At 40.7% G+C, this 72089-nt stretch overlaps 1 protein-coding gene across 1 annotated transcript; it reads right to left on the bottom strand.

Annotated features, from left to right (window-relative positions):
• Positions 1–13333: 13333 nt before the first annotated feature.
• CDYL (chromodomain Y like) lies at positions 13334–60036 on the bottom strand. Its single transcript, XM_075270755.1, has 7 exons — positions 59730–60036; positions 38857–39520; positions 25493–25746; positions 20987–21159; positions 17683–17893; positions 14911–15054; positions 13334–14817 (listed from the first exon to the last, which is right to left on the bottom strand). The coding sequence occupies exons 1-7, from the start codon at positions 59751–59753 to the stop codon at positions 14659–14661; spliced, it is 1629 nt and encodes a 542-aa protein (XP_075126856.1). The 5' UTR covers positions 59754–60036; the 3' UTR covers positions 13334–14658.
• Positions 60037–72089: the final 12053 nt, after the last annotated feature.

Here is a 72089-nt window from a genome sequence, read left to right as displayed (position 1 = left end):
CATGGTCGGGTGCGCCGCGGGGAAAGTTCCCCAAACTTGCGCAGCGATGCGCAGTCACAACTTCCTACAGCAGGGGTCGGCAACCCCTGGCACGCGTGCCAAGATTGGCATGGGAGACCTATTTTGCTGGCACAGCAGCCAGTCCCCGACGTTCGTGTACTTGTAAATGTAGACGGAGCGTCCCTTCACTGCTCTGCTAGCTAGAGCTGAGGTGTAGGACACGCCCCCTTCTCTCCCTGCCCACCAATCAGAGATGAGCCTCTCACTACACAGGATAAGGGCTCCTTGGACCTGCTGCTACACGTGAGGAGCTCCTGCCGTCTGCAGCCCTGAATAGGAGAGGAGGAGAGGAAGCTGAACAAAGTGAAAGTAAAAAAACCACCAGGTTAGTAACTATTCTTATGAATGTCAGGCATTTGGGGTTATTACTTTAGTTTTAGTAACTCCATGTGCCTCACATTAATAGCAATTATCCCCATCATGTCCCTCATATTAACCCCTGTGTGGCTCACATAAGAGTTAATAACGTGTGACATATGGGGGTACTATATAATGAAGATATTCACTTATTACCTCCATATGTCTCACATATCAGTATCCCTTATGTAAAGCACACAGGGGGTTAATGTGAGGGACATGATGGGGTTCACTGCTATTAATATGAGGCACATTGAGTTGTAACCTGTAATATACATGACCAGACTTTTTATACACAACTGTGGATAAAAGTACAGACCTATACATTTCTAAGGACCCGTATATACAGCCATTCTTTTTGTGGCTGTGTATCTGGGCCAAATTGAAGAGCTGAAAATTATAGAGCAGGTCCTATATCTGTCCTATACGTACCCTATATCTGTCCTATACGTACCCTATATCTGTCCTATACCTACCCTATATCTGTCCTATATATACCCTATATCTGTCTGCATTTGTGGCCCTGTCAATTAATTTTTAATGTTTATATCAGTGAAAACCACATGCGTGCCACTTGTATGCAGGAGGCGTAAGGCTGAGGCCCCATGTTGCATAAACGCAGCGTTTTTGTTGCAGATTTTGCTGGTTTATTACAACCAAAGCTAAAAATGGCTACAGAAGGAATGGGAAATATATAGGAAGCTTCTTATACTTCTCCCTTCTGCTCAGTCCACTCCTGGCTTAGGCTCAGAAAAACACAGCAAAATATGCAACAAAAAAGCTGCGTTTCCACAGCGTGGGGGCCCCAGTCTTAGGCTAAAGCCCCACGTTGCAGAAACAAAGCTTTTTTTGTTGCAGATTTATTTTTTATTTTTTAGGCAAAGCCAGGAGTGTATTGAGCAGAAAATAAAAGTACAAGAAGCTCCCTATATATTTCCTATTTCCCATTCGTTTTGTAGTCATTATTGGCTTTGATGGGAAAAAAAAAGCAGCAAAATCTGCTACAAAAAAGGCAGCGTTTTTGCAACGTGGGACATCATTCTTAGTGGGAGTCTATAGGGTGGTAACACTGTGTACCCAGGTGCAACTATAGCCAACTCCAGTTTCTGGGCACCAGTCACTTTGGGGTAAGTGTGACATTCATTAATTCCTGGCTGGGGTTTTGCTGTTACTGCACCGCCAGGAATTAAGAGGCTGAATTTAATCCACATTTCACTGAGGGCGGGTTCACACCTGCGCCCGGTCTCCACTTTGCAGGTTTCAGGGAGAGACAGGGAGAGACTGAGAACTGTTGAGGAAGAGCTTCGTGTGTGTCTTTCCACCATTCCTGCCAGGATATCCCTTTTGTGTTCATCGAAACCGGCCCAGGTTTCACACTGAGTGAGTATAAATACATTTAGAATCTATATTATTAACTATATGTATAATATGTACTGTTTTAGTGTAATTTTGTGCCATTTTGGTTGGTGGTGTGCCCCGGGATTTTTTAAGTGTAAAAAGTGTGGCGCGGCTCAAAAAAGGTTGAAAATCACTGGTCTAGGGCATTGAATAGGCAGAGCTCGCCCTCCCAATGGCAAATCATCTGGTCTCGTGTGGCTAAGTCCTCCACCTGTGTTACATTCCGCGAGACCCAATACAAATTATTGAAGCACTGGTATCATACCCCTGCCTTGCTCCATTCTCTCAACCCAAGTATTTCTCCCCACTGTTGGCGTTGTGGGGTAGGGGTCAGCTCCCTGTATCACATTTTCTGGGAATGTCCGAGGATTCGCCAATTCCGGTTGGAGGTTAAGTCCCTTACGGACGCTTTGTTTATTTGTAGGGTTCCACTAGATCCTCTTACATACCTCCTGAATCTTCCACCTATACATCTTGGTAAACAGTCTTCTAAATTGTTTCTTTATTTATGCACTGCAGCTAAGACGCTTATTGCCCTTCGCTGGAAGCACGTCTCTCCCCCTTCCTGCCTGGATCTCATTGCCCAGGTAAAAGATGTGCACAGTTTGGAGAATCTGACGGCCTCACTTAACCACACCATTGAGGCTTTCCAAGCTATATGGTCACCCTGGGACGTGTATTGTACTTTGAATGGTCTCTAACCCCCCCTTTTCCTTTTTTCCCCTCTATCACATTCATGTTATTGGTTTTCGTGCTCTGTATGTTTTGATGTTTTGTATATTTAAAAAAAAAATTTCAATAAAAATTACAGTTTTAAAAAAACAAAATAAAATCTTTCACTCATTGTGTTTGTATCTATATTTTTCATTCTGATCATCAATTCTAAGAATAGACTGACACTTCATATGAGAGATATTAGAGGATACCAGATCACCCGCGGGCTAAATATGCCTCACTCTCCCATACTCTCTCCTAGATCCCTGATGAGTTCTTTTGAGTGGGACAAAACACGTTGAGATGAAAAGGAGAAATAGTTTGTACCTATGGTCCAGTTTTTTATGATACTGTCCTTGTAAGGGTTTAAGTATTTAATAGGGGGTGTAGGGTGCAATTCAGCGCAAAATAGGGTTAAAGCACCTGTACTACAGTGATCTCCTCCAGTGGTCACTGTATTATTACTTGTGTTGAATAATACCCCTGTTATTAACTCCTTACTAATTTATCTACATCACACATCTGCTAAGATTGTTCCTTACATTGAAATATTGCATCAGTAACTTAGTGGTATTACTCTGTATACTGGATTTGAACTATTGGATCATGTTGACTATGTAAATTTTTCACGGTGTATTTCTTCCTACTTTTCAAAGTAAAAGTTAAGCCTTATGCCTCGTTCACATCTGCATTTAGTAATCTGTTCGGGGAGTCCGCATGGGGACCCCCCGATTGAACTACCGAACACACTGGCAAGTAGTAGACTATAATGGGGTCCATGTGCTTTCCGCGTGCTGCCTGCACGAATCATGTGGACATGAAATTAGATCACAAAGTACTTTTCTGTCCGCATGTTCTGTGCAGACACCGTGTGGAGAGCACACAGACTCCGCTATAGTTTATGGGGTGTGTGTGCTTCACTGCTTACCGCTTGCCAATGCATTTGGTATGCGGATTCCCCGAACGGATTACCAAACGCAGATGTGAACAAGGACTTACACTGTTTTATGGTGCTGTATAAGGTATTTGATTTTTGAACCATCATGTTCTTAGATCCCAATCCCTCTGTGGCTTGGGATTGGGATGAAAAGTAAACATGAAAAGATAAATGTACTGTACATTATTAGTATAGACAAGTGTAAAAGGAACATTAGACATTTTCAGCCACTTACGTGAGAAGTAAACCTCCGTTAATTGTCCTGGATCTGATTTGTCTGTGCCTTTAAAACACTGTAACTACTGTATTTCTCATTCCATTTTTCTAATATAGCGGCCATTTTTTTTCTCTAATGGTCAATCAAGTGAACATTTCTCAAAATCAATGGGCAAATAATTGAGCCAGAGCAGCAGGGCGATTAGGGGAAGCTTTCCCGAGCTCAGGAGCAATCAGTTGTGCCATATATTTAAGAGTAACAGCTCAAGTCCATGGAAATAAATTCTAGTGACAGTGAAAATGCAGCTAAAAGCCTATTCTTACACTGCTGATATACACATAATACATTCCCAATCCCCAAAGAGGTCATTCCAGCAGACACCTCTGTCATACTCTAGTGTATGGCATCTGGAATAACTAATCTACAAACTATGCAGATAAGTCATTCATTTGGCCTTTATTTCTCTTGCTTTCTGCTGTTTCTGTCATATTTCTGGATCATTGTTAGGTCATTATACCATGTTACTTGTGTTCTGTAGTATAGATTTGTTAGCTTTGTGAAGATTTATCAGTCATAACTTGCATATGTTACTTTCAGGCCTCATTTTTATTGCTGTCCTTTTTATGGTAATGTGATTCCTATGACATTATATATAGTAGCTACAGCGAAGGCTATGTAACACACTACAAGTTGGCAGAGATCAGACATAGAAACTAAAGATTAGGATAATGGTTAATTAATGTGTAAACAACACATTTCCAATAATAGAATAAATTATTATTTAATAAATAAATGAAATGAATTGATAACATTGCTAACGCTCTGACTGGAGAATGTTTTTTTCTATGCTGAGAGATTAAATAGAGTGATGTCTATGCAGACAATCGCCATAATTGGGAACCCTATAAACATATACAGTCCTATAAAAAAGTTTGGGCACCCCTATTAATCTTAATCATTTTTAGTTCTAAATATTTTGGTGTTTGTAGCAGCCATTTCAGTTTCATCGCTTTCAACTTTCAACTTTTTCATAGGACTGTATATCATGGGTGTAACTACCAGACTAGCAGGCATAGCATGTGCTATAGGGCCCAAATGGAGAACTAAGGTGCAAATGGTAATAACTATGGATTACAAAAGAGAATGGGGAAAACGGAAAGCATCTCTAATTTACTAGGATGATATGTCTATATGTGGCATTATATTTTCTTCATATTTTGTGATGTAACAGTGTACACAGTGATTATCCTTGTGCTATTATATTATAGTTGGTCTGTACTGTGATATCTCTGTCTATATTATCTCTATACTGTAACATCACTGGGAGCATTTTCCTGGTACTGTGATTTTTACACTCCTTATGCATCCACACAAAGCTGCCACCACTCATCACTGTACAGTAAGAATAGACACCAGTATCCCCACACCATGCACATATAGCAAATAAAAGGGGTAACACAACTGAACCTTATCTAGTCTCTTCAGAATTGGGGGAATATTAGAGTCAAAGGGCAATCTTATTAGAGTTAGATTTATTATACATAAAAAGGTACAATACATTAACAGTAAAATAACGGAATAGTAAAGACTAGAGATGAGCGAGTAGTACTCGATCGAGTAGGTATTCAATCGAATACTATGGTATTCGAAATACTCGTACTCGATCGAATACCACTCGCTATTCGAATGTAAAAGTTCAATGCAGAACCAGCATTGATTGGCCAAATGCTATACAGTCGGCCAATCAACGCTGTTTCTTCTCCTACCTTTAGAAGTCTGCTCCGTGCAGCGTCCCCACGGCATCTTCCGGCTCTGAATTCACTCTGCCAGGCATCGGTCCTGGGCAGAGCCGACTGCGCATGTCCACTTGTAGTGCGGGCATGCGCAGTCGGCTCTGCCCAGGCCCGAAGACGCCGCGGGGACGCTGCACGGAGAAGACTTCTCGGAGGATCCAGCCCGACCCTCACTCGTGGACTTGGTAAGTATAATTTGATCGAACGTTGCCTACCCCTGAAATGAGCATTTTCCCCCCATAGAGTATAATAGGATTCGATATTCGATTCGAGTAGTCGAATATTGAGGGGCTACTCGAAACGAATATCGAACCTCGAACATTTCACTGTTCGCTCATCTCTAGTAAAGACTATTACATACCAACAATGTGAAATAAAATAGGAATAAAAATACATACCTGGTTTTAAGTCTGGGATAGAATCCAAACTACATTCTAAAGAATCGAACAAGAGGGTCATGTGCCACATGACTTTTTATGAGCCTTTAGGGTATGTTCACATGGAGTTTTTTTGGAGGCGGATTTTGACGCGGAATCAGCCTCAAAATCCGCCTGCATAAATGGCTCCCAATGACTTCAATGAGAGCCGCTCGCTTTTTTTCCCCGCTAGCTAGTAGCAGAAAAATGAAGCGACATGACATATCTTTCCATGGATTCCATAGCTGAGTCAACCGCGACATCTGCGGCTTCAGGTAAGCTCCAGTTTAGGCCCATTCATTCTTTCCATGGACATGGACTAGTGCCGAAATGTCTACAATGATCTGTAAATCTGGTTTTATAATTAGATCGACCATAATTGAGTTATCACCTGGGACTGGTTCTCTCTGGATTGTGCATTATGACTACTGCACCAATTACACAGGCTGCGCTGACACATTGGAGTGAACTCCTCTGGAACACTGAGCACAAAATACATAATTTGTACCGTAAGATGTAAACTATTTCATCACACCTTTGTATTATTATATATTTGTACACATTTCAAGTTCTGAACTTTCTGCTTAATGTGGTCATGGTATAGTTACCCCATTCCAGGTTTTGCTATAGGACCCCACAGTTACTTGTTATGCCACTGGTTTATATCCAGTGTAGTGCTTTATGATATTCATTTAGTAATATTGTATTCCAGTATCCAATGGCATCATATAACAGATAAGATGTAGGGAAAGCACATATCAGTATCGCTACAGTGTGTTTCGGTAGCCTGGTTTTATTAACAACAGAGGAGAAGTTATACTTCTAATTGATCTCTCAAATCAGTTCAGCATTTACTTACTCAATAATTCTCTTGCATTAAACACAATGTTCTCCTTGGAAACCATTTTCTATTGTTCTAATGTATCTAATAAGAAAAATGAAGCAACTTTGCAAATTGCCTTAAAGGGGCTCTATCAGCAAAATCATGCTGATAGAGCCCCACATATGCGTGCATAGCCTTTAAAAAGGCTATTCAGGCACCGTAAAAGTTAAATTAAACTACCCCCCCCGTTTTAATATAATAACTTAAAAAAGAATGTTCTCTACTTACGGAACGTGCACCCTGGGCGGGCATTCAGGGTGTGTCTTCATCTTCTTCCCCATCTCTTCTTCCTCTGACGTCTTCGGGTCCCGTCTTCCTCCGGCGCTTGCTCGCGGACACTGATAAAAAAAATAGCCCGGGCGCATGCGCAGTAGCACGTGGCTTCTACTACGGCTACTGCGCATGCGCCCGGGCTATTTTTTTTTATCAGTGTCCGCGAGCAAGCGCCGGAGGAAGACGGGACCCGAAGACGTCAGAGGAAGAAGAGGCAGGGAAGAAGATGAAGACACACCCTGAATGCCCGCCCAGCGTGCACGTTCCGTAAGTAGAGAACATTCTTTTTTAAGTTATTTTAAAACGGGGGGGGGGGGGTAGTTTAATTTAACATTTACGGTGCCTGAATAGCCTTTTTAAAGGCTATGCACGCATATGTGGGGCTCTATCAGCATGATTTTGCTGATAGAGCCCCTTTAATGAAATATTTCCAATTCAGTTGAGTCTCCAGCTCCTATACAGGCCTATATATTTCCATGTTAGCATATACAGTCATGGTCAAAAGTTTTGAGAATGACAAAAATATTATATTTTCACATGATCTGCTGCTTCTGGTTTTTATGTGTGTTTGTCAGATGTTTTTATCACATACAGAAATATAATTGCAATCATATTATGAGTAACAAAAGCTTATATTGACAATTAGAATGAGTTAATGCAGCAAGTCAATATTTGCAGTGTTGACCCTTCTTCTTCAGGACCTCTGCAATTCTCCCTGGCATGCTCTCAATCAACTTCTGGACCAAATCCTGACTGATAGCAGTCCATTCTTGCACAATCAATGCTTGCATTTTGTCAGAATTTGTAGGTTTTTGTTTGTCCACCCGTCTCTTGATGATTGACCACAAGTTCTCAATGGGATTAAGATCTGGGGAGTTTCCAGGCCATAGACTCAAAATCTCAGTTTTTTTCCCAAAGCCATTTAATTATCACCTTTGCTTTATGGCAAGGTGCTCCATCATGCTGGAAAAGGCATTGTTGATCGCCAAACTACTCTTGGACGGTTGGGAGAAGTTGATCTTGGAGGACATTCTGGTACCATTCTTTATTCATGGCTGTGTTTTTAGCCAAGATTGTGCAGATGGTGGATAAAGAACCTCGACTAACATCCAAACAAGTTCAAGCTGCCCTGCAGACCAAGGGTACATCAGTGTCAACCCGTACTATCCGTCGGCGTCTGAATGAAAAGGGACTGTATGGTAGGATACCTAGGAACACCCCACTTCTTACCCAGAGACATAAAAAAGCCAGGCTGGAGTTTGCCAAAACTTACCTGAGAAAGCCAAAAACGTTTTGGAAGAATGTTCTCTGGTCAGATGAGACAAAAGTAGAGATTTTTGGGAAAAGGCATCAATATAGAGTTTACAGGAAAAAAAAGAGGCCTTCAAAGAAAAGAACACGGTCCCTACAGTCAAACATTGCGGAAGTTCCCTGATGTTTTGGGGTTGCTTTGCTGCCTCTGGCACTGGACTGCTTGACCGTGTGCATGGCATTATGAAGTCTGAAGACTACCAACAAATTTTGCAGCATAATGTAGGGCCCAGTGTGAGAAAGCTGGGTCTCCCTCAGAGGTCAAGGGTCTTCCAGCAGGACAATGACCCAAAACACACTTCAAAAAGTACTAGAAAATGGTTTGAGAGAAAGCACTGGAGACTTCTAAAGTGGCCAGCAATGAGTCCAGACCTGAATCCCATAGAACACCTGTGGAGAGATCTCTTGATGGCAGTTTGGAGAAGGCACCCTTCACATCTCAGGGACCTGGAGCAGTTTGCCAAAGAAGAATGGTCTAAAATTCCAGCAGAGTATTGTAAGAAACTCATTGATGGCTAGCGGAAGCGGTTGTTCGCAGTTATTTTGTCTAAAGGTTGTGCTATCAAGTATTAGGCTGAGGGTGCCAATACTTTTGTCCGGCCCATTTTTGGAGTTTTGTGTAAAACGATCAATGATTTGACTTTTTTTCATTCTCTTTTGTGTTTTTTCATTGCAAGCAAAATAAATGAAGATATTAATACCAAAGAGTTTGTGCTTGCAATCATTTTCTGGAAGAACATGAGTATTACCTGCAGGGGTGCCAATACTTTTGCCCAACACTGTATATCATTGATCTCAACAGTATATCAGATGTATCTTTAATAATGAAGCGAGTGTCTCTACTAACGGTTTAAGAAGACAATCCACAAGCTGACAGATCGGTTGTGTTGTTACTGAACAATCGGTTGCCCCGGTGGGCAGAAAGCGTTTTTATGCACTTTTGGAAGCATATAAAGTGTTTCAACTGATGGAAATTCCGGTAAAAGATATGTCAATTGTTTTGGGGTTAAAGTTCCTTTATCAGCTGCCCCCTATAAAAGAGAAGACAATTCAGAAGACATTTTTCAAAGGGGGTTGAAGTTAGGTTTCTTGTAGCATGCAGTACAGTATATTTTAGCTGTCACATCGCCTCACGTTCATACATTTTCTTTGGTCACAGTAATACATCACCCGCTTTTCTTAAAAAAAACTGTGTTGGCGTAATATTGATTCAGCAACTGATTTGTGGAATTTGGATCATTCTCGACATTTCAAAAAAAACACCACTCTTTGAATTGTCAATCTTCTGGGGTGATACATTTTGCAATTTGTCCGTGCAATCTCATGTACATTACTCTTACGATTCGAGAATTAAGGAGACATACTTGTCAGCATGTCTTAAGTATACCAAACACTGCAGGTTCGATTGATGTTATGTCTTTGACAACAATTCCAAAACATTTAAAATTTTTCATAATTCAGATCCTTCAGGTTTTAGAGTCTGCGCCATCAATCAGGTGATAATTGGACCAAGGGCAGGAAATTTATAAAAGTTATAAAGTTATACTTGTAACAAAAAGAATGCAGATGGATATTCATTTTGAATACCTTCCAATTTAGCAGCCTGAACTAAAACATAAGTTCTGCTTCTTTTCTTTGAGTTTGTGTAGTGTTTTTGTCCTGGGTGACATTTTTTCATTGACATGCTACACATACTAGGTATTAATGTAGTTAATTATGTCAGAAGTATGTAAAAATATATATACAATTTTTTTTCCTCGTGCTATGTATATTAGACAACTGCAGTTTTTTTTATTGATAATAATTGTTTAGGTCATATTTGTTTTTATTATATTATAATTGATGTCTCATGTTTTTGTTATTTCTTCTTTAAAATGTGTCAAATGGTTACATCTTTCGTCTTCCGGCCTTTTGCGATATATGTGATTTTGGAATTGTTTTACAAGAGACTGTTAAATTGCTTCTTTTTTATGCAATGTATATTATCTATGGCAGGGGTAGGCAACCTTTGGTGCTCCAGCTGTTGTAAAACTACAACTCCCAGCATGCATACTTGCTCTGCTGTTCTTAGGCTAAGTTCACATGGCGGATTTTGGTCCGGAATATGGCGCTGAATCCACGTCAAATTCTGGATTAAAATACCGCCTTCCATTAAATTCAATGGGAGCCAGGCGTTTTGTTTTTCCGTGAGCAGCTTTATTCCGCTCGCGCAAAAAAAAGAAGCGACATGCTCTATCTTCCATGGCGGAATCAGTTGCGGGAGACCACGGCGCGTCACTCCTTCCAGACTAGGCCCATTCATTTGTCGGTGTGTTCAAATTCCGGACCAAAATCCGCTGTGTGAACTTAGTGTTAGAACTCCCATGGAAGTAAATGGAGCACTTTGGGAGTTGTAGTTTCAAAGTAGCTGGAATGCCGAAGGTTGCTGACCCCTGATCTATGTTATATACTTGGCTTTCTATATTCTTTTTAGGGATAATGTCAATCCTTAAGGAGAGACCACCTTTTCAGGTGTGTGGAGACTTATACAGCCATAGTTGCTCCACTGCAAGGGAACTTGGGAAAAATATGCAAATCTGTCTCCCAAGATGTAAACAGGGAGACAGTGCCTCTGTTATGCTGCCCTCTATGGGAAGCACCCTGAACATCATGCCAAATCAGTTCTCTCTAGGATGAAGTCCAACCAGACAGAAACGGTGCCGTCCGTAGCTGAGAAATTGATTTGGTTATAACCCCGCATTATGCAGTAAAGACTTCTGGAAAAGTTGGGCATGATGTTCAAGGTGCTTCCCATAGAGGGCAGCATAACAGAGGCAAAATGTGACTGTACAGTCATGGCCAAAAGTTTTGAGAATGACAAAAATATTATATTTTCACATGATCTGCTGCTTCTGGTTTTTATGTGTGTTTGTCAGATGTTTTTATCACATACAGAAATAGAATTGCAATCATATTATGAGTAACAAAAGCTTATATTGACAGTTAGAATGAGTTAATGCAGCAAGTCAATATTTGCAGTGTTGACCCTTCTTCTTCAGGACCTCTGCAATTCTCCCTGACATGCTCTCAATCAACTTCTGGACCAAATCCTGACTGATAGCAGTCCATTCTTGCACAATCAATGCTTGCATTTTGTCAGAATTTGCAGGTTTTTGTTTGTCCACCCGTCTCTTGATGATTGACCACAAGTTCTCAATGGGATTAAGATCTGGGGAGTTGCCAGGCCATGGACCCAAAATCTCTATGTTTTGTTCCCTGAGCCATTTAGTTATCACCTTTGCTTTATGACAAGTTGCTCCATCATGCTGGAAAAGGTATTGTTGATCGCCAAACTGCTCTTGGACGGTTGGGAGAAGTTGATCTTGGAGAACATTCTGGTACTATCCTTTATTCATGGCTGTGTTTTTAGGCAAGACTGTGAGAGAGCCGATTCCCTTGGCTGAGAAGCAACCCCACACATTAATGGTTTCAGGATGCTTTACAGTTGGCATGAGACAAGACTGGTGGTAGCGCTCACCTCGTCTTCTCCGAATAAGCTGTTTTCCAGATGTCCCAAACAATCAAAAAGGGGATTCATCAGAGAAAATGACTTTACCCCAGTCCTCAGCAGTCCACTCCCTGTACCTTTTGCAGAATATCAGTCTGTCCCTGATGTTTTTTCTGGAGAGAAGTGGCTTCTTTGCTGCCCTCCTTGAGACCAGGCCTTGCTCCAAGAGTCTCCGCCTCACAGTGCATGCAGATGCACTCACACCTGCCTGCTGCCATTCCTGAGCAAGCTCTGCACTGCTGGTAGCCCGATCCCGCAGCTGAAACACTTTTAAGAGACGGTCCTGGCGCTTGCTGGTCTTTCTTGGGCGCCCTGGAGCCTTTTTGCCAACAATGGAACTTCTCTCCTTGAAGTTCTTGATGATGCGATAGATTGTTGACTGAGGTGCAATCTTTCTAGCTCAGATACTCTTCCCTGTTAGGCCATTTTTGTGCAGTGCAATGATGACTGCACGCGTTTCTTTAGAGATAACCATGGTTAACAGAAGAGAAACAATGATGCCAAGCACCAGCCTCCTTTTAAAGTGTCCAGTGGTGTCATTCTTACTTAATCATGACAGACTGATCTCCAGCTCTGTCCTCATCAACACCCACACCTGTGTTAATGGAGCAATCACTGAAACGATGTTAGCTGGTCCTTTTAAGGCAGGGCTGCAATGATGTTGAAATGTGTTTTGGGGGATAAAGTTCATTTTCTAGGCAAATATTGACTTTGCAAGTAATTGCTATTAAGCTGATCACTCTTTAGAACATTCTGGAGTATATGCAAATTGCCATTAGAACAACTGAAGCAGTAGACTTTGTAAAAATTAATATTTGTATCATTCTCAAAACTTTTGGCCATGACTGTATATAGACAGGTGTATGCCTTTCCTAATCAAGTCCAATCAGTTTAATTAAACACAGTTGGACTCCAATGAAGGAGTAGAACCATCTCAAAGAGGATCAGAAAGAAATGGACAGCATGTGAGTTATATATGAGTGTCACAGCAAAGGGTCTGAATACTTATAACCATGTTTTCCTTTTTTAATAAATTTGCAAAAATAGCTACATTTCTGTTTTTTTCTGTCAAGATGGGGTGCTGAATGTACAGTAATGAGAAATAAAATGAACTTTTTTTTATTTTTGGAAATGGCTGCAATGAAACAAAGAGTGAAAAATTTAAAGGGGTCTGAATACTTTCCATACCCCACTGTATCAGTCACTGAGCATTAACTGCCTGTCGCTCATGACAGATATACTCTTTATGCGAGTGAAAGGGTTAAACATCTGGTCTTCATGCCTTACTACTACTATCACAACTCCGTAAAACAGGAAGAAATGCTGTAACTTCCCACACATTTTTTTTTTACAGATCAACAAATCAGGAAAGTCTGCCAGGACAGTCGAAATTAAGTTAAGAAAAATTAGTTTTATTTTTAGCCAATGTCACAGCTGTATATTTTAGAAAACTTTACAGACTGTACAGTGTATATATCTTATCTTTAGAACAAAAGCATAGGTCCAATGAATGCAAATACTGTATGTACCAAACCAAGCTACAGGCAGATTTACAACTCTCCAACAAGAATGGGAGATGGTCAGTTTGAAGTAAAAATGTAAAAACTGTACAAAAATAAGGTGGATAACTTTTCTTCATACATTCAACTACATTGCAAGCACAGATATTTCAGTATCCAGAGTAATATATCTGTAGTCACATATCAACGGTTACACTCCCGGAATTGATGGCACATTTGATATATTTACAAGACATTCCTAAACTATACAGAAAAGTAAAATATATATTTGGGATTTGTATAGTGTATTGATTAAAAAAGGCAATAGAATAGAATAGCACACTCCTAATAAAAAAGGTAATTTGGGGAAGGTATTTTGCAATTTAATAGTGTACCAAAATTAACTTATTAAATAAAATATATTCTAGTGAGACCTAACATTTATACATGTATGAACATAAAATTATTTTTGGTGTAATACATTACCTGCAAACAGCTAGGAAGCTTCACTCAGGAACTAAACAACTATATAAAATTGTTTCTGAAGAGTAAATAAACCTCAATCTTAAACACAAGATAAATCAGTGACCTGTTAATACTGCATCACACAAAGGAAAATACCTTGACAGTGGTTTCATCATGCTAATGGAAAATGAACTAGACATGTTCCTGACAGTATAGAAAGATTGGTTTTCCTTTTCCATTTTATTAGCATATGTCCTGAGTACACACACACTCTTTTTGGGGCTTATTAAAATGCATCCATACACAGAGTCCTGTGGGAATTGGTTTAGTCCTTTAGACGAAAAAAAAAAAAAAGTCCATGTCTGAGGTATTTTACCTTCTTTTGAACCAAAGCATTTCCACAGTCCTCAGTGGGCAATGAAAGTCAGGGCTCTCTGCTACCCGTTTTTCATTTTAAATATATATTTATATAATTTTTATATATCTTATGAACAAAAGCAAAAAAGTATTTTTCTGTATTTCCTTGCCAAAACGTTTTTCAACATCTTTAGGCACAATGTCTGCTGAGTTAAAGATGTGGATTGCAAGATGTTCTGTAAGTATACTCCATATTTACTTCTGCCTGGGAAGAACTGATGGCAACTTTAGTCATTTGTTCAAAAATTAAAAGAAAAAAAGAAAAAACAAAAAACTATTTTTTTTTTCTTTAAATAAGCTAGGGTATCACAATTGATGCTGATATCCCTTAAAGTGTTTCAAGGCTACTTCATAAGATAAGTAATGGATTTTTAGAATTCATCGATTTTCCTCTGCAAGTATTTCAACATAGAGTCCATTCCTTGGGCAGATCCCCAGATTTTCTTAAGCAGTTCACACTCCCTTTCATTTGTTTGCTCCAAATCTTCTCTCATGACATTCCGGACTAAAGCTTTGGACTCTTCAAGTACCTGATAACAAGGAAAAATAACATGAAAATTTGGACCCTACTGCAACTACCATAATCAAATAAGTAGTAAAATAGATTCTTTAGATCCACATACAACAGGATTGCAGGTCACAAGTTCTTTAATGCGGACCATAACTTCTTGCGTGAATGTCCCAGGCCAGAACACCTGAGATACAAGGCCTTTTGCACATGCTTCTTGTGCTGTCAGTTTTCTTCCACTGAGTAACATCTCATTTGCCTAAAATAAAATAAAAAAGGTCAGTATGGTCATTAAGGCACAGGTAACTTTCTCAGACTACTAAAACACAGGGAGAGATTTACCAAGTGTCCACCAAAGTGCCTAAATTTTGTCCCATTTTTCTTGTGCAAACTAAACTATTAGAAGGTGTAAAACTAGACTAGACAGTCTAATAAGACAACTGATTTATCGGCCAGGAGACACTGTGACAAATCTGACACCTTTTAAGACTGTTCAGCCTAACTTTCCAGTCTAATTTTTGGTTTTCACAAAATTAGCCTCCTCAGAGTTCTCAGATCTTTTAGTCAGATGTTTCTATGGTATGTTGAAGTACAATTACAAGCATTTCATATGCTTTTAAACTTTTATTGATAAATACATCAAGGTCATGCACAGACTTAATATTTACAGCATTCTGCTCCAGATTAGCCCCAAATGAATGGGCCTAGTCGGGAAGGAGTGTCGCATCGCGGACGTCTGCAACTGATCCAGCCACGGAATCCGCGTCAAGAAAAGGCAACTTGCTTCTTTTTTCTGAACGGCTAAGCTAATGGGAGGCGGTTTTTTTTAAGCCGGATTCTGAGGTGGATTCCACATCAACATCCGGACCAAAAAACCCAGTGTGAACCCAGCCTTACATTCTGCAAAATCATGAATACCAGGATTGGACTGCAGAGGACTGGAGTAAAGTTATTTTCTATGATGAAGCCCCTTCAGAATGTTTGGGACATCTGGAAACATGATTGCCCAGAGAACAAAAGGTGAGCACTATAGTGAGTCCTTTGTCATGCCAAAAATTCTGAGACCATTCATGTGTGGGGTTGCTTTTCATCCAAGAGAGAGGACTCTCCATTTTGTCTAAGAACTCTACCATCAATGTGGTATCTAAATATCTTCCAAAAGTAACTTCTCACAAAGATCCATGGGGATTTGAAGATGATCCATTCTTTAACCAGCATGATGGAGCACCATGTCACAAGACAAAAGTGCAAACTAAGTGACTCCATGAACAAAACAATGAAATTCTGAGTACACGCCAATAAACTCCCTTTGAGAACCTGTGGTGAATCCTCAAAAAGCAGGCAAACAGAAAAAATATGGGAAACTTCAAGCACTGATTAGGCAAGAATAGGTTGCCATCAGTAAGCATTTGGCCCCGAAGTTAGGACTGGGCAACTAAGACCCAAATTAAAATCAGGATTAATTGAACATTTTATCTCAATGAAATATAAAAACAAAAAATACCTGATCATTTTAGGAAAAAAAAACCCTTTTACATGCCACTGAATTTAGAATTTTTTTTATTGTAAGATGTACAGTTATTGTACATTGTATATTTACTCATATGCCTGGGGCAGTCATGTGACCGGCCCATGCATATTTTCTGATTTCCTGGTGACGTTATGTTTCGGCGTTTCTGGAGACGGGAGGCCACGAGTTCTCTCTCTTTCCACCCTCCCATTCTCACCAACACTGACTTCCTCTTCTGCTGGCCATCGCTTCCTTAATAAGGGAGCCGAGCCTGCACAATAGAACGCCAGCAGAAGCAAAAAGAGGCAGCATTCTACTGCGCATGTGTGACTTCTTCTGGTGTTCTGTTGCACAGGCGCCAGTTCCGGATCCCAGGTAAAGAGGCAGAAGAGGGTGCAGCAGTACCCCGAAGTCATCTCCAGGATGAGAAGACAGGAAAGTATGATGGAGTGGAGAGGGGGTTGGGTTGGGGAACTGAATTGGGTAGCTAGGTAAGTAGATAGGGCTTGTAGTCCGCAGGCTAGCTAAGGAAACTGAAGGGGGGATGTCGGGCAGAAGAGAGGACATGACTGACTCACATGACTGCCCCTGGCACGTGGGTAACTAAACATTATTTTTTAAAGTGAGTAAAGTAGAAGTTATTCAAGGGGGTTTAGCTTAGTGTTAAAGTATTAGTTTAAGCCCAAACCGTTTAAGCCTATGTCTCAAAGTCATCTCCAGGACGAATAGACAGGCAAGTATGATGGGGTGGGGAGGGGGTTAGCTAGGACTATTAGTTTGCAGGCTAGCTAGGGAAACAGGGGGGGGGTGTTGGAGGAAGTGAGTAGGGGGGGGGGGATCTGAGTGAACTGAATGCATCATGGTAGTTGTAGGCTAAAACAGCAGGAAGTTACCCATGTAAACAAATGCAGGAGCTCCCAGAGAAAGCCTGAAATCACTCAAAACACTGCTAAAAGGTACTGTATTCGGGTGCACTTCTTAACCCATTAATAGCACTAAGCTTTTTATAAAAAAATAAATAAAAAAATTTGCCCAGAAAACCCCTTTAAGTTTTACTTGTATGCCAAATTCACTTTTCTCTTTATACAAAGACACACGCACACACAGTGTTTTTTTCCTTGACAGGTTTTGTTTTTGTTTATTTTTTTACTTAAACACTGGTTTAAAGATTTACTAGAGATCTGTGAGAACTGTCATCATTTTCAAATCTTACCTACTTAAGACACAGGCTGTTGAGTGAAAATAAGTTCAGAAACCTTCCCAAACCTCTGCTTTTTTTTTTTTTAGTTTTATTCTCTCCAATGGAAAAAAAAATAATCAAATTAACAATAGGTATTTTATTACCCATACGTAATACCAGTGAAATGATAAACTTACCGATGCAATGCCCATTATTTTAGGAAACAGTAATGATGAACAGCCATCTGGGCTTTGTCCAAAAGTAGTGTAAGGAGTCTGAAACCACGCCTTCTCATTAGCCCAGATGACATCACAGAGAGGCAATATGGATGCACCAAGGCCAATTGCAGGTCCATTTACAGCTACGATAATTGGTTTCTTAAACTGTATAAAAGTATTCACAAACACTCTGCAAAATATTATAGCCAACAATTAATACAAAAAAAATGCATATTGAAGAAACAAAGTATGAGTTACATTTCTGACCAAGTTATTAAACCAATCGTGATTGCTTGCAGTACGTGAGGTCTCATTTGAGGCAAAATTAAAGAGAAGCTGTCACATGAAAAATAGTGTCTAATCGGCATGCAACATACAAAAGAGCAAGTTTGTAAGAAAAGATTCAGAATAACTTGTCATTTATCTTTATAAAATATCTGGTCTGTTGTATGTTGAGAATTGAAGAAAGTTGTCCCATCAGTGATTGACAGCCTCCCCTCTAGGTCTGCACATACAGAGATAGCTGTCACTGATAGCACCGTCTTCTTAACTTTCCAGCATAGAATGATAAGAAATTTCAATGGATCAATGACAGGTTATACTTAACCCCTATCCTTTGATGGGGATGGCAATCCATTTTCATGGCATCTGGGTGCCTGTTTGAAGGTACCCAGGTCTGTCATTACTATTCTTCTAATATAGGCTGCCATACATATATTACACTGGTGATCAGACCGCTAGGGTTCAACTTCCTTAGGGGGTTTAACAATAAAACTAAGGAAAAGTTTTAAAAATTATTTTTAAAAAAAGTTCAACCCCCCCCCAACCAATTTGATTGTTGTAAAGGCATTAAGCAGTAACAAAAAATATATAAATTTGGTATTGCCGTAATCATACAGATCCACAGAATATAGGCAACATGTCATTTTTGGCTGCACAGTGAACACCATAAAAACAAAAATAAGAAAATAGTGTAAATGCAGTTATCTTATTCTACCCAATTTAGATTTTTTTTACCAGCTTCCCAGTACATAGTACAATTTGTTTGGCAAAAATTACCCGTCCTCACCAGCGGATATACAGAGAGCAAAGCCAGACACCAATAGAGCTATTATTTGTGTAGTGGCTGTGTAGAGTAACTGTAGTCCAGCTGCCATTCCTTGTATAGACCTTAGCTGCAGTAACCCAGCACAGCTACTATATGGAGAACAGAGCTATCTGGCAATCATACTGTATACACTCGAGTAGAAGTCGACCCCCCTAATTTTACTACAAAAAAAAAAAAAAAAAAAAAAAAAAGGGAAAACTTATTGACTCGAGTATAAGCTGAGGGCAGAAAATGCATGACATTATGTTTGTGCTCATGTTAATCCTAGCCAGCTTCGGGCCTATATGGTAATACCCCAGATGTCATGTGGTCTGGGATATTACCATATAGGCCCAAAGCCTGTGGTAGTAGTAATAGCCTGTTAATGCTAGCACAGGCTTTAGGCCTGTATGGCAACAGGCTGTTACTGCTACCTTAAGGCCTTTATGATAATACCCCAGACATCTGGGATATTATCATACAGACCCAAAGCCTTATGGCAGCAGTAACAGCCTGTTGCCATACAGGCCTAAAGTCTGTGCGAGCATTAACAGGCTATTACTACTACCCCAGGCTTTGTGCCTGTATGGTACTGCTAGCAAAGGCTTTGGGCCTATATGGTAATATCCCAGACCACGTGACGTCTGGGACATTATCATACAGGCCCGAAGCCGGCTAGGATTAACATCGGATCCCAGAGAGGTGAGTAAAACTGTTTATTATTTTCTCTTACCTACCCTGGGGCTCCGATTATTATACTCGGGGGTCTGAAAAGACCTAGAGTATAATAATAGTAGCAGTGGGATCGTGGCCTGGGCCTACTCACTGCCGGCCTGCGCGGCCTATAGTATAAGGTGAAGCGGGGGTCGACAGTGAGCAGGCCTGGGGAGGTTGGTAAATAGGCCGATACCTGTTGGAAATACACCAGCAGGTACCGGTCTATTATAAAACAAACATTAAGTTCTCATACTTACCGACCTCGCACTGCTGCTGCTGCCGGAGCGGATCATCTTCTCCCACCAGTACGCTGCATCTCAGCGTAGGGGACGTGATGACGCCGCCTGCGCTGAATACGCAGTAAGACGTCATCAACACACACCGGGTGCGGGCCTGAGCTAACGTGGCCACGTCCCCCGGCATGTGATGTAGCCGGGGGAGGGGGCCAGGACTGGAGCAGAGGCAATACGGTCGAGTCAATACGGTAATTGAAAATGTCACATGACTGGTCCGCAGTGAAAGACATCTGTGAGGGGCTGCTGCCGATAGGTGGGTGGCTAGGCAGCACTGTTTCCACGGCCGCCTTAAGATGTTTCCAAGGCAGAGAAGACGCTCTGGAAATATCTTGGGGCGGTCCTGGAGACAGTGCTGCCTCACCACTCGCCTATCGGCAGCAGCGCTGCTCCAGCGGCCTCCCATAGATGTCTTTCACTGCGGACCAGTCATGTGACATTTTCAATTACCGTATTGACTCGAGTATAAGCCGAGGCGCACTTTTTAGCACAAAAACTGTGCTGAAAAACTTGGCTTATACTCGAGTACATACAGTAAGTGTATAAAAAATGTAAAAGATTCTTCTACATATGCCACAGAATATCAGTTAATTACCTGCTCATCATTGTTATAAACCATACCTGGCTACAGTTTACAATATGACACTAAAACACTAGGTGAATCCCTTGCCCCATCTCTTTATCCTTCCAGGACTTTACTCACCTCTTCCTGGGCCCAGCCACACTAGATCTGATCTTTAGTTTACAGGTCCCCTGGCTGTTTATGCCAGTTAACCTCTGCAGTTAATCACAGGCCTCTCTCGCTTTACAGCTGTCACATGCCATTTGTAAAGAGGCCACCACTGATGGCCATGATTGGCTGCAGTGGTCCCCTAGCACATATGGGAAATCACTTTTGATGTCAGCCTTGTACCTGTATACAGAAGACTGCAGAAGTCACTGCGAGAAATGGAGGGGTGGGGAGAGGTGAGTAATTACCTTTTATATTTATGGACCCCTCAGGAGCACTATTTAATAATTAAAAAAAAAAAAAAAAAAAAACCTTTAATGGATTTGACAAAAGTAGGTTATATATTTACATATGGCAAATGTACACCTTCTACACACACTTTGATAAAATAATTTTGTAATAATGATTCCAAACTATACTTCTATAATACAGCATCATTTTATAAAGCATACATACCGAATTGCATCAGCCATTTTAGTGCTTTCTTTTTTCCGATCATCTGTCAAGCGCCTTATAAAATAAATAAAATCCAGCCCACAGCAAAACACACTCCCAACTGCGCTGAAAAGAACTAGTTTGCTGTCATCTGCAGCGGCTGTTGCTAGTGCACCTTGGACCTCCTTCATTACCTACAAGATGGAGACAATGTTCAGTTTAAAGAAGTAGATTACTCTTAACCAGGCAATGTGAAACTACTCAGTTCTGTCATTAGCAACAAAGGATGGCTGCAGAAAACTTGGTTTCAGAGTTGCATTGTCTTGTTGTTTATATATCCCCGGTACACAGTTTAGGATTCTAAACTGAAAGGTCCAAATGGAAAACTTGTCCTTGTGTTTATCAGCTGAAGTTATGCAACAGTAACAAAGAAAAGTCTTAAGTAACTATATAATTACAGGAAGTTAAATCCATGTTCCATACGTAGCCCGAGTGAACTTACTTTTACATTACTTTTTATCAAAGCTTTATAGCATTAATTTTAACAACTGTTCATCTTTTTACGGTGAACATGGTGTCTGATTTGCAGGCAGCATGATATAGAGAAGGAAGAGCTGATCCATCATTGAGTAGCACCTACCAATGGACTGCTAGGCATAGAAATAGCAGGGATTCAAATTAATATAATACAAGATATACTGAATTCTTTCCACCAAACTATGTAATAATCTGCTCATCTCGTACTGATTTTTAACCCCTTCCAAAACCATGATGTAATAGTACGTCATGACAAGGAGAAGTTGGTAAACTGACATATTATTGTACTACATACTATGATTGGGCCGATGAGACCCTGAGACAAAAAAAAAAATAAAAATAAAAATTACAAAATAAAAACCACCCTCCTTCCCCATTTAAATTGCTGAAGTATGTAAAACTATTAATCACAATATTTGGTATCTACATCCATAATGAGCCATACCATTAAAAAAAGGCTAAAAAACCCCCCAACAGCTCATCGTATAAAATTATTCCTAAATCTATAAAGCTATATAAAACAGATATTGCTGCACGCATAATGACCTGTGCTATAAAGCTAATGTATTATTTATTCTGCAAGGTGAATGATGTTAAAAAGATTTTAAAAAACCAAAACCCCATCCCTAAAAGAAATCCTATTATTTGGTAATCTCGTCTTACAAAAAAGCCCTCAAATAAAAACGCAGATATGAAAATCTAAATGTTATGACTTTTAGAACATGACATGGTGAATGTTACAAAAATGTAATTAATTAAACTAATTAATTAAGGATATATGCCACAATTAGTGTCTTTTTCCATTTTCCCCCGAAAGAGTTACTCAAATGTATTCAATAAGTTAGAGTCACCCGGAAATAAATGTTACAGAAAGGTAAAAAAATATAACTTTAAGAAACAAAAACATACAAATTCAAACGCCGTCCTTCAATTACATCGGGTAACCGGTGTAGCAACATCCTATAGCTTATATGCCAATATATATAATTTATTATTGATACACGAAATCTATAATGGAAAATAAAGCACCTTTCCAAGAAGCATTAATTACAGAATTCTTTCAAGTTCTAAAAATATAAAAACACATGCAAAAATAAAAACTTAAAAATAAAGCCCTATATGTCACCAAAAAAGGCGCAGAAATTAGTTGAATAACGGAAATGTTAAAAATGTTACAGCCCTCAAAACTGCACATACAAAAAACCCGAAAACGTGTCTGGTCCTGAGCCAGAAATTGGCCTGGTACTGAAGTGGTTAAAGACTCTAAAACATAGCTGCTTTCTTCTTGGATAGTGACATCATGTCTGTTGGTCACATGGCACTGCCACATCTTCATGCCATTAACATGAATTGGGACGAGCTGCAGCATGGCCATGTGACTAATGGACATGATGTTACTTCCTGAGAAGAAGACACAGTGACATTTTAGACGTTGTGCACAATCCCTTTAAATAGCCACTCTCATCTGACTATAAGCAAACAAACAGGTGACTAGGCTATGTGGCTATAGACATTCTGCAGATTATGGATTCACAATAAGAGCCAATTTATACATCTTCGTTACCAGCTTGTGACAATTTTCAATCCAAATGTTAATAACTCTTAAAAATATTTTAGCTATGAGAAAAATTTTCTTTCATGAGAAAGAAAAACTTCTTGAAGATGAGTAAATTGCTAGTTGTATTTATCTAGCTTGCCTATACTGTGCTGCTACTACTATGTACAATACATAGAAAAAATATCCATGATCTGCACTACATCACACATCGCCAGTTCCTTTCCAGAGATCGCTGATGCCACTGACTGCTCTCCGAGGTCACGCAAGCCTTCCCACTTCCAGACTGACAAGAGAACTGGGACCACACAACAGAACGTAAATAATAGGAGAGTATAAGCTTTTTCTGTTTTATATCCGCCCTGGCCACCACTGAGTTTTCAGTAATTCATGAATAAACCCACAAGGGCTTTTAGTGGCAGATTTTGATGCAGTTTTAAGGGTCAAAGCCAGGAGTGCAAATAAAAGGTTATAAGTTGCAGATTTACTTTTCCTCCATTTTAGATCCACTCTTGACGTGTTAGTTGCTCCATATGCAGAAAGTTGTGAGGCATGGTGTGTCCTGTCACCTTTACATCATGACAAGTATTAACTTTTCTTGAGCTTTTTCTGCTACAATAGCTGCTCTATGACTTGAAACCAAACTGCCCAGCTTAAACCCCCTATGCACCTTAAAGGGGCTCTATCATTGGAATGTAAAGCACCATGGAATTAATGGTGCTATATAAATAAATAATAATAATTGGAAATAGACATTTTTAGATAAGCACATCCTTGCACATTTAGAAAGGCTATTCCACATGTACCTTTTGTATGTAAATTGCCTCAGTAGTTTTTGAATATGTCTGTTTTTATTCATATGCTAATTAGCCTTCTCTGTGCACTCTGGAAGTGTCTGTGAGCACAGTCTGCTATTCTCTATGTGTATGAGAGCAGGGAGAGGAGTCATCAGCACAGCAGCCTCTGCTATACATACACATAGAGAATAGCAGAGAGGAGTGCACACAGACACTTCTAGAGTGCACGGAGAAGGCTAATTAGCATATGAATGAAAACAGACATTCAAAAACTACTGACGCAATTTACATACAAAAGGTAGGTGTGGAAAAGCCTTTCTAAAGGTTATGCAAGTATGTGCTTATCTAAAAATGACTTTTCTGAATGATAGACCCCCTTTAAGAGTCTATAAATGTGTTACCGATGCACCAATTGTCCTTCTCTTTTAGATTATTTTAGACACTTTGACCCAGGCATCTAGCCTCTAGCCTTCACGATTAGGTCATTAACAGAGTCATTTAGACAGCGCCGCACCTCCCATGAGGCGACCTGAAGCGACCGCTTCAGGCGGCGCTATGCCAGGGCCTCAGGGAGGGCGGCATTTTTGGTTACCTAAGCCAGTCCAGGACAAGCTGTCCTGGACTGGCTTAGCACCGAGCGGTGGTTTGGGGAGGCCACTAGAGCAGCGCTGCTCCAGCAGCCTCCTCTCACGCTCAGGCAGAGAGCAGGTCGTCTCCGTGCCTGCTCTCTGCCGGTGAACGGCGCTAAGCCCCTTCCCCTGCACTTTGCCACGCCCCCTCTGCTCCTCCGGAGGGGGGGGCGGCTTTCTGTAGTTCGCCTCAGGCGGTGAAAGGGGCAGGTTCGCCCCTGCATTTAGATCAATACCTAATATATCACATTTCCTTGAGGAGTGCCATTGTCATGGTTGAATGTGGCATATTTCCAAGTTATTTATCTGCTCAGAGCCTCAAATTACACAGCCAATGGTTCATTCACATAGTTTTTTTTACATTAAATTTGGCAGATGGATGCAACAGCCACTGACTTACATACAGTCAACATAAAAAAAAAAAAATAGATCAGTTTCTCCCCATTTTTTGACAAAATAAGTTGTTTTTCTTTTGTTTTTTTTTAACATTATCTTTATGTATTGGCTCTTGGAGCTGCGCAGTTGGTGCAAATTTTGGGTGGCATCAGAAAAAGTTACAGCCTCCGATTAAATAAAATGTTTAATTATTGTTAACAATATTACATAATTATTATATTATATAATTAATTAGATGTATAGTTGGTTGAGTATTTATAGTTATGGGAATACAATCAGTAGCTTTTTTGTGAATTAGAGGAGCTCTGCAGCTTCCGTCTGACCATGGCTGCATTTTATGAAGGAGTAAAAAGTCGGAACAGGAGTCAGGCTGTGGAAAAATAGATTAGATGGAGTTGCTGGTTTGGTCTATGGTTCGTATCTATTTTCCAACCTTGTTAAACGAATCAGCTAAATAGATGTAAAGAACATGTGAATGCACCCTAAAACATCACACAAAGCGGTCATCAAGTATAGCAAGTAGATTACAAAAAAAATTTTAAAAAAATAAATAAAAATCAATGATCACGTTGAGGCAAACCTTGAAAATTAATAATATACTGATAAAACTAACCTCCGGATTCAGTGAATTATTCTCAGATGATTTAGTGGAAAGTAGGATGTGTGTGAATCCATCCTGTTTGCGCACAACAATATCCCTGTATCGGTAAGCACTTTCCGTCTGTCTGACACTGAAACGTAGCCTTTTATCAAAAGACTGTTCTCTTCTCTCATCAATAAACTTCCGCTTTCCCGTGACTCCTGCCACTGATGTCTGCAAAGTATTGGTACCATTTGCAGTCAATGCCTGCATGAAAGTAGAAGGCCCTGCAAATAGTTAAAATAGTTACACTCTGGTCATGTTACAGTAAGATTGTTATAAATACAAACTATGTAAAAAACATTTAGGGCAGGCTCACACCTGTGCCCGGTCTCCGCTCTAACCAATCCTGCCTGTTTCAGTCTTCTAACCTGAGAAACTGGACAGGGCATGGAAACCCGGTGGTCAGTTTTCAATCCCATTCACTTGAATGGGTTTACAAAGCGACTGCTCATGTGCGTCTTCTGCCTCTTCGTGGCAATACCATTTTATTTAACCGGACACAAACTTGGACCTGCAGAACTTTGTGTCCGATTAAAAAAAAAAAAAAGAAAAAAAAAGAAAAAAAAAAGAAAAATGGTTTAGCCGCGGGGAGGCAGAAGACGCACATGGACGGTCACTTTGCAAACCCATTCAAGTGAATGGGATTGAAAACAGACCACCAGGTTTCCGTCCCCTGTCCAGTTTCTCGGGGCAGAAGACGGAAACCCGCTGTATTGGCTAAAGCGGACATGGGTGCAGGTGTGAACCCACCCTTACAATCAATACCTGGGTGAAAGTAGAAGGCCTTGCAAATAGTTAAAATGGTTACACTAACACAATGTTACAGTAAGATTCTTATATATACAAACCATATTGCGCATTTTCCAGGTGTTGTTCTTGGATGGAATTTTTTTAATCCTAGCAAGGAACTTGTGATTCCATGTGTGCAGTTAAATCAACCATGTATTGGCTTTTAACAAAATTATACTGTAATGTCCATCCATTCAGTAACCATTCCAGTCAAAACACAAAACTGTTAATTCTTATCTCAATGCTTTAGTTTTTGTTCACTCATATAAAAGATGTACTTCCAGGTAAGAGGAAAATAAATAAATAAAGTATTACTAACCTACAGTAAAGACAGCCTGTCACAAAATACACTATACCTGCACGTTTCCTACCATACAATCCTAAAGCCAGCCAAACTCAGATTTTTGTCAGCCCAATTGGCCTATTTCAGTTTGGCCACCAACTGGCCATAAAACAATACTATCAGCGTTGAGTGTTTAGGGGATGGTCTGCTTTTGGCTGCCTTTCTGATGGTGCCAATTACTGATTAATGTGGAATTACCATAACCAATCAGACATGCATGGCTTTAGCCATAGTATATTAAGATAAGGTGTATAATAGTCCAACCTTTTACATTGTTTAGATTTAATAAACTAGAGCTGGGTGTTACTTGAGATGCAAGTGCTAACTTTTCCTGGACTTTAATTTGAGCATTAAATGGCAGCAGAATTGTGATTGTGTGTGATCTGCTGTTACAGAAGAGTATAGCAATAATGAAAGAAATGGTACAGAAAGTGTGATGCTTTATATACAGTATTTACATATAATATACATATATATATATGCATATGCATGTATTGTGTTATTTTCACCACGTTGTATACATTCAGTTCTATATAAAGAGATAAAATATAACAACACAGATGCAATGAAAGGTTTTGGCTTAAATATAACAACTTGAATTACTTCAAAGGTGTATTCCCATGAGTACAACTATATTTAAACTTATATAGACAAAAAGGGGTTTATTGCAATCATTTACGGTAAATGATTCTACAAGTACAAGTATTTAAACATGTTGCAAAGTTTTACAAATGCCTCTAATCATCTTGGTGACATTCTTTTGTCTTGGTTGCCAATGGATACGACCATGAACACTGGACCTTTCTATGATCTGACACTTGGCACAAAACCAGCCATGATTTCCTTATTGTAGAGAGATCAATCAGGCAGGGAACCTACATCCATAAGAAGATAACCCGGGCACAATAAGGACGTCATCATTGGGTTTTTAAGAAGCACCAGATCATGGAAAGTTTCTGCTTTTATGGTCATACCTATTAGCAACCAATCATAACAACACACTGTCTCTACTACAATGGTTAAATGGTTAGAGAAAATCTTTAAAATTCTGCAAAATTTTTTATGTTTATTTAGCAAAAACATGCATGTATATCGTTCCCTTTGTGAAAGAGTGGACAATATAACCTTGTGTTCATTTTTCACCCCCTTATAAATTGGACAGGAAAATTATACTCCCTTTTACTGGGCCAGCATTCTTAAAGAGGACCTTTCATTCCTCCAGTTATTTACATCAAGTCATGGGAGCCACGCCACCACTTCTGGCACAGTTGGAATTTTTACCCTAATCCTCACCATTCCTGAGAAATCAATGCTGCTAGTTTTGGTGCTTTATATGTTATTTAGGTTCAGTACTGTCAGGGTGGTGTCAGGAAGGTGCAGGCAAGGGGTGTGATTCTGAGCTCTGTCTGACACGGTCTGCCTCTGATTTGAGCTCTGAATCATGCCCCCATGCCGACACTTTGTCTTTCTGACATTAAAGAGCTTACATAGTATAGCAGACACCAAAAACTACCAGTAGTTGTTGAACAGCCTGCTAGAGAGAAAATTCCAACTTCAATGGGATCAGTAAAGCAGCGCCTATTAATAAATGCCAGAAACTTAAATTGGTGGAGGTGGTGAAAGGGCCTCTTTAAGGTGGATTTCCATTGACATGGAATGTCACAGATAAGGTGGTGCAGAGGCAGACCTTTCTTTCTCTCTGTAACATAAGAATGGCTTTTCTGTCTATGAGGAGCACTGCTTTTAAATCACTGTACAAGTTAATAAAGCAGAGAACCATCAGATTAAGCACAACTGCCATTACAGGGACAATGTGTTACCTGACCAAACTGCAGCACAGCAACAATATTGGTGCCATTGTTGCTGGCCACACTGCCCAGCTGGAGTTGATAAAGAGCCACCCACCAGGGTACTTGCTGCAGGATAAAGCGAAGACCTCCTCTGCTGTGTGACTACTCTGATCAAGGCTCATTAACTACAAAACCGCATCACTTCACTTCACCTTACAGCCTTTAAACGAGAGGGCAGGGGAGGAGGAATAGGAGTGTCAGCAACACCTAACCCTGGTGTTGTTGTGGCTGGAAAAATGTCCAAAGAGGAGGAACCAGAGGAGGTGAATGGCTCTGAATCATGTTTGAACTGGCCCTGCACAAATGGGGTGGAACTAGCAACTAGCCCTGTTGCGTTTCTGGACTGTGGCTGCTGCTACTGAAAACATTAACCCAGTGGTGCTATGAAAGCCATGCATTGTCCTTGTGCATAATTGCTGCTCCATATGTAGACGGTAGAATGCATGTTTCCCCAGACTGACATATCCAGGGAAAGGCCCACATGGGATACATGGTGATATAAAGCTGGGGCAGCTTTCTAGAGAGATAACAGCTGCCAAGTATCCCCCATCAAGAATGAGAGCATGCCATCACTTGGAGAGATGCAGTGGAATCCACTAAGTGGTACAGCAGCGACTGCACCAACAGCTTGCCAGGTCAGAGATATGTTGCAGAGCTACCAGATAACTGGGTGCATATTGCCATTTTCTGGCCACACACATTCCCTCATGGATGACTAACACTGATGAGAAGAGGAACAGGAAAGACCATTGATGATTACGTACACCAAGTGCTCGGTGTATGTATGGCTTGCCTACAAGTAAGATCACAGGGTCGAGTAGAACAGTCTGGCTCATTTCCTCGGCCAGTGCCACTGCCAAGTCTATTTTGCCAAATAAGATGGTTATGCCTTTTTATAGGATAACAGAGATGTCATTCCTATATTTGTTCCTGCATAGCCACGGCCAAATTTCTGCTTTCAGATCTTATAAGTTCCTATGGATTTATCATTTGGCAAGGCATAAACCAAGAGTCGTTGCTGCCGCCACTGCCAGCAGAAACATGTCTGCCACTACTACCACCAGCCCAAATCCATGAGCTTACCTTAGGTCTGCCACAGGCATGCTTTTTCGATGTTGGACCCATGAATTGTCTAGAATCGTTACTATCGCCACTGCCACCACCTTATTTATCTAATGTCTAATTGTCATCTGACCTGGCAGCCAGGTCCAATTTGCAAAAGAATAATAATATTTATACTGAAAGTGCGGTCTGAGAAATAAGAGAAGAAACAAGAGAGTGTGATGTCTGCGAGGCTAACAGAGTGGAGCATAGTGAGGAGTTGTTGATCGTCAACAGTGTCAAATGCTGCTGAGAGATCCAGAAGAATAAAAATCAACATCATCAGCAGCAGCAGCAATGCCATATAGTCTTCTCCACTTTTTTCTGACACATAATGGCCATAGTCTAGCAAAATCATGTGTAGCAGTAGTATCACATCCCTGCCACTGCTACCTCCACCAGCAGGTGCCACATGATTACCGGGGATCTGTGTCAGTGAAAAAGATGAAGGAGACACATTTGGCAGCCCAGAAAGGCCCAGTGGTAAATTATGTATTACGGGGGAGGAGGAAAAGGAGGAGATACATACAGAAGACGGAGTAAGATCACATCACTACCAGATGCAATATAGATAAGGGAGCTAAGTAATCAAAAACTCCATCTTCACTCTCAAGAAGAACAACTGTCCAGTAATAGTGTTGCTGTTGCCACTCACATTCTTATTACCTGAAGTATTACATGAGTATTTCTTCCTTCCCCTCCTTTTGCGTATCCCTTTCGATGCTTAATTATAATACTGGTTACAAACAATTCTGACACTGCATTTATGTCTTGTTTTTTTTTTAAACAACAATTTTAAAGGTCTTAAACAAAAAGTTTATTTTTTAATGCAGCCTGCAATACTGTATATATGAGCTGCAACAAAAAAAAGCTTAAAAAACATTTTTTCAGATTAATACTACATGACACTTTTTATTGGGTTACAAAAGAGCAAAAAATCCAACCCATTAAATAGGTTTTTTTTTTCTTTGTTTAGCACAAGTTGTTAGATTGTATATTGGGTAAACAACAAAAATAAACTTAAAGGGGCTCTATCACCAAAATCATGCTGATAGAGCCCCACTGCTAAAGTTATATTAAACTACCCCCCCAGTTTTAAAATAATACCCTAAAAAAGAATATGATCAACTTATTAGAGATGAGTGTGCACGGTGGGCGGGCATTCAGGGTCCGCCGTCTTCTTCATCCATGCCTCCTCTTCCTGCGATGTCCTCGGGTCCCGTCTACCTCGCGAACTGACATTGCTATAAAATGGCCTGGGCGCATGCGCAGTAGCATGCTGCTTCTACTACGGCTACTGCGCATGCGCCCAGACAATTTTTTTAGCAATGTCAGTTCGCGAGGTAGACGGGACCCGAGGACATCGCAGGAAGAGGAGGCGTGGATGAAGAAGACGGCGGACCCTGAATGCCCGCCCACCGTGCACACTCATCTCTAATAAGTTGATCACATTCTTTTTTAGGGTATTATTTTAAAACTGGGGGGTAGTTTAATATAACTTTAGCGGTGCCTGAATAGCCTTTTTAAAGGCTATTCAAGCATATGTGGGGCTCTAAAAGCATGATTTTGCTGATAGAGCTCATTTAAATAATAGATTTTGTTCAGGTTAGCAAAGTCTGAATGAGCGTTTTCTATTTATTTAATGAATAAAAAAATTTAATCTTTCCCAAAAAAAATCCCTTAACAAAATATTTTTCACTAGCAGGTCTGACTGCCACTAAAAAGTATGATTAAAATACTGTATACAGATGAAACTGCTATATTGCACAACAGGCAGACAACATTATATTGCCAATGAAAGGGTTAGCTGCCTTTTGTGTCTAATTCTGTATTAGAGCAGGAATGCAGGCTCAAGCAACACAGTTATGCACCCTCACTCCTCCTTATATATGATTTATATCAATTTATGCTTGTAATTGCTTCAGTGTGACTAAAATCTACTATTTCCAACTTGATTATCTAGCTCTATTGCTTGTAAATATGTAAGTTTTTAAGAACTGTGCTGTGTGATGCAACAAGATGAATTCCATATCCTTCCCAATTTCCACCGTTACTACAAAAGCTTTGTGATCATGCTAACAGCACCTTATATAATATACATGTCATTAGCTCTTTAAGGTGTCTACATACCACTGTCTATTGGCTGAGAGGCTGTGTATATTAACACCTTGTATTCTCAAAAAAACTATAGCTTCTAATAGCATAGTAATTCATTGCAGTGTGCAGTATTTATTAAGTTCCACATTCAGAGTCACTATAAGGGTATAAAATATGCAAATCTATTCTCCAGGATGGAATTAGGAGAACAGTGCACTCTGTACACCACCCTATAGAGGGCAGCATCCTTAACATCATGAACGACTCAGTTATAAAGTCTTTTAATCATAATATGGATTTAATTGCCAAATCAGTATTTCTGTCCCAAAAGGAACAGATTCCCAGGGTATATTCACACATGTCAGATTTGCTGAATGTCAATGTTTCAGTTGCCTTATTGTCTACTCTCCCTTCCATTTACTGGTTTTCAGTGCAATTCAGCAGTGTGGTCTGTGCTTGTTTCTATACTGCAGATATCTCTGGGCTTTCACATAGAAAAAACAAAGGCACTGCCAAAGAACTTTTCTAGCCCTTATAGGGCTCAACAACTGAAAACAATATGCAGAGAGAAAAAGAGAAAATAATATATGCGGCCGGTAGCAGGGACACCACAGCTAGTTAAAGAGAGGTGGTGTCTGGTACCTAAGCAATAAGCTGAAAACTAAGGAGGAGTAATGAGCCGATCTGGCGAATGGAAAAAGATGGATAAAGCAGTGTATTGGCTAAAACACATCAATTAACTTAAGCTACAAGTGTCAAGGGGTTGTCTACTTTCAGATCAGTACTGAGAGACCAAGGTTTTGTTTGTATAATAAAAAAGTTGTACAATTTTCCCATACACTTTCTGTATAAATTTCTCACAGTTTTCTAGACCTCTGCTCGCTGTCATTCATTCTGCTTACTCCCAGTGAATAAAAATCAGTCCCTGGTCATGTGATGGACACACAGATGCACGGCCTGTTACCAGGCAGATGTCCAATTACTGTGCTGTAATGAGCTGCGCGCCTGTGTGTACATCACATGACCATGAGACTAAAGGCCTAATGGAAATGGAATTTTTGCAAAGTCTTTGTCTCTGATAACTTCAAAAATTTTATGGTGGCACAAACAAATTTATATGCCCCAGGTGGACCCCCATAAATGCAGCAGAGATGAAAATATTCAGGGGTCTTGTGTTACATATGGGCTTAGTAAAGAAACCAAGCATTAGGCAGCATTAGACTCTACAATATATTGAATGGCCATCGCCAGGACATGTTTCAAAAAGATCCTGTAGTTTCTGCGTTCTAACCATATAATGACTGCCTATTCAAAATTAGGCCAGTCATTGAACACTTCAGAACCAAATTTGCAGAGACGTACATGCCAGATCAGACCAATAGAGGATTCCATGATCAATTTCAAAGGGAGGCTTAAATTTTGTTAATACTCGTCAAGTAAGGCGGCAAGGTATGGCATTAACCCATTCCCGACATCCGTGCTGGGTGTTAAAGATGGTGGCTGCTCAGGAGCCGGGCAGTCATCATAGCCACCGAGTGTCTGGTGTTTTATATAGCAGACACCTGGCGCTGTTGTCCATGATCATTGCTCGGGGGCTGGGATCCTGTTGTCATGACAGCCGGGAGCCTTGTGAAGGCTCCCAAGCCTGTCATTCAATGGATTCTATTGCAGACTACTCTACTGTACCACACATTCATGGATTATTAATTTTTTTATGTATTTACGCTGGTATATAATCTCCTTGATACTACGATGTACTCTACACAGATTTACCTCTCAACCTCTGTTGTGCATTGATTTCTGGAAAATAATACAATACCATAATAATAAAACAGCACCTGTGGAATATAAATGCTCACTACACCCCTAGATAAATTTCTTAAGGGGTCTAGTTTCAACGCAGAGGTCATTAGTTGAGAGTTTTCTCTTAACTGGTACTTCAGGAGCATTGCAAATACAACATGGTGCCTGAAATACATTTCTGCAAAATCTACTTTCCAAACAGCATTTTGTCCCTATTGAGTCCCGCTGCACATACAGCAGTTTACAGCCATACGTGGGACATTTATTTCGTAGTGAGAAATTGCTTAAATTGTGAGTGTGTTTTCTCCTCTCACCCTTTATTGAAATTAAAGAAATTGGGTTAAAGCAAAATTCTTTTGGAACGTATGTAATGTTCCAAAATTACTGCCCAATTCTGTGAATCACATGTGGGATCAAAAGGCACACTAAACCCCTTTATTAATTTCTTGAGGGGGGTCATATATTGACAGTTTCCACTGTTATGAGACTCCTGGGCTCTAGAAATTAGACATGGCTCCTGAAAACCATTACAGCAAAATCTGCCCTCCAAAAAGGTTCTGTTCCACCGTCTGCCCATACAGCAGTTTATATATATATGTCTGGAACTTTACTGTAATCGTTAGAAATTGCATAACAAATTATGAGTGAAGTCTCTCCTATAACCCAATACAAAAAATAAAAATTTGGGGCTTTTCACTAACATTCACTAATGGTAAAAAATTATGTAAAACATCTCTAAGGTTAAAATACTCAGTATAATCCTTTATAAACTCTTTCACAGGTCTATTTTACAAAATTTACATTTACACTTGGTGCCTGAAAACTAATCCAGCAAAAAACTAAACAAAATGCTCACTAAACAGCTTAATAAATTCCTTCAGGGGTTTAGTTTCCAAAATGGGGGTCCCGTTTCTTTTTTTTTTTTTTTTTGGGGGGGGGGGGGGTTGTACTGTTCTGGTATACAGCACTTGAAAATTATTCAAGTAAAATCTGCCCTTCAAAGTCCCAATGGCACTCTTTTCCTTCTGCATCTTGCTACGTGCCCATACATCATTTCACATTTTAAATAAATAAATTTTGTGCTCGAGAGCAATTGAATAACAGATTGTCGAATGCACTTTCTTCTTTAACCCCTTGTGAATGTGTACATTCTAGGGATAAATTAATGTATTAATGAAAGAGATTGAAATGTGAAAGTTTCAACTTCATTTTTCACCTTCTTGTGAAACACTGAAATCATTAACAAACTTTGAGAATGGGGAGATTTATGGGGGTTTCTATTACAGAGGCATTTCAAAAGTCCCTCCAGAACTGAGGTTCTACTTGATAAATGGATTTTGAAAATTTTTTTGAAAATTTGGAAAATCACTGTTTGGCTTGTAAGCCTTATAATATCTGAAAAAAAATGAAAGGGTGATTGAAGTTTGATGTCAACATAAAGCAGATAGTAAATTATATTTAGGAATTAATTTGGGTAGTATGACTACCTATATAAAAGGCATGTAATTTCAAAGTTTGAACACTGAACTTTCATCAAATTTCCTAATTTATAATAATTAAAACACAAAACATATTGGTCAAAATTTACCACTAACACGAAGTACAATGTGTCATGAAAAAAACCCCAAATAAACAATCCCAGTATCCCTTTGATAAGTTAAAGCATTCCAAAGTTATTACCGCATAAAGTGACATGTCAGTTTTGAAAAGCCATGTCCTTAAAGGGGTATTCCCATGAACATGATCATATCTACCGATATATTTGTAGATAATTAAAAGTTTAACATTTTTTGCAAACATAAGTAGTTAAAAATACTGCAGAGTTTCAAAGATTTTCTCTATCTTAGTGGTGACAACTGTTGTATTGATCGGTTGCCAATGGATACGACCACAAATGCAGAAACTTTCTATGGTCTGGGACTTGTCAGGAACCCAGCCATGATTTTCTTATTGCAGCAGGGTTATCAGACAGGGACACTACATGTATCAAAAGATATCCTGGCCACAATAAGGAAATCATGGCTGATTTTCTGACTTTAGAAAGGTTCTGCATTCATGGTCGTATCCACTGGCAACTGATCAAGATAACTTGTGACCACAAGATATTTAGAGAAAATTTTAAAATTCCGAAAAATGTTTAATTACTCACATTTTCAAAAATGTTGAACTTTTAATTATGTACAAATTTAAAAATGGTTATGTTTGTGGGAATACCCCTTAAAGGTAGTTTTAAGCTGTGTCCTTAAAGGGCTTGTCCCATCTCAAAGATCCTATCTATACTGGTAGTTTATGTAAATTGAAGCCTTTTCCTAAATATGTTGCTTTAGAAATTCTGCTTTGTTTGCCTGCTATGTGACCTTATTCTTCCCATTGTTTACATTGCATTGCTATAACCACGGACCTGAGAGATAGGACAAGTGACGTCACTTACTCAGTGCTGGCAGGGCAATCTGTTCAGCTAATTGCACTTTGCTGATAAAGCCAAGGCTGTTATCTCTCTAAGTAAACACACAGATAACACGGAGTCCGTTTTGTACAAGAAACTGCAGATTTTCTGACCTGCAGAAGTGTTGTTTGTCACATTCAGCAGGAGGAAGGGGGAAGGAGAGAAATACAGGAAGTTAGAAGTAGACACTGTAAACAGCCTGGCTGAAAGACTGAGATGGTAGAACCCCTTTAGGTTAAGGCCCCACTTTGCAGAACCGCAGCTTTTTTTGTTGCAGATTTCGTTGCGGTATTTTGAGCCAAAGCCTGGAGTGCATTGAGAAGAAGGTAGAAGTTTAAGAACTTCATATATATATATATATATATATATATATATATATATATATATATATATATATCTCCATCCTATTCCTCTTGCAGCCATTCTTGGCTTTGGCTCAAAAACTGTAACAAAATCTGCAACAAAAAAAGCTGTGTTTCCATAACATGAGATCTTAGCCTAAAGGTGTTAACTAACAATGAAGATCATTGATATTTTCACTTCATCACTACAGACTGTTAATCAGTGTCACAAAAGCATAATTTAAAAAAAAGTACGCATTGTTTCAAATTTTTTTTTGTAAATTAATAGTTTGTGTCAATGTAACAAACTTTGTGGTATATTTTATCACAGGAAAAGGCTTCTTTTCCCTCCCATCAGCTCTTTCCCCGTTATAAAGCTCTCAATTCATGGCAGACTACACTTCAGTGAAAATGGACTGCAGCTCACAAACAGATCGGGTTACACAGAAGTCAATAGAGAATGGGTGGAGCAGGCAAGTGAGCGAGAGAAAAAAAAAAGGGATACATGCCGCAAGAGATGACACTACATACTCAGTGTATAGCAATTTTATAGAAGTTGAATAACTTCTATTAATCCAAATGTAATCCAAATGTCTGTGTTTCTCACACACTCATCTCCCTCATTCCCCCTCCCCTGTCTATAGACTGCAGCCAGTCTTCAGTGAAGACTGATTTGGCAATGAATTGAGCAGTTTAGCAGGCAGGATCAGAAAAAACTGAAGTCTTTTCCTCTGACATGATAAATTATAAAGTTTCTTAGAGTTATGTCAACTATTAATTTACAAAAAACTACCACCATCTGAAATCAAAGTGTGAATACTGTTTAGAATAAATCTCCATTTGAATGAATAACTCATATTATGTAAATAAATGTAGAAGGGCCATAGGAAGGGGGGGGGGGGGTGGAATTCCAGACAACTGTGACAGAAGCCATTTCTTTAGGGAACAAACATTTAGGCAAGTTGAAATTCCATAATACTGAACTTGTAAGACTGTTCTCATGAACAATAAATTTTAGGTCATTTCAGCCAAAAGCAGTGCAATGGGCTAACATTTATCTAGTGAGGCCTTCTCAATATTTTTTCTAGGGCCTCCCCATCCAGAACACATTAAGGCCTTGGGCTCTCTCTATGTAGCTCATAAGAGAAATATTTCATGGTAATCTGAATTTCTTTCAGTAGAATGCTAAAATAAATACAAAGAGACACTCATTACTAAAGTTGTGAAACCACATAACGGCCCCTGCATTATATAATCATTTATGTCAAAAGTGACGCCCCCCCGCCCCCCCTTGAATCTAACCAACAATATTGATGTGCCTCTACGTTTGAAAAGCAATGATTTAATGTGTGCATCCAGCTTCATACACTGGCTACAGTCCTACTGAGGGGGGCGTTTCCGTGCAGAAAGCATTTTTTGTTTGTTTGGGGATTTTTTGGCCGGACACGAAGTCCTGCATGTCCAACTTTGTGTCCAGCCAAACAAACTGGAGAGGCTGTATACGGACTCCGGCAGTTTGCTTTAAAAACCCATTAAAATGAATTGGTTTTGAAACTGACCGCCGGGAAGGCATCCCCTATGCAGTTTCTCTGGGGAATAGGACAGAGATCCGACGGGTGGAGACGGGCACAAGTGTGAACGCCCTCTAAGCAATGTACTTTGCTACAATGTACTATGATCTGTACATTATTTATTTATTTTATTTTGCTTAGGTTGTTCAACATATGTTTAGGTGAAGCTTGGTATAGAGTCAGGTATATTCCACAATGCGTCACATCAGAGCGTGTTTACAGAAAATGAGCCAACAGTTGTGAAGTCAACATACATACATATATATATATATATATATATATATATATATATATATATATATACATACACATATACACAAAAAAAGGCTGGTCACTAAATTCTATTCTGCTTCTTCCCTGACCCTACTGGCCCCTATACTTTGGTCCTTGCCATAACATGGAAATGACCACTCAGCTTATTTGCCACTACAGTAACTTGTCTGAGCTATAATTTCTTGTATATTGAGGGTGATATGGAAGTAGAAATCAGTGTGGATCAATGTGTTAACTTTTTTTTTTTTTAACTTACTGGCTGGATAAACCTTAAAGTTGTAAAAGAACAAAGAAAAGCAGAGCTACATTATAACAAGGTAAACAATACCAAAGAAGAAACAAACATTGCCAATGCCATCTGTACAAAAAAATGAGGTCAGGCTACAGAATAAGTAAATTCATGTATTTCCAGGAACTCTGTTGGTACTTTGAAGAAAAAGTAGGATATCGAATAAAATAATCAAATGTACTGTGGTCTAGCCAATAATAGCCTTTGCTTTGTAATGTTTGCAAACACTTGTAGAAAACATACATATAACAGAAATGTGTCAAAAAACAAAAATCTAATTAATTAAATCAGCAGGAAAATGGATCTTCCCCACTAGATTTTGTAATCAAAATTGGAAATTAGCAGAATCAAAGAAAAAAAACATGTAAAAACTGTTATATACAACAACCAGAATTAATTTGATTTCATACAGGTTAAGCATTAAATCTTACCTTTTCCATTTATAGACAGTGTTGATGCTGTGGAAACAGTCAATGGCAGCTGAATTTGTGGCACTAGTGATGGGGGTCTTGGTCTGCTTCCCATTCGAGCCCTTTCTGCCCCAGGTCCTAGTAAAGCTCCAACTGGTTTCTCAGCTGTTACCTCTGGTGCTACAGAGTCCTGCTCTTGTTCAATATGGTTTAGTTTTTCTCCAGGTTCATGCTGAAATCCATCTACTGAATTCCTGTTTTTCATTGGACTTTTTGGTACAAGAATTTTGATACCTGATCTAGAAAGGTCCATATTCTTCCTTACTGGAATTAGATGAGAAGGACTTTTGCGTAATTTTGGACTGGTAGAAAGCTGAGTATTTTTTGAGTCACCATCCTTACTAAGAGACAAAGATTTTGGTGAAGTTCTTGAAAAAGAACTATTCGTTGACCTAGAGATTTGCTTTCTGGCATTGTTGGGAGATGTTCTATTTGTTTTTGATATTGAGTTGCTGTCTTTTGGCTTTTCATTGTGTCTTCTATTGAATTCAAGAATATATTCCTCACAGTTTACTAGATGTTGTTCTGGTTCCCAGGTATCATCACCACTATCATATCCTTTCCAGTGCACCAAATATTCAACTTTACCTTTTTTATTTTTCCTTTTGTCAACTATTCTTTCTACCTAAAAATTAAAAAAAAAAAAATACAAGATTGTTTTTCCAGGACATATATAAAAGTACCTCACCTCACAATGAGTAATATAAAACATGAGCAAAGGCCATCATTTCACTACAGACACAAACTTTATTCTCAGATTACAGCATGTGTGCTTTAAATCAAGTCATTCATAAGGAAAAATGTTACAAATAAAATACTAAATTAGCAACGTAAAAGTAAACTAAAAAGATTGTGGATTACATCAGATAAAAGACTAAAAAGGTACATAACTATAAATAGTTGTGAAGCATAATATTACAAAAACATACAAACTTGCAAATACTAAGAAGGCAGAGACAGAAGTATCTGGAATTGAGGAGGACCTAATAGCATTCATAATCCAGCACTCAGGTTCCAGTAGAAAAACCTAGCCTTTATACCAAAAGTAAGAAAGATTCATCTGATTCATAACGTGTCAGCAGTTTTATCCTCTGCTTTTATACATACCCAATATAAGCCGTGTTTTGTTCTCATTTTTTCCTAGAAGCTGAGTGCTGGATTATGGATGCTGCACTGCTTTGCATGCTACCAATGGGGCATAGTAGAGAAACGTACAGAAGCAGGTGAGCTGATGTATTTGTTTTGCTTTAACTAAAATGCCTTTGCTAAGAAAAAGAATGCTGCCAGTAATAAGAAGATTATTAGAGAGAGACATAACATGAAGACATAATTAATAATGGCTGTACAAATATTTACCACAATGTCATAGGTTTTATTTTCTATTAGAAAAAGGCCCGCAAGTTTTTATTTTAATTTTACCCTTAGTTCTTCAGAATGGCTGATTTCACTAGATTTTCACACTACATTTTTGAACTACTAGTCAAAATACTACTCTGTCATTTTTGAGGAGTATTTTTTAGCCACGGAGAAGTATGGAGTTCACAGTAATGGAAATAATTAATATGCTGGCATAATAATGCTAAGAGGTTGCTATTTGTTTCTGGACTACCAGTTGACTATACGTCCAGACTTTCCACTCTTAAAGGGGCTCCATCAGCAAAATTATGCTGTATGAGACCCACATATGCGTGAATAGCCTTTAAAAAGGCTATTCAGACACTGCTAGCGGTATTTTAAACCTCCCCGTTTTAAAATAAAACCATATTTGTAAATCATACCTATCATGCACCGTGGGCGGTTCTCCACGGTCTGAAGTCATCTTGCTGTCACGCCTTCCTCTTCTTTCTTCTTCCAGTGACGTCCTCCTGTCCTGGCTCTTCTGATCAACCCGCCTTGATCTTCTGTTCTTCCGGCGGGTTGTGTTCAAATCCCGCACGTGCGCAGTAGCGCTCCTACTGCGAACGTGTCGGCACCATTTTTGTTGTAGTTCTAAGTACCCTTCGCGAACTTCTTCATTACGGAAGAAAAGAAGATGTAGGCGGGGAAGAGCAAGGACAGGAGGGTGTTGCTGGAATAAGAAAGAAGAGGAAGGTGTGACAGCAAGATGACGTTGGACCATGGAGGATCGCCCACCATGCACGATAGGTATGATTTACAAATATGTTTTTATGGTTTTATTTTAAAACGGGGGGGGGGGGGGGGGAGGTTTAAAATAACATTTGCGGTACCTGAATAGCCATTTTAAAGGCTGTTCACGCATATGTGGGGCTCATACAGCATAATTTTGCTGATATAGCCCCTTTAACCTTGCAAAGGCATACCACAAATCCTTGCAGTGTTAAACAGCTGCACGATTTTGGAGCCCCTCTAGAGAAAACAGCTATGGTTTATTACCATCTCTGCTTTCCCCATCCCTGTCAGGAGGCTGTAAATGTATCAGCCCTAGTTACAAGGGAAAGCAGCCATAAAACAAACAAATTACTATTGAAATGCCCCACAAAATAAATAAATATATATTAAAAAAAAAAAAAAAAATCAAGGAAAATAAAAACACCAATAGCACACTCACATCAAAGGTTCTAGCCCCCACCCCCACTCATACAACACTATCTGTCAGCTACATAAAAAAAAATATTTCTTTTTTTTGTTTACATTTTCTACTTTTATATTTGAATAACCCCGCTGGAAAAAAAATAAAAATTATAGCCCTCAAAACTGCATGTACAAAAAAAAAAAAAAAAAAAAAAAAAAAAAAGACCCAAGAAAAAAAACAACAGAAAATGTGTTTGGTCCTGAATTGGCCCAGTCCTTAAAGGAGTATTCTGCTACCTTACGTAAATTCAAGAGTTTTCCTGAATACATTTCTTTAGAAATACTGCTTTGTTTGCCTGCTCTGCGAAATTATTCCTTCCACTGTTTACACAAGTTTGTCAAGGTACCGGCCTGTTATCTAAACAGGATGAGACTCGCTGCTCTCTTGGATGGATCACACTTGCTTCCTGAGCTGTTATTTCATGCTCTTTGGTCCTGAGCAATCAGATCAGATAATTACAGCTTACTGATAATGGTTTTGCAAGTGTTTGTTAACTCACTATGTAAACACAAAGCTAACCTTGAGTTTACTGTAAATACATTGTCAGTCCTGCCGCATGCAAATGCTTTCTCTCCAAATCTGTGTAATGTAATATACATTTACTGTGCATATTATTTGATCTGCATTATTATAGATTTCTAGTAATCATAATAAAAAAAGATTTCATGGTAGAGGCAATGTCTATATCTGCTTTAGTACTTTATAGTGTTCTGTCCATCAAACAGTCAAAGCCCGCCCTGCAGCTTGTAAAAGAACATAGGAAGTAAAAATAACAGATAGCAGGAAAACTGCTGAGAAAGGAAGACGGGACTCACATTCATCGCAATCACCATCAAGCACACACTTGCTGCACATAGTCTATAAAGACATTCCACAAAAGAAGCGTCTCCATTATGGCCACCCCAAAAATAAATTGATATAACATTAAGTGTTTAAGCAGGGAAATCATTAATATAACTTTCTTCCAAGAATAATTAGCAAATTTAGGGTTTAGCTTTACAGCTTTCACTTTTTGGTAAAAATGACATGTTCCTTATATAGTGATACCTTAACAAAGATAGAAAAACTTTAGGGGCAACATGGTGGCTCAGTGTTAGCACTGCAGCCTTGCAGCGCTTGAGTCCTGGGTGTGAATCCCACCAGGAACAACATCTGCAAGGAGTTTGTATGTTTTCCCTGTGCTTGAGTTGGGATCCCTATATGGGGCTCACAATCTACGTTAAAAAAGATAGAAAAACTTTCAAAAATGCAATAAGGTTTAGTCATCATTTTCTGACACCTGTAAAATGTAAGGTGTCTCTTTTGGGACACAAGATGTACTGTACTTTTTACTTACACCGTTTAGGGTGAACATATGATGTTCGATCACTTTTTATTAAATTTTTCAGGAGATTAATTGATTTTGTGTTTTTTTTACCTCCACAGGTATGGAATAAATATTTTTGTAGTTTAGGATGTGGGGATGCTTAATTAATTTTATGTTGGTTATTATTTACTTGTTTTCTAGGAAAAGGGGGAGGATTTGAATTTTTCTCATTTTTTTTTTGTAATAGAGGTTATTGTCATTACACAAATATAAAGCTATATCAGCCGTCACCAGTCGTGTCTTTTAACTGCAGATGGTGCCTGGGCATATAACGTTAGTCTGAAACAGCATCATATTACCTGTGGGGTAATGTGGAAGCGTGCACAGAGGAGGGTTTATTTCAGGGATTCTAACTACAGAAGGGTTTACATTAAGAATTGTGATAGGCCTATCTGAAAAGATAAGTCTTTAGTTTGCACTTGAAGCTGTAGAAATTGGGAGTTAATCTGATGGCCGGGATAGAGCATTCCAGAGAAGTGGTGCAACTCAGGAGAAGTCTTATATACGAGCATAGGTGGTTCTGATAATAGAGGATGTTAGTCTTAGGTCATTGAGTGAACGGAGAGCATGGGATGGGTGATAGAAATTCGAGAGTAAATGTAGGGAGGTGCAGCATTATGGAGATCCTTGTGGCGTGCGACATGAGCGTGCGAGTTATTGGATATGGGGGATGGTGTAAAGGTCTGAATCAAACACAACCCTGAGGCAGCAAGAAAATTCCTGGGTTTTCCTTTATAATATTTCATTCGCAGTCCAATTTACTGTTCCCTCTTAATTTCTGTAAAATATCAACCAGCCTATGACCACACTGTGTTTTACTAGCAGGGGCGGATCCAGGGCCGGGCGAGCCGGGCAACCGCCCGGGGCCCCGCGCTTAGCGGGACCCCGCGGCCCAGCCCTAACAAAATGGTCCCGGTCAGCTCGGCATAGTCGGGCAAGTGCCGGGGCCCACAGAGCCTCTGGGGGCCCCCCGGCACTTGCCTGTCACGATTTCAGCTCATCGGTGTCTGTCCGCCGATGAGCTGAATCGCGATTAAAGAAGGAGCTGTGAGCTCAGCTCCTGCTTTAAAGCTCCGGCCCGGCTTGCGTGTGTAGGCGCGATGACGTCATCACATCACGCTTACACACGCAAGTCGGGCCGCAGCTAACAGCTCCTGCATCGCGTATGTGACTGGAGTGAGAGAGAGGAGCGTCGGGGGAACGATGGAAGGTGAGTGACGGAAGGTGAGTGTAAGTGTTTATTTTGTATTAAATATTAAGGTGGAACATAATGAAGGGGGCCCATGAAACTGGGGGGCAAATGAATTGGAGGGGGGGGGGAACGGCATGACACTGGGGAAGATGAAGGGGGTGGGGAGAGAACGGCATGAAACTGGGGACAGAGATGGAGGGGGCCCAAAGAAACTGGGGGGCAAATGAAGGGGAGGGGGGGAACAGCATGACACTGGGGCAGATAGAGGGGGGGAGAACAGCAAGACACTGGGGCAGATGAAGGGGGGAGAACGGCATGACACTGGGGCAGATGGAGGGGGGGAGAACGGCATGACACTGGGGCAGATGGAGGGGGGGAGAACGGCATGACACTGGGGCAGATGGAGGGGGGGAGAACGGCATGACACTGGGGCAGATGAAGGGGGGGAGAACGGCATGACACTGGGGCAGATGGAGGGGGGAGAACAGCATGACACTGTGGCAAATGAAGGGGGGGAGAACGGCATGACACTGAGGCAGATGAAGGGGAGAGAATAGCATGACACTGGGGTGGATGGAGGGGGGAGAACAGCATGACACTGGGGCAGATGAAGGGGCGAGAACGGCATGACACTGGGGCAAATGAAGGGGGGGAGAACGGCATGACACTGAGGCAGATGAAGGGGGGAGAATGGCATGATACTGGGGCAGATGAAGGGGGGGATGGCATGACACTGGGGCAGATGAAGGGGGGAGAACGGCATGACACTGGGGCAGAGACGGGGGGGGACATGAAACTGAGGGCAGATAAAGGGGGAGAATGGCATGAAACTGGGGACAGAGATAGAGGGGGGGACATGAAACTAGGGGTAGATGAAGGGTGTATATGAAAATGGGGAGAGATGGAGGGGGGACATATAATTTATGGGTGACTGTAGGAGGATTATACTGTGTGGAATCACATGAAAAATGAACGAGAATGGGCGGAGTCAACATAAAAGTGGGCGGGGCCTAATTTGCTCTGCAAACCCTGGATCCGCCACTGTTTACTAGTCTGAGATATATGGTGGACTGACCAAAAACAGTGGTAGATTTTCTCAGACTACCAAAGCACAATTGTTTCTAATGAATATATCTTGTACTGATGGTAGGCCAGCCTCATTTATGACGAGGCGAATGTCTCCGCTAGGCTGTGCACCTATGCTGAATTCTAAGCCTACTCGAAACTGATATATATTACAGAGATCATTTATGAAAATAAACTGGCATAAATGGTCACAAATCCGGTGGCCCAGCCCATGCCAAATCATGCCCCTCACCACACTCTCCTTCAGAAAAGTGTTGAGGGAGGTGTATAGGAGAAAAAGCTATAAACTATTGCCTAAAAACTTGAAAACTGGTGTACAGGGCATTCTAAATCTACCCCAATGTGCTTACAGTAGTCAGAGAGGCAATAAAAAAAAAAAAGTCTGTCTTTTCAGAGAACCATGCCAGAAAGATTAATAAGAAGGGCACTAAGGTTTTTAACTATACATTATACATTATTTGTGAAACCAGAGGTTGGCATTCTCGGATATTAATCGTTGTTGCAGTCATTTTTGACTGACAAAAGCCAATTACACACTTCTTTAATTATGTGGGTAACAATGCCCTCAATACTTTCTAATATCCTATTTTCTATAATCTAATTTTCAGTTTTTCAGTGTACAACTTAGAACACTTTTGGCTATCATGCTTATTTTCATGTGCCATTTACTTGAATATGTCGAAGCTTCAATACTGGACAACCCACAAAAAAAAAAAAAAAAAAAGAACTGTGCTGTTTCTAGGGGAAAAAAGGAGGTCTTTCTAAGTTTTTGTAGAATAGCAAAATTTAGTCATTAGGGTGCTGGCGGCCACTTTCATGAAAAGAGGAAGGAAAATCAAAGTGACCTACTGCAATGTTAAATGAGATAATATGCACATAGGAATTTTTCTAATGGACATGGAACATGATACTTTATATTGCAGCATTGCCTCTGTGGGGAATTTCCCGGTGTGGGTGCTGAAGACACAAAATACTGCTCCTCCTTCTCTCAAAAGGAGTATAGGTTTAAGGAAGGAAGATTCAGACAAGAGTATATCCCTGTGACTTGGACAATGAGTTCGGGTCTGGGCAGTGAGGGGAAGGTTCATGCTTGTGAGAAACTGCAGACACCTGTGAGGCTATCAGCATATTTATAATAGTGAACAGGCAGAAACCCTCTTCAGAGTATTCTGCAGTTCAACTAGTAAAAAATCCTGCAAGCAAGTCCTCTGTAACATGTCCCTTATACCCCATGGAAGTAGACTGGGAGTCAGATAGTGTCAACTAGTCTTCTGCATCATATGAAATGGGCAAACAAAACAATAAACAGATGTGTGAACTTAGAAGGCAAGACACCTCCTACAAAATTACTTATACATTGGTAAAAACTCTAACTAAATCCTTAGAATAACTATGGTCAGTGGAATCCAAAAGAATACCCCAGTGAGCATTCTTGGAGGCAACCACAATCACAAGTACCCCCAAAAAAAGAGTCCTTGTATAGACCCAAATTCATTAAAGAAGATAAGATGGATGATATAGTGCTTCTAAGTCTTTCACAGACAAATACCCCTATGTACTCTTTCAAATGGCCCTTTCGGTCAGAGTTCCAGTCATACAAGCTCTGGGGGCAGGTAAATAACCATGAACAGAGACACTTCAAACATTCATCCAACAAGGGACAGAGTCCTTTCTGAGCAGAAGGTGGTTCTTTCAGGACTTACCATATCAAAAAAAAAACAAAACAAAAAAAAAAAAACAGGCAGGTAAGAAGTAAACTTCTGATAGCATCCAGAACATATGTGCAAGACTGAAAATAATTACTTCAGCCTGTTGGATCTTAGATATAGAGAAGAACGGTCTATGCCTTCCAGTCCGAAACAATCTGTTTTAAAGATGGAAACCCAGGTTTAAGAGAATTGGCGCTTAGATGCAATTTTAGATCAAGTGCTAGTGATGGGAAATAGTTCCCCAGCTCATCCGGAACAGAAAGGTTACATAAAACATCTGTTTCCAGTTGGAAAGTAGGATGGACCAGTCAGACCAGTTGTCAATGTAAACTCCTTAAACAGGTTCTTAAAAAAAAGTTTTTAGTTAGTGAGCATTACAGACTTGAGATTACGTTTATAAAATAATGTTTTCCCTTTATATTTAATCAATGTTTATTAAAGATTTTTCAAATACAATAGAAAAAGGACAAGAACAATGTAAATAAACAAATTGCACAAAAGCACACAGGCCTCACCCTTATAGAAAAGGCAAGGGGAGTACCCGCCCAACACTTTGGAAAACAATACATTAACAGCCTTGTCAGTAGAACAAAGGGACGAAAGGCCCAAACATAAGGGACCATAAAACATCTTCAAATAAAAGAGAGACAAACAGACAGAGGGGACACACAATGGAAATAGCAATCAGGAGGACACATACAGGAGAAGGGGAGGACAACAGGGGGAGAGCAGAATGATCAGCAACCTCTCAAGAGGAAAGGTAAAGAAGAATAGCAAGGTAGCACTGAATCAGGGGAAAAAAAAGAGGAGAAGCTCCTGTAGAAACTCAACCAGGGAGGGCACAGGAGAGCAACACCAAAGCTTGGGAATGACTTTTCTAGCAGCCGCAAGAAGTGCCCCAGGAAATCCGTCTTTACCGCAGAAATCCTGCCAGGAATAACTGAAAGAAGCGCCAGTTATGGCAATGGTGCAACCATACACTTTAGTATATAGAGCGAATACAGCATCCCAGAAGGGCCTGAAAACATCACACTCCCACCAAATGAGATACAGGGTACTTTTCTCAGAACCACAGCACAAACACCAGCCAGTCACAGCAGGATAGATTCTATGGAGGAAGTCAGGGAATTGGTACCACAGAGACAAAATCTTGAAGCTCTTTTCTTATGCACCACAAGCCAACGGGAGCTTATGAGCAAACAGGAAGATCTATCCCAATTGGCAAGGGGAAGGCTTGTGCGAAGATCTGACTCACAAAGGCCTGTATAAGAGAGAGACCTCAGTAGTAGAATCTCAGAGAAGAATACTGTAAAGAACAGAGAGTGCATGCAGGGAAGAGTCAGCATGGGAAAGGATAGACTCTGGGTCAATCACAGCGGAGGAAAGAATGGGGTGACAAAGAGAATTTCTGCAAAAAAGGCTACAATTTGACCGTACTCCAGCAATGATAAATGAAGGTACAAGTGTGCAGCTGGGTCAACGGAGGGAGGGGTGGGTCCCCAGCGACCTAAGTCTAACGTTATCGCCGCTTCAACAATAAAGAAATCTATCTGTAGAGCAACTTGGGGGACGGACAGGGGGACATGGGATTACAAAACAGAGGACTAAGGGGCCAGGAACTCTTGCCACTCTCCAGCTCGAGCACACCGAATCCCAGGTCTTAAGGAAGTGTGAATAGAGGAATCAGAGTAGGGGAACCGAGAGCAGGTCAGCCTTGACAGAAACCCATTGCTTGGCCGCGCTACGGTAGCACCAGTCAAAAAGACGATGCAAAACTGCAGAGGGGTAATAAAGTCCAGGGTTAGGCAGGCCCGCACCCCCTCTGTCCTTCCGACGGGTCAGAGTTCGAAATTTTATCCTACTCTGTGCCATACCCCATACGAATCTCCCAAAAAGGAACAGAACTTGGGTGAAGAGGATACATGGAAGGTGAATGGCAAGCGCCTGGAACAGATACAAGAACCGAGGGACCACTTCCATCTTGAAGGCATGAATACGGCCGAACCGGGTAAGGGCATATGTACCATATTTCCACAGGTCCATTGCAAGTGTCCCAAGCAACGGGAAACAGTTAAGATGATACAAATGGGAAGGGTAATGTTTTGCTTTTATCTCAGAGATTCATTTCACTCTGTGTACACTATCATTCAAAAGTTTAGGGTCACTTAGAAATTTCCTTCTTTTTGAAAGAAAAGTACAGTTTTTCAATGAAGATAACATTAAATGAATCAGAAATACACTCTATACATTGTTACTGTGGGAAATGACTATTCTAGCTGCAAATATCTGGTTTTTAATGCAAAATCTGCATAGGTGTATAGAGGTCCATTTCCAGCAACCATCCAGTGTTCTAATGGCAGATAGTGTTTGCTGTGTAAGTCTAATGGATGTTTAGAAAACCCTTGTGCAAGTATGTTAGCACAGATGAAAACAGTTTTGCTGGTTAGAGAAGCTATAAAACTGACTTTCCTTTGAGCTAGTTGAGAAACTGGAGCATTACATTTGTTGGTTTGATTAAACTCTCTGGCCAGAAAAAGAGAACTTTCATGTGAAACTCGACAGTCTATTCTATTCTTGTTCTTGGAAATAAAGGCTATTCCATGCAAGAAATTGCCAAGCAACTGAAGATTTCCTACAATGGTGTGTACTACTCCCTTCAGAGGACAGCACAAACAGGCTCTAACCAGAGTAGAAAGAGAAGTTGGAAGCCCCGATGCACAACTGAGCAACAAGACAAGTACATTATAGTCTCTAGTTTGAGAAATCGACGCCTCACAGGTCCTCAACTGGAAGTTTCATTAAATAGTACCTGCAAAACACCAGTGTCAATGTCTACAGTGAAGAGGTGACCCCGGGATGCTAGCTTTCAGGGCAGTGTGGCAAAGAAAAAGCCATATCTGAGACTGGCTAATAAAAGGAAAAGATTAATATGGGCAAAAGAACACAGACATTGGACAGAGGAAAATTGGAAAAATGTTATGGACAGACGAAACGAAGTTTAAGGTGTTTGGATCACACAGAAGAACATTTGTGAGATGCAGAACAACTGAACAGATACTGGAAGAGTGCCTGATGTCATCTGTCAAGCATGGTGGAGGCAATGTGATGGTCTGGGGTTGCTTTGGTGCTGGTAAAGTGGAAGATTTGTACAAGGTAAGAGGGATTTTGAATAAGAAAGGCTATCACTCCATTTTGCAACGACATGCCATACCCTGTGGACATCGCTTGATTGGAGCCAATTTCCCAAAGCACACCTCCAAATTATGCAAGATTCAGGGAAGAAGCAGACAGCTGGTATTCTATCTGTAATGGAGTGGCCAGCACAGTCACCAGATCTCAACCCCATTGAGTTGTTGCGGGAGCAGCTTGACCGTATGGTACGCAAAAAGTGCCCATCAAACCAATCCAACTCTTGGGAGGGGCTTCTGGAAGCATGGGGTGATATTTCTCCAGATTACCTCAGCAAATTAACAGCTAGAATGCCAAAGGTCTGCAATGCTGTAATTGCTGCAAATGGAGTATTGAAGGATTTGAAATAAAAATAATTATTTCTAACCTTGTCAATGCCTTGACTATATTTTCTATTCATTTTGCAACTCATTTGATAAATAAAAGTGTGAGTTTTCATGGAAAACACAAAATTGTCAGGGTGACCCCAAACTTTTGAACAGTTTGTTGCTCGAAAGCAAAAGTGTCTACTCCAGTTCAAGTGGAGAGATTAAATTTATTACTGCATGATGGTGTTTGGCCTATCAAACACCCTATATACATCCACATAGATGATGAATGTGTAAGAGAAAAGGGAGTTCACTGCCTAATATACAACATTTCGTGGATATTCTCTCATATATCATCTTCATCAGGAGGTCTTCATTATTCAGAGATCAATGTTTAAGTCTACCCTGACAGACACAGGTTTCCACATAAATGTAGAGAAGAAAGTCCATGAGGCCACAATAAGCCTAATTTTCACATAGAGATCAGGTATTTTAGTTTTTTTTTAAGTCCTTGCAGAAAAGTAGGTAGAACTACAAGAAAAACGGAGCATGGTTGTCATCACAAATGTTTTCTCTCTAAGAGAGCTTGTGAAACTCATTGGAAAAGTTGTAGCATTTTAACAGAGTTTAGAATAGCTCACACTCTTTGCTGGAGGGGAATTTTTGGATCAGCATATTTAGCACTCCTATAGCAAAAAGGTATGAATTAGAGGAGATAACGGTCTTGGAAAACCCTGTACCAAGTGTTATTCACACTCCAGATGCAGATTTAACCTTAACATCAGATATCATCTTATTTGGGGTGGGAAGCTTATTCCAATTCTCCACAGTTGTCTTTTAGGCTAAGGCCTTACTGGACATCCTATAGCAATAAAGCGCTGTGGGAAAAAAAGAAACACGGCGGAAATGCATCACGGTTCTTCCCACAGCGCTTTAAAACAGAAAGTTTGCATAGTTTTCCTCCATGGACTTTGTTACAATTATACCTATATGGAAACCGCCAGCATTTCTGCTTTGCCTGTACTGTAAAACGCTGGGTTTTTTCCCCGTTGCGTTTTCGCCGTTGGTAAATCGTGGTGTTTCCGTCCCGTGGGGCCCCGGCCTTAGTTGGGATACAGAATCACTCTTTTGACATGTTTAAGTGAACTTTGTCCCACTGGATTGGTAGAAAGCTAGTAAGTTTTTTAGTACTTACTATGGCTGCTAGACCAACAAAATTGAATTTGATTTGTGCAATAGAGCCATGGCTTTCACTGACTTGCAGAGGTTACAGCACTGTTTTGAGGTGGACTAATTCCTCACACATTAATAATTATAGAGACTGATGTCATGATCTCATGTAATCTCTCATGAAGGAGAGATTACATTAGTAGATCACAGAGCCCAACTAAGACTCTCAGAGGGTTACAAAATGAGAGAAGTTTTCTGTTTACACCAGAAAAGAGAATCTCTATAGTTATGTTGGAGTAACAATCTTCCAGTGGCAATTTCAGAAGAAAGCCACTGGCACTCGAAAAGCTGGCTGCTAAATGGATGGCCTATTCTCCAGAATAAATGCAGTTTGCAGACCATAGATTACTGTAAAATGTGTATTCTGATCTGGGACAACCCTCTGAAATCAGCTAACTAAAACTCAAATCAAGTTTCCTCACCTAAAGACTTGTTGTTTCTACTTTCACTATATTTAGCAATAATAACCTGACATCAATGTTCATTTTAACATACAGTGTTATATTTTCTATGTACTTTTGGAAGACTATACAAATGAACATGACCCTCTCTGCCTCTCATATAATCTGCTCCCTATAGTCCCCACATATACTTCCTATAGTTCACCACTCACAGTCGGGTCACCATGCCCACATTAGCCACTGTTGTCAAGAACAGTTTGTGTAGCTTTTTAAGTATCTTCCAGTACCTTTAGTGACATCATCCTCACAGTCCAGGGTTCTGGAAGGTCCATTTTAGTATTAGATTTGCAGTTTTTTCCACAAACAAGAACAAAAATGGTCACAGATACTAGACATGGAAGCAACAATCACAATAACAGAATCTACTTCAATTACTGCCTTGCTTAGTTAGGAAAAATAATGCTGGAGTACTACTTTAAACGGAAAATCACTCTTTTAAAGAAGGGTCCTAATGTGACCCCACAGAGCCCTGACCTCAAATGGTCTAGTCTGCCTGGGACTACATGAAGAGACAAAAGAATTTGAGCAGGAACATCCACAAAAAACATGTGAAATACACTTTTTGGCATAATCCAGAGACCCCTCCCCCAACATAACTGTGAAGCCACAGGATTAGTTCTATAAGCAGAGTAAGTGGCACGGCTGCTTACAGTGGTCTTGATGGGATATTTTTAATCACCCAGGTATCACAAGGGGCATGGTTCTGCATCATCTGCAAATGGAAAGAAATTCATCAACTTACTGCAGGACAATTTTAAGGTCCATCTTGCACACAATCCAACTTGAGAGGATGCACTGCTGGACCTGATCATTTCTAATAATGCAGGCATTGTTGGAAATGTCACTGTTGGCAAAAACTTTGGTAATAGTGACCATAATCTAGTCAGATTCCTCTAAAATTGAAAACAATGGGAGGGCAAAATGCCTCAATTTTAAAAGGGCCAATTGTCCTAGGTTAAGAGCTGCACTTCAGGATAAAGACTGGAAGCAGATATTGTCAAATAGTGATATAGAGGTTAAAGGGATTTTGTCAGCAGAAATAGCATTGTCAAGCTAATGACAGTATCTTCTAGGGCTGTTTCTATTCTTTCCAAAGATGCCATTCTTGTTCCTCATTGCAGCTCCATTTTCATCAAAATCTGTTTATATTTTTATGCAAAGTAACTGAAAAGGGCTCTAGGGGCATTTCTTCTTCTGCTGGGTCTCTGCTCTCCATTCTAGATAACTGCCCCTAACTGCAATGCGTGAGAAAATGGAAGATGTCACTCAAGTAATGGGGAGGGAATGGGCATCAGTTAGAGGCAATTATTGGGCAGACTGAAGCCCCAGAAGGAGAAGAAATGCCCCTAATTTGCAAAAGAATAAAACACTGATTTATTTGAAATTAGAGCTGCAATGCAGAATAAGAAAGGTATCTTTGAAAACTGGGGAAGTCGCCTTAAAGTTACTGTCATTAGTTCAATACCAATTTTCCTGCTCACAGACCACCTATAAGTGGGAGAAGAGATAGGTGAATCAATAAATCACAAACCAGATTCGACCTGAATATCCCAAATTGTTGGCATTTTAATGAAACCAAACAAATGCTGAATCGTCTTGAACCAACATAAAAATGTCCGCCAACGTATTAAACAGGAAATACAGAAGACACACATCTGTGATTCAGACTGTGATGTTCTAGCACCACCTGACTTTCTGTTATCCAATAGACAGTGGCAGGTGGACACCTTGCAGTACTGATGTCATATACACTATGTAAGGAATTATGAACTTGAACACAATGCATTAAAGTAATGGTGGAGATAGTGAAGGGTCTATGTTTTATTTCACCAAATAATACACAGCACTTAGTTCTGAAAAGCTTACAAATGCTAGCAGTGGTATATCTAGGAATGACGGGCTCCAAAGCAAACATTTGACATGGGGCCCCAAATTTTTTTTAGGCAAGAGTTTAAATTTTTTTCATTAAAAACATACAAACTGCTGTTCCAACAGCACACCGCCAATTCCACCTGCGCAAATCTAAAACAGTGAACCATTCTGCTCTGTTCACCAATACACAATGTGATGGAGTGGTAATCCTAAAAATATTTTCTTTGTAACATTTCTTCAAATATTTTTGTGTTTCCTCATAAAAGAAAACAAAACTTATTTCAGTTTTTTTTATTCCTCAGTCAAATTGTGCAAAGTTCACACTTGCGCCAAGCTCTGAGTTGTTCAGGTCTGCTGGGTGACCAGAACAATGGAGAGCCCTAAAACAGCGGTCACCCACAAACACTATAGACTATTATGGGGTCCACCGGGTGTGCGTTGGGTTCCCAAAGTTTTTATACTGAAACCAGCAGAGAGAAAAGTCTTCCATGCATCCCCATAAAACTACATTCAGTCTCAGAATTGTTGACAATCATTATTTAATACATATAAAGCCATCCACAACCTGACCCCTCCATACATCTTAAACCTAATCTCTTGCTACCTATCCACATGTGACCTCCGATTTGGTCAAGACCTCCTACTTCACTCTACTCTTATCTTCTTCTCACACAACTGCCTCCAAGGCTTCTCCCGGTCATCCCTCATACTCTAGAATTCACTACCATGACACATAAGATTGTCTTCACAATCAGAAGCTTCAAAAAGACCTTGAAGACTCACCTATTCAATAAAGCCTACTACTACACCACCATCTGAACAGCACCTATCCTCACCTACTGTCTCTATCCCCTTTCCCTCATGGATTATAAACCCCTGCGTTCAGGGTTCTCTATGCCAACATTCCAGTTGGTCACTGTTAGTATAGTACTTGTTTTGTGTATTTTGTGTATTGCATATAAACCAAACATACAGCACCATAGAATTAATGGTGCTCTAAAATAAATAAAAATAATAATACTGTCAGGGTCTGGGGTTGCTAGGTGGGGTGGCATAGACACACAAGTCCAGTTTCTTTTAGTCCAAAACAAATGTAGAGTTTAATTTTCACTCAAAAAGGTAGTGCAGGAACAAAGGAAACAATACAAAAATAAATACCTGCCCAGCTAGGCTCTAACTAAACATAGAATAGGTTACCTCACATAGAATCATTTACCAAAATGCTCAGCAGACGAAAGCTGTCTGCTGAGAACAAATATTCCTGGAGTTTTCTCATCTCACCCACCTGAGTAGTATGGGTGAGATGTACACCCCCTCCATTACCTGACCAGCCATCAGCTTACAATACTCATAAAGCAGAGTGAAGTAAAATGACTGAAAAAAGTACAGGGAACAGGCAAAAGAAGGGGGAGGAGGAAACACTTGTGTGAGTACTAACAATAAGAATGTGGATGGCAACAGCAACACTACTTCTGGTCTTGACAGCCCCACCAGTAACTTTTTCTGAAGGCAGTGAACCACAATTGTTGAGTCAGGTTTCTGTGTCTTCCTCCTCAACATATAACTTACCATGCTGTCTTTCTGTACTGTCAGTCAGTTCTTCTTTACCGACACAGATCCCATTCGCTAGTAGTCATATTGCATCTGCTGAGAGGAATATTCTTCATAGCCCAAGATGACTATTTTTTTTTTGATGAGTTGAATAAGAACTACCAGTGTTTTTAGAATGTAGAGGTAGAAGACATTAGTGTTGGTGATTATAGCAGTGGCAGGGAATGTGCTATTAGTGGTAACGCTCATAGGGGCATTACAGGGAAACCTGTTAGGAATTGTGAGGGCATAGAGGAATCCCATTGCCATGCTGAGTCACAAAAAATTGGGGAAGATGATGACACTACTGAATCCAATGATGATTCTATTACAGAAAAGACCGGGTCAGGGTGGCATCACAAAAATAGTGTGGTGGCAGCTGTAATAGTAAAAATTTCACCTGACATACAGGGCCAACATCCAAAAGACCTAACTAGGGTAGATCTAAGGCAAGCTTGGGTGGTGGTGGCACTGAAAGACATTTCCACAGCAGCTGGTTTTGGCGGCAGCAGCAACATCCAGTTATGTCCCGTATGGGAAATTTTTTAAACATTACTATATCCCAAATTGATGGCAAGGTGCAAGATCTGCATGCAGATAATTAGCCTTTGGCGTGCAGGCACCAAGTGAGAAATATCATTCTATTCCTTCTTCCGATGACGGTCTTTGTAGACAGGCCACATCGACACCTAGTCATACTGATTATCTCCACCTGCTTCTCCTCCTCCTCCATGCCATCAGCATAATGTAAAGGAATGTATGTCCAGTAAACAGCAAGTTGCACCAAGTCATCCGGCTGTTCTGTAACTTAACTCCCACCTGGACAAATTTTTGGTGGTGCCGTCACTGCTGTGCCACTTAGTGAAATTCACTCCATTTTACCAACCAAAGCCTGTGTGCAGTTTTGATGGAGAATAGCTAGCTGCCATTATTTTTCAAGGAAAGTTGTACCTACTTGATATCGCCATGGAGGACTCTCCTTGTAAATGTTCATGTGGGAAAAAGTGCACGCCACCAGAAATACGTAGAGAAGCACTTATGGGTAGGGACAACACATAGCTGTCATGGCCCACTGGGTCAATGTTTTGAGCATCAGAGGCCACAGTCTATAGATGCAGCTGTTGCTTTCTAGTTGTGACATCATCCCATGGGTGCGGGGCAGGCCCAGTTTCAACACCAGACAGGACCACCTCCTCCAGTTCCTCCACACTGGACCATTCCCAAACCCATCATTAGCAAGGCAAGCCATTGCTTACACTCCCCTCTCTCATTTCATGGTTGTAAGATGACGCGCATTGCTGTGTGCAGCAAACCACAGACATTATTTCAGATATTTCTGCTGTAGAGCAATGCAATTATCCTTCTCTCTATATTCTCGTAAATAATCTAAGAGACTACAAGTATATAGTCAAGGAGGTAGAGGTTGTGAGCTCCTTCATTACAATAGTTTGTCAGGAACAGTCTGCTCAGTAGTAGTTAGTGACAGAAATTTTTGTCTCGCCCTGTGGTGAGCCTGTGTGGTACAAAACATTGTACAAGAAGTCAAGGATCTGTGATTCACCTGTTCAGACTGAGAGTCACATGACCTTACTGAAGAGAAGGAATAAATATATATATTGGCAGATATATAATAACAGGAAAAAAACCACACCTGGGGTGACACAAAATTGTGAAATTTGCGGCAATGCACATCAATCAGTTACAAATGAACAGAAGAGGAAGAGTATGACAACCAGTAGACATGCCCATGTACCAGAAGGTCACTATGCCCCCAAGGAACAGTTCCCTTAGTACAAGTTTGTTTCTGTGTAGATGATGACCTTCCCCTTAAGACAACTTCCAATCAAAGGAAGACCTTGCTGTTGAGATTTTTTTTAATGCAATTTGACAGGACTATTTATTCAGAGTTTAGTAATGTTATTTTCAGAAATACTCCTTTTAGGAGGCTCAACCTAAAGAAAATCATGATCTGTTGGATTTCATAGCTCAGCAGAATATAGGCTGCATTTTCGAGTTTGCAGTCTGTATTGAGATAAAAGAATTGTCACTACAGACGGATAAATAAAGATATATACAGTATGTTCCTTACAAATGTAGAATTTTCATTCCTCAACAGCCTTACCTGTAATTACAGATCCCTACTGTAGCCCAACAGTTATACAGAAATATTATATAAAAAGATATTTACCAATTGAAAGAAATTCACAAAAAGTAATGGGAGAGCCCTTTGTAATACACAATCCTTCACCTTCACTCTTCCAGACCCTACATGCTTGTACCCAAGTGTCTTCTGATGGATACACCCATCAGTGGAAACTACTGTATTCTTGCTGTCTACACAGCAGCCAATAGTCAATTCTCTCTAGTACTCTCCACTTTCTCCAGTACATGCTTAATATACTGGAACATATAGATCTATGCCATTAGCTACACAGCAGTGGTGATGTGTGCAATTCAATCTGACTACTTCCTTTACATTTATGTGGGGTGGCTATGATAGATTGGCTGCACAAGACTGTAAAATTGACTATAGTCAAAAAAGTGCTGTGGTTAAGCCAAAAACTATATTTTCTGATGGCATAAGCATGTTATTTCTGTAGTAGGAGAGGATAGGTGGTTGACCAAGTGTTATATAGACATTTATCTTTCAGAAGACAATTGAATATGAACTACTCAAATCCAACCTACTAAATTCCAGCTTGCCCATCTCCCAATGTGCTTTATGGGTAAAACTCTGATGCGTAGGCCCTGCTTAATACTGCCTTTTGCAGCTGTTTAGAGAGGTTCCCTATAAGTAACTCCCCAGTATACTCTGAAATGTTCTAAGGTCCCAGTTCATGCTAATCCTTCAGATTAAGGCTGCATTATGTGTAGTGTGGTCAATGTACCTAAAAACATCCAACATTTTCCTATTACTGTCTATTAATTTCTAACAAAGATCTTGGGCACTCATAGTAAAGGTGACTGCGGCCACTTATAGTAAGGGTGACTGCGAGGAGGGTCTTTAGTTCCTTTTCCATTGTAAAATTCTAGACTGCTTTTGTTTAAAAAAAAAATTTAGGCCAGGTACCAAGCAAACCAAAGTGGTACTAGAAGGTCACATGTCCAGATACTTTTTGTTGTCGCAGAAAGCAAAGTGCATGGTACCCAAACAAAACTGAGTTGAGATGAACCAAATTGAGCCTATATGGCAGTAAATAGCACAAATGTGTATTTAATGGCTCTAAAGTCTTCAGTATTTCATCCACACATGCTCTACATTAATAGCACAAATCAATGTGTTTCATACATAGAAACTTTTTATTTACTGTGAGTTCTTTTTGTAACAATGTCTCATCCAGTTACCTCTACATGTATGAGGATGCCGCACATCACATCCATGATCCCTCAGTGCTACATAAAGAAACCAAAGTCTTTACATGCCGCTCACCTGCCTGGCAATTCATGCCATGTCACCAGGTCAACTGATGCTGGGCATGTGCCCAACATTATAGCTAACTAACAAAAGTAATGGAAAGCACCCATGACATGGCGGGCACAAGTGGCCAGCACTGATCATTGCCAAACTGGAGACCACCTTCCTGGGTGAGGGAGATCGAGGATGAGGCACTACAAGTCCCAGCAGTGGCAGGTAAGTACTTTGTTAAGTTTGCCCCTGTCCACAGTCACACGTGTCTGCCCCCCCTCCTGCACACGCTACGTGCCTACTGCTGCCTCAGCATATTCACAAAAATGACTTCTTCTCCCAGTCCGGGTCCTGCACCCATATGTTGTGCGAGAAGTCCAGAAAGTGCTCACCCAACTCCTTGTCCCCCTCAAAGACATGGCAGCTACTTCTCCCTACACGCCACACACAGCAAAGTCACTGTCACGACTGCTCCCCTCATCTTCCTCATCACAGGAGGAGGAGGAGGAAGGCCGGGCCACCACTTGGCTCTCCTCATGATTTCTGTCCAGCAAACTGCTTGCTGATGAGTGCTCAGAGCCGCAAGAGTACGAGGAAGAGGAGGAGGAAGATGAAGGTGCAGCTGCCGGTGGGAGGAAGCAAGGGACGGGAGAAACTCCACACACAACACACAACCAACTACCGGGAGACACACTCCCCGGAATGTGGGGACACGGGAAGGGGAGGGGGGGGGACAGTCAGGAGAAAAAGGGAAGAAGAGCTGCCTGCAAGGGTCAATGTCTAGCCACCCTCCTCCCCGCCGCCCCCGGCCGGGCTCCCCGGGTTACTGTACCTCATAGAGTTCCTCGGAAGCCATGCTGGTGGGGGCCGGGGGTCTGGGAGCCGCCGCCGGGCTGAGCAGAGTACTTTCTCTCAGTTGTGTGTGCTTGGCCTCCTCTGAAATGCCAGTGTGCTAGTAGTGTGCGCACAGGAGCTGCGCAGCCGCCTCACACACTCACTCGGGCACACTCACACGGGCACACCGAGCGGTGTATATGAGTGGCTGTATACACTCAGTGCTTCGGCGGCTCCCCGGCTCTCCACAGGATCCACAATCGAGTGCAGATAGGGAGGGGGAGGGCGGGTGTAAAAGCGCGATCCGAGCTCAGCGATCTTCTTCTTCTTCAGTGTATCCTTCAGCACCAAGCACCGAACCGCCCACCTCCATTATTACACCCCTCCCTCCTTCCTCTCTTCGTCGGAGTCGCTAGGTCGCTGTGTCTCCCCTCCTCCTGCCCCCTCCCATTGTCCTTCCAACTCGCACCCACCCCCCGCATCCTACACCGACCTACCCTCCGCTGGGGAGCAGGCTTGAGTGTTGGGGAGTCTTCTTTTGCCACCCCAAGACCACAACTACCCATCCTGCCTCATGACTTCCCCAAGCTCATGGCACTAAACAAGCAAAATGTCACCTCATTTGTGACACCAAACAAACCCAAAATCCTTCCATGCACCCTGTTGTTTCCTTGAACTAGCAGTAGGACAGCTCCCAACTTGGTGATATGTTCAGAGGGATCCAAAACTTGGGAACTATTACAGCTAGAGTCCTAAGAATCACAATCTTGGCTTCACTAGTGTTGTGCCCTGTTCAATAATCAAGATGGCTCACCTTCTTCTGAGGAAGACAACCATAGATGGTTGGATAGTTGGACCAGAAGCGCTCATGTGACACGGTGCTCTAACAAGTTAGCAAATTGCAATGTATTGATGAGAATAATAGTGGGACCACCGTGAAAGATACTGTATAAGCCAATCGGAAATGGTTGGCTTTTCTGCAGAAACAAAGATGAAATAAGAAAAAATATTTTGGTCTGTAGAATTTTTATAATTCTCTGGAGACCCTTGTTGACCCTTCATGGGACTATTTGGAGCTATAGAGTTTTCTAACCATCAGGTGATCCATGTTGGCCGATGTTCGAAGATGATGAAAAACTAAAGAGTTTTCCAAATGTCATAACATTCACATTTGGTCTCCGTGTGTAGACTTGTATGAAGGGCTATGGGCTTTTTGAAGGTTCGGAAGATTCATATTGGACTGCGTTTGTAAACTATGGGGCTCTGGCGTTTTCTATCAGGAAATCTATGATGGCTGGTGTGTCTGTAGAAACAATAGAGTTTTCTGTGTGTCAGACGATTCACTTTAGTCTGCACTTGTGAAGACTAAACTGCAGTTGTCTGCATTTATGAAGAGCTATAGACTTTTTGAATATTAAAAGATCCACCTTGTCCTGCATATGTGGATGAGGAGGAGTAATCTATCAGGGGATCTATGTTGACCAGTATGTAAGTTGTCTATAGATTTTCGCGGGGTAACTTGAAGCTCCCCAATGCAAAATCTGTAGTGCGGCCCCTCCATACTTTGTCTTTTGGAATAGTGGTATATTTTGAAGGACAGAGAGATATTTGAGGAATCCACCGGGTCCAGTGTGCCGTAGTGAATCTGCACCCCCTATAGCTACACCCATATTTTAAAATATGCATGTCTTTATTATGACCAACAAAATATGCATGAATGGACAAGCTTTTCTAAGTAGGAGATTCATGTTGGCCCGGTGTTTGGGGCTATAAACAGTCATGGAACTTTTGAACATCACAAAATCCAAATTTGGCATGTATTTGTGGTCTACAAGGGTGTATACAGTTTTCTGACTAGCAGAAGGTACATTTTGGCTTGTGTGTGAGGACCATGTGCAACCATAGTGTTTTCCGAGTAACAAAAGATACATACACACATGGACAAAACTGATGGTACCCCTCGTTTTAAGGGGGAAAAAAAAACCCACAATGGTCACAGAAATAACTTGAATCTGAGAAACGTAATAATAAATAAAAACTCTATGAAAATGAACAAGTGAAAGTCAGACATTGCTTTTCACTTCAGCATAATCTTTTTTTTTTTTTAAATAAAACCGATGAAACAGGCCTGGAGAACCTTTTGAGGCAATTTCTGCAATCCAACAATTCCTGTAACTGTCCATGAGACTTCTGCACCTCTCAGCAGGTATTTTGACCCACTCCTCATGAGTAAACTGCTCCAGTTGTCTCCGGTTTGAAGGGTGCCTTTTCCAGACGCCATGTTTCAGCTCCTTCCAAAGATGCTCAATAGGATTTAGGTCAGGGCTCATAGAAGACTACCTCAGAATAGTCCAATGTTTTCCTCTTAGCCATTCTTGGGTGTTTTTAGCTGTGTATTTTGGGTCATTATCCTGATGTAAGACCCATGACCTGTGACTGAGACCAAGCTTTCTGACACTGGGCAGCACATTTCTCTCTAGAATCCCTTGATAGTCTTGAGATTTCATTGTACCCTGCACAGATTCAAGACACCATGTGTCAGATAACGCAAAGCAGCCCCAGAACATAACAGAATCTCCTCCATATTTCACAGTAGGGACCATGTTCTTTTCAAGATATGCTTCATTTTTCCATCTGTGAACATAGAGCTGATGTGCCTTGCCAAAAAGCTTGATTTTTGTCTCATCTGTTCATAGGACATTCTCCTAGAAGCTTTGTGGCTTGTCAACATGTAGTTTGGCAAATTCTAGTCTGGCTTTTTTAAGATTTGTTTTCAACAATGGTGTCCTCCTTGGTTGTCTCTCATGAAGTCCAATTTGGCTCAAACAACGACAGATGGTGCGATCTGACACCGATGTTCCTTGAGCTTGAAGTTCACCTTTAATCTCTTTAAAAGTTTTTCTGAGCTCTTTTGTTTCCATTCATATTATCCGTCTCTTTGACTTGTCATCAATTTTCCTCTTGCGGCCATGTCCAAGGAGATTGGCTACAGTCTCTTGGATCTTAAATCTCTGAATAATATGTGCAACTGTAGTCACTGGAACATCAAGCTGCTTGGAGATGGTCTTATACCCTTTACCTTTAACATGCTTGTCTATAATTTTCATTCTAAGCTCCTGAGACAACTCTTTCCTTCGCTTCCTCTGGTCCATGCTGAGTGTGGTCCATACCATGTCACCAAACAGCACAGTGAGTATCTGTAGCCCTTTATACAGGCCACTGACTGATTACTAGATTGTAGAGACCTGTGATGCTAATTAGTGGACACACCTTGATGTAACATTAAATTATTGGGTACCAACAATTTTGTCCATGTGTGTATTTGCCTGTATTTGTCGACTTTGAGGATCCTGTCTATTAAGACTGTAAGATAAGATAATCCTTTAATAGTCCCACAGTGGGGAAATTTCAGTATGTTACAGCAGCATAGTAATACAGATACAGGATAATACACAGTAATATATTACGGAAGTAGACAAACATTTGCTGAGAAGAGAAGATATACTAGGAGTCCATAGCAGCTAAGGAACAGAAGAAGAAAGAAGGAAGCCTTCATAATAATAATCATTAGTTTTCTGTGCTGAGGGTTCTTTGCTTGGTCTGATGGTAGATTATACAGCCTGGTCGCGGTTGGAAGGAAGGACTTGTGATAGCGCTCCTTCTCACACTTGGGGTAAAGAAGACGATCACTTACAGTGCTGCCAAGTCCCATCAAGGTCTCATACATGGGGTGGGATTTGTTCTCCCGCATGGAGGTCACCACGGACAGTATCCTTCTGTCACCTATATATGTCACATATACTGTATTTATTCTGATAGTACAAGTGATAGTACATATTTGCAATTCACTTAATTGAAGTATAAAGGCCTCAATTAAATTAATTGGGGGCCTTTAATTGGAGTATAGATATACCTTTTTGTCTTCAAACCAATAAAGCACTGCAGAGATCATAATCTTTTTATGGACATACAAACCAGCCTGCAAGGGCATACCATATTTGTTAGATTTGCCTGCACACAGCTGCAAATTCCCCAGCTCTCCTCTGAAATTGCAGCCCAACACTACCCTTTTAGGTTGTGATTAACATTTGTAGCCACAGCCTGCGTCCTGGCTGTCTGCATGCAAATCCGGCAAATTGTTCCCGCCCAAGTGAACTTGTAGAATGATTTGCATATCAATAAAATTATGATTATCTTGAATTACTATGTTAGTTTGTGGCCACAAAGGTGTTTTTTTGCTCCTGTTAATGGCACGTACATGAAACTATTATTGGTTTGGAGGATTCTAGGCCTGATGGATTTCTTTTAGCATAACTGAAAATTAACATAACGTGCCTTGTATGCATTGTTTCCATAGGATACAAGAACAAATTTAGGCTTTATATGCACTTAAATAAAAATGTTATTATTCTAACTTGTGAATTCTTCAGGATGGACCTACCAAGATGTAGAATTTCCAAATATTACACAGTCTAGTAGTGATATCCTGATGATCCATTGCTATGACAGCCAGGAGCTTATTGAAGGCTCTCAGCTTAGTCTTCAATGAGTTTCTATCACAGGCTGTGCTAGGTTGTCTGAAATAAAAGTTTATGTATTTTACAATACATTTCAATGCATTAGCATTGCACTGTTTTTGTATTAGTGATTAGAGATGAGCGAACAGTGTTCTATCGAACTCATGTTCGATCGGATATTAGGCTGTTCGGCATGTTCGAATCGAATCGAACACCGCGTGGTAAAGTGCGCCATTACTCGATTCCCCTCCCACCTTCCCTGGCGCCTTTTTTGCTCCAATAACAGCGCAGGGTAGGTGGGACAGGAACTACGACACCAGTGACGTTGAGAAAAGTAGGCAAAACCCATTGGCTGCCGAAAACATGTGACCTCTAATTTAAAAGAACAGCGCCGCCCAGGTTCGCGTCATTCTGAGCTTGCAATTCACCGAGGACGGAGGTTTCCGTCCAGCTAGCTAGGGCTTAGATTCTGGGTAGGCAGGGACAGGCTAGGATAGGAAGGAGAAGACAACCACAACAGCTCTTGTAAGAGCTAAATTCCAGGGAGAAGCTTGTCAGTGTAACGTGGCACTGACGGGCTCAATCGCCGCAACCCAGCTTTCCCAGGATCCTGAATGGAATACACTGTCAGTGTATTCCCGTATACCCGATATATACCCCGATACCCGTTCCAACGGTGTGCCCCCCCACCTTCACCCCAGAAATACCCTGCAAGTCCCCTAGCAATAGAATTGGGGCTATATACACCCACAATTTTTACTACTGGTATACAGTGCCATTGTCTGACTGGGAATTCAAAGAATATATTGGGGTTATAAATACCCTAATTTCTTGCTACTGCCATATAGTGCCAGTTTCTGACTGGGAATTCAAAGAATATATTGTGGTTACGTGCACCCACAATTTTTACTACTGGTATACAGTGCCATTGTCTGACTGGGAATTCAAAGAATATATTGGGAATACAAATACCCTCATTTCTTGCTACTGCCATATAGTGCCAGTGTCTGACTGGGAATTCAAAGAATATATTGGGGTTACGTGCACCCACAATTTTTACTACTGGTATACAGTGCCATTGTCTGACTGGGAATTCAAAGAATATATTGGGAATACAAATACCCTCATTTCTTGCTACTGCCATATAGTGCCAGTTTCTGACTGGTAATTCAAAGAATATATTGGGGTTACGTGCACCCACAATTTTTACTACTGGTATACAGTGCCATTGTCTGACTGGGAATTCAAAGAATATATTGGGAATACAAATACCCTCATTTCTTGCTACTGCCATATAGTGCCAGTTTCTGACTGGTAATTCAAAGAATATATTGGGGTTACGTGCACCCACAATTTTTACTACTGGTATACAGTGCCATTGTCTGACTGGGAATTCAAAGAATATATTGGGGTTATAAATACCCTCATTTCTTGCTACTGCCATATAGTGCCAGTTTCTGACTGGTAATTCAAAGAATATATTGGGGTTACGTGCACCCACAATTTTTACTACTGGTATACAGTGCCATTGTCTGACTGGGAATTCAAAGAATATATTGGGAATACAAATACCCTCATTTCTTGCTACTGCCATATAGTGCCAGTGTCTGACTGGAAATTCAAAGAATATATTGGGGTTACGTGCACCCACAATTTTTACTACTGGTATACAGTGCCATTGTCTGACTGGGAATTCAAAGAATATATTGGGAATACAAATACCCTCATTTCTTGCTACTGCCATATAGTGCCAGTTTCTGACTGGTAATTCAAAGAATATATTGGGGTTACGTGCACCCACAATTTTTACTACTGGTATACAGTGCCATTGTCTGACTGGGAATTCAAAGAATATATTGGGAATACAAATACCCTCATTTCTTGCTACTGCCATATAGTGCCAGTTTCTGACTGGTAATTCAAAGAATATATTGGGGTTACGTGCACCCACAATTTTTACTACTGGTATACAGTGCCATTGTCTGACTGGGAATTCAAAGAATATATTGGGGTTATAAATACCCTCATTTCTTGCTACTGCCATATAGTGCCAGTTTCTGACTGGTAATTCAAAGAATATATTGGGGTTACGTGCACCCACAATTTTTACTACTGGTATACAGTGCCATTGTCTGACTGGGAATTCAAAGAATATATTGGGAATACAAATACCCTCATTTCTTGCTACTGCCATATAGTGCCAGTTTCTGACTGGTAATTCAAAGAATATATTGGGGTTACGTGCACCCACAATTTTTACTACTGGTATACAGTGCCATTGTCTGACTGGGAATTCAAAGAATATATTGGGAATACAAATACCCTCATTTCTTGCTACTGCCATATAGTGCCAGTGTCTGACTGGGAATTCAAAGAATATATTGGGGTTACGTGCACCCACAATTTTTACTACTGGTATACAGTGCCATTGTCTGACTGGGAATTCAAAGAATATATTGGGAATACAAATACCCTCATTTCTTGCTACTGCCATATAGTGCCAGTGTCTGACTGGGAATTCAAAGAATATATTGGGGTTACGTGCACCCACAATTTTTACTACTGGTATACAGTGCCATTGTCTGACTGGGAATTCAAAGAATATATTGGGGTTATAAATACCCTCATTTCTTGCTACTGCCATATAGTGCCAGTTTCTGACTGGTAATTCAAAGAATATATTGGGGTTACGTGCACCCACAATTTTTACTACTGGTATACAGTGCCATTGTCTGACTGGGAATTCAAAGAATATATTGGGAATACAAATACCCTCATTTCTTGCTACTGCCATATAGTGCCAGTGTCTGACTGGGAATTCAAAGAATATATTGGGGTTACGTGCACCCACAATTTTTACTACTGGTATACAGTGCCATTGTCTGACTGGGAATTCAAAGAATATATTGGGAATACAAATACCCTCATTTCTTGCTACTGCCATATAGTGCCAGTTTCTGACTGGTAATTCAAAGAATATATTGGGGTTACGTGCACCCACAATTTTTACTACTGGTATACAGTGCCATTGTCTGACTGGGAATTCAAAGAATATATTGGGAATACAAATACCCTCATTTCTTGCTACTGCCATATAGTGCCAGTGTCTGACTGGGAATTCAAAGAATATATTGGGGTTACGTGCACCCACAATTTTTACTACTGGTATACAGTGCCATTGTCTGACTGGGAATTCAAAGAATATATTGGGGTTATAAATACCCTCATTTCTTGCTACTGCCATATAGTGCCAGTTTCTGACTGGTAATTCAAAGAATATATTGGGGTTACGTGCACCCACAATTTTTACTACTGGTATACAGTGCCATTGTCTGACTGGGAATTCAAAGAATATATTGGGGTTATAAATACCCTCATTTCTTGCTACTGCCATATAGTGCCAGTTTCTGACTGGTAATTCAAAGAATATATTGTGGTTACGTGCACCCACAATTTTTACTACTGGTATACAGTGCCATTGTCTGACTGGGAATTCAAAGAATATATTGGGAATACAAATACCCTCATTTCTTGCTACTGCCATATAGTGCCAGTGTCTGACTGGAAATTCAAAGAATATATTGGGGTTACGTGCACCCACAATTTTTACTACTGGTATACAGTGCCATTGTCTGACTGGGAATTCAAAGAATATATTGGGAATACAAATACCCTCATTTCTTGCTACTGCCATATAGTGCCAGTTTCTGACTGGTAATTCAAAGAATATATTGGGGTTACGTGCACCCACAATTTTTACTACTGGTATACAGTGCCATTGTCTGACTGGGAATTCAAAGAATATATTGGGAATACAAATACCCTCATTTCTTGCTACTGCCATATAGTGCCAGTTTCTGACTGGTAATTCAAAGAATATATTGGGGTTACGTGCACCCACAATTTTTACTACTGGTATACAGTGCCATTGTCTGACTGGGAATTCAAAGAATATATTGGGAATACAAATACCCTCATTTCTTGCTACTGCCATATAGTGCCAGTGTCTGACTGGGAATTCAAAGAATATATTGGGGTTACGTGCACCCACAATTTTTACTACTGGTATACAGTGCCATTGTCTGACTGGGAATTCAAAGAATATATTGGGGTTATAAATACCCTCATTTCTTGCTACTGCCATATAGTGCCAGTTTCTGACTGGTAATTCAAAGAATATATTGTGGTTACGTGCACCCACAATTTTTACTACTGGTATACAGTGCCATTGTCTGACTGGGAATTCAAAGAATATATTGGGAATACAAATACCCTCATTTCTTGCTACTGCCATATAGTGCCAGTGTCTGACTGGGAATTCAAAGAATATATTGGGGTTACGTGCACCCACAATTTTTACTACTGGTATACAGTGCCATTGTCTGACTGGGAATTCAAAGAATATATTGGGAATACAAATACCCTCATTTCTTGCTACTGCCATATAGTGCCAGTTTCTGACTGGTAATTCAAAGAATATATTGGGGTTACGTGCACCCACAATTTTTACTACTGGTATACAGTGCCATTGTCTGACTGGGAATTCAAAGAATATATTGGGAATACAAATACCCTCATTTCTTGCTACTGCCATATAGTGCCAGTGTCTGACTGGGAATTCAAAGAATATATTGGGGTTACGTGCACCCACAATTTTTACTACTGGTATACAGTGCCATTGTCTGACTGGGAATTCAAAGAATATATTGGGGTTATAAATACCCTCATTTCTTGCTACTGCCATATAGTGCCAGTTTCTGACTGGTAATTCAAAGAATATATTGTGGTTACATGCACCCACAATTTTTACTACTGGTATACAGTGCCATTGTCTGACTGGGAATTCAAAGAATATATTGGGAATACAAATACCCTCATTTCTTGCTACTGCCATATAGTGCCAGTTTCTGACTGGTAATTCAAAGAATATATTGGGGTTACGTGCACCCACAATTTTTACTACTGGTATACAGTGCCATTGTCTGACTGGGAATTCAAAGAATATATTGGGAATACAAATACCCTCATTTCTTGCTACTGCCATATAGTGCCAGTTTCTGACTGGTAATTCAAAGAATATATTGGGGTTACGTGCACCCACAATTTTTACTACTGGTATACAGTGCCATTGTCTGACTGGGAATTCAAAGAATATATTGGGAATACAAATACCCTCATTTCTTGCTACTGCCATATAGTGCCAGTGTCTGACTGGGAATTCAAAGAATATATTGGGGTTACGTGCACCCACAATTTTTACTACTGGTATACAGTGCCATTGTCTGACTGGGAATTCAAAGAATATATTGGGAATACAAATACCCTCATTTCTTGCTACTGCCATATAGTGCCAGTTTCTGACTGGGAATTCAAAGAATATATTGGGGTTACGTGCACCCACAATTTTTACTACTGGTATACAGTGCCATTGTCTGACTGGGAATTCAAAGAATATATTGGGAATACAAATACCCTCATTTCTTGCTACTGCCATATAGTGCCAGTGTCTGACTGGGAATTCAAAGAATATATTGGGGTTACGTGCACCCACAATTTTTACTACTGGTATACAGTGCCATTGTCTGACTGGGAATTCAAAGAATATATTGGGAATACAAATACCCTCATTTCTTGCTACTGCCATATAGTGCCAGTGTCTGACTGGGAATTCAAAGAATATATTGGGGTTACGTGCACCCACAATTTTTACTACTGGTATACAGTGCCATTGTCTGACTGGGAATTCAAAGAATATATTGGGAATACAAATACCCTCATTTCTTGCTACTGCCATATAGTGCCAGTTTCTGACTGGTAATTCAAAGAATATATTGGGGTTACGTGCACCCACAATTTTTACTACTGGTATACAGTGCCATTGTCTGACTGGGAATTCAAAGAATATATTGGGAATACAAATACCCTCATTTCTTGCTACTGCCATATAGTGCCAGTTTCTGACTGGTAATTCAAAGAATATATTGGGGTTACGTGCACCCACAATTTTTACTACTGGTATACAGTGCCATTGTCTGACTGGGAATTCAAAGAATATATTGGGAATACAAATACCCTCATTTCTTGCTACTGCCATATAGTGCCAGTGTCTGACTGGGAATTCAAAGAATATATTGGGGTTACGTGCACCCACAATTTTTACTACTGGTATACAGTGCCATTGTCTGACTGGGAATTCAAAGAATATATTGGGAATACAAATACCCTCATTTCTTGCTACTGCCATATAGTGCCAGTTTCTGACTGGTAATTCAAAGAATATATTGGGGTTACGTGCACCCACAATTTTTACTACTGGTATACAGTGCCAATTTCTAACTAGGAATTCAAAATGCGCAAGGCTCCCGGAAAGGGACGTGGACGAGGCCGTGGGCGAGGTCGGGGGAATGGTTCTGGGGAGCAAGGTAGCAGTGAAGCCACAGGGCGTCCCGTGCCTACTCCTGTGGGGCAGCAAGCATTGCGCCACTCCACAGTGCCAGGGTTGCTTGCCACATTAACTAAACTGCAGGGTACAAACCTTAGTAGGCCCGAGAACCAGGAACAGGTCTTGCAATGGCTGTCAGAGAACGCTTACAGCACATTGTCCAGCAGCCAGTCAGACTCTGCCTCCTCTCCTCCTATTACCCAACAGTCTTGTCTTCCTTCCTCCCAAAATTCCGAAGCTTTACAGAACAATAACCCAAACTGTCCCTGCTCCCCAGAGCTGTTCTCCGCTCCTTTCATTGTCCCTCAACCTGCCTCTCCACGTCACGATTCCACGAACCTAACAGAGGAGCATCTGTGTCCAGATGCTCAAACACTAGAGTCTCCTCCATCTCCGTTCGATTTGGTGGTGGATGACCAGCAACCCACCCTCATCGACGATGATGTGACGCAGTTGCCGTCAGGGCATCCAGTTGACCGGCGCATTGTGCGGGAGGAGGAGATGAGACAGGAGTTGGAAGAGGAAGTGGTGGATGATGAGGACACTGACCCGACCTGGACAGGGGGGATGTCAAGCGGGGAAAGTAGTGTGGATGTTGAGGCAGGTGCAGCACCAAAAAGGGTAGCTAGAGGCAGAGGCAGAGGTCAGCAGCTTAGGCGAAGCCAGGCCACACCCGGAATCTCCCAAGATGTTCCAGTTCGTACCCAGCCCCGAAAAACTCCCACCTCGAGGGCACGTTTCTCGAAGGTGTGGAGTTTTTTCAAGGAATGCGCCGAGGACAGATATAGTGTTGTCTGCACAATTTGCCTCTCGAAATTGATTAGGGGCTCTGAGAAGAGCAACCTGTCCACCACTTCAATGCGCCGTCATTTGGAATCCAAGCACTGGAATCAGTGGCAGGCAGCAACGGCAGGACAAAGGCCACCTGCCGTTCACGCCACTGCCACTGCCTCTGCCACTGCCTCTGCCACTGCCACTGCTGACTGTGCTGGCGATGCACTCCAGAGGACGAGCCAGGACACCACTTCATCTGCCTCCGCCACTTTGTTGACTTCTACCTCATCCTCCCCTGGTCCTGTCTTATCTCCTTCTCCTGCACCATCAAAGGCACCATCAGGCGTTTCTTTACAACAACCCACCATCTCTCAGACATTGGAGCGGCGGCAGAAATACACTGCTAACCACCCACACGCGCAAGCCTTGAACGCCAACATCGCTAAACTGCTGGCCCAGGAGATGTTGGCGTTCCGGCTTGTTGAAACTCCCGCCTTCCTGGACCTGATGGCAACTGCGGCACCTCGCTATGCCGTCCCTAGCCGTCACTACTTCTCCCGGTGTGCCGTCCCCGCCTTGCACCAGCACGTGTCACTCAACATCAGGCGGGCCCTTAGTTCCGCGC

Source organism: Leptodactylus fuscus, chromosome 4 (genome assembly GCF_031893055.1).
Source record: "Leptodactylus fuscus isolate aLepFus1 chromosome 4, aLepFus1.hap2, whole genome shotgun sequence".
NCBI classification, from domain to species: domain Eukaryota; kingdom Metazoa; phylum Chordata; class Amphibia; order Anura; family Leptodactylidae; genus Leptodactylus; species Leptodactylus fuscus.
Note: the sequence above shows the minus strand (reverse complement) of the source record. Positions and strands in the feature narration are given on the sequence as shown.

Excerpts from the sequence above, each read along its gene's own strand:
- CDYL (XM_075270755.1), bottom strand. The coding sequence starts at position 59,753 with ATGGCTTCCGAGGAACTCTATGAG. Across the intron at positions 17,894-20,986 it reads AAAATGGCTGATGCAATTCG|AGTGTTTGTGAATACTTTTA; the intron begins GTATGTATGCTT and ends AATATTTTGCAG. Across the intron at positions 15,055-17,682 it reads AAATAATGGGCATTGCATCG|GCAAATGAGATGTTACTCAG; the intron begins GTAAGTTTATCA and ends ATTTTATTTTAG.